Source organism: Camellia sinensis, chromosome 2 (assembly GCF_055761805.1).
Source record: "Camellia sinensis isolate YWXY chromosome 2, ASM5576180v1, whole genome shotgun sequence".
In the NCBI taxonomy this organism is placed as follows: domain Eukaryota; kingdom Viridiplantae; phylum Streptophyta; class Magnoliopsida; order Ericales; family Theaceae; genus Camellia; species Camellia sinensis.
Genome location: NC_138962.1, coordinates 133,497,241 through 133,569,329, shown reverse-complemented (window position 1 = coordinate 133,569,329; position 72,089 = coordinate 133,497,241). Strand labels below are relative to the sequence as shown.

General features: G+C 35.1%; 2 protein-coding genes across 5 annotated transcripts; both read left to right on the top strand.

Moving 5' to 3' along the window:
• Nucleotides 1–18,301: 18,301 nt before the first annotated feature.
• Nucleotides 18,302–42,944, top strand: LOC114280025 (uncharacterized). 4 transcript variants are annotated; one of them, XM_082915625.1, is made up of 8 exons: nucleotides 18,302–18,934; nucleotides 19,071–19,244; nucleotides 19,779–20,098; nucleotides 31,945–32,097; nucleotides 34,142–34,234; nucleotides 36,216–36,274; nucleotides 41,784–41,877; nucleotides 42,537–42,944. In XM_082915625.1, exons 1-8 carry the CDS (start codon nucleotides 18,478–18,480, stop codon nucleotides 42,753–42,755), a joined length of 1,569 nt encoding a protein of 522 aa, XP_082771751.1. In that variant the 5' UTR covers nucleotides 18,302–18,477; the 3' UTR covers nucleotides 42,756–42,944. The 4 variants fall into 4 exon arrangements, with proteins under 4 accessions (XP_082771751.1, XP_082771753.1, XP_082771752.1 ...); XM_082915626.1 differs by having other exon boundaries at nucleotides 18,329–18,934; nucleotides 19,086–19,244; XM_082915627.1 differs by lacking the exon at nucleotides 31,945–32,097.
• A 9,186-nt stretch (nucleotides 42,945–52,130) lies between these two features.
• On the top strand, nucleotides 52,131–52,616 carry LOC145819052 (uncharacterized). The gene has a single exon (XM_082913038.1). It carries the CDS (start codon nucleotides 52,131–52,133, stop codon nucleotides 52,614–52,616), a length of 486 nt encoding a protein of 161 aa, XP_082769164.1.
• Nucleotides 52,617–72,089: the final 19,473 nt, after the last annotated feature.

The window sequence follows — 72,089 nt, the reverse complement described above, 5'->3', positions numbered from 1 at the left end:
CCGTGACAATTTGAGTCCGAACTGTAGTGAGGCCGATGGGCGCGTCTACAATTGGGTATAAAAATAAAAATAAAAATAAAAATTACAAATGCCAACAGCGGAGGGACGAACAATCATGCTTCAATGAAGAAGATGAATAGGAGCTAAGAAGGATGATGAATGCTAGATGAACAGCAATGTCAGGGTGGAGCTGCAGGATGCTAAGCTGGCACAATCAACTGCTAGTGAGATGGAGAAACCTACGGAAAATACTATAAATCCTAAATTTTCTACCAAACAAATGGCTAAATATCTTACATGGATATGGGGTTACAAAATTGCGGACCTCTCACATGTAAGACATTTAGTCATTTATTTGGTGAAAATTTTGATATCCTAAGATTATTTGAAACCTAAACCTACTTCCTCATTGGATGTATTAGTGGTGAACATGGGAAACCCAAATGATGATGGTGAAGGCTTAGGAATAAGCACAGGCATATAGATATGCAAACAAACAAAATCATTACAGATTATTAATGCTAATGGAGAAAATTCAAATAAGAGAAAGAGGAATGAAGATTTATAAATTTAAACCGAGTCCCTCAAAATCACAGAAACAGATTAGAAATTTCAAGAAAATGTTGTCGATTCAGTAGAAGAAGTTTGTGAAATCGAAAAAACTTGTCAAAACAAAAACTCCTATAAGGTCTCTACATCCGAGAATGTGAAATCAGTTGTTGTTTCCATGAAAGAATCTGAGAAAATGAAAACAGAGAAGGCTGTTGTGAAGAAGAAGCGAGAAAAGACGAAGAGGCTGAGCCAAGTCAAGACTCCAAAGGCTCTAAAGAAAAAGAAAAAGAAAGTTTCGACCCATGCGAAGAGGAACACATCCAAGTTAGTCTAGGCCTTTGATGATGAAGATGATGTTTACCGCCATAGCTGACTCGCTCGACTTAGTCTTCCCTGTTTTCGATTGTTACCACAGAGGAGGAGCCATGGCGGTGGCAACAGATCCGCGATGAGCCATGCTAGCGACGGGAAGTGGACAGAGAGAGAGAGAGAGAGAGAGAGAGAGAGGTTTAGGAAATGGGGGATTGAAGAGGGAGAAGGGGTGTAAATCTGGCTGGCTCATAAAAATTTAGGCCAGATTGGGCTAGCCCATGGGCCAAAAAATTAAATCCAGGCCCAAGTTCTGGGGTATTCGGGCCTAGGGCAAACCGGTAGGCTGGGCCTCTAGCTTGCCCAGGCCTGACCATTTTTTTTTTTTGTTTTTTAAAATTTTTTTTTACCAAAAGTTTATTATTTTTCACCAAAAAAGACACTGGGCTTCGGGCGAGCCAGGTCTTCAGTGGGCCAATGGGTTAGGCCACCGGCTAAGCAGGCCGGACTTCAAAATAATGGCCCAGGTCCAGGCCCTGAGGCTCGGGATAGGCTCGAGCCCAAACGGGACCTAAACAAGACGGGCCCACCCCAGGCCTCGGGCGGGTTTCGGGCCGCTCACGGGTCGCGGACCATTTTTACACTCCTAGAAAGAAGCGAAGAGTGGAAGGGTTTAAAGGGAGACAGGATAGGTGCTGTCACAACACCATGCTGTAATAGCAGAACGTCATCGTTTAGCTTATTTTTTATTAAAAAAAAAATTGAATCACATACAAGCTGTCGTCTTGCTTTGTTGTAGAACAACATTAGATTTAGGTTGAATTTAGGAAAAGTTATAAAAATAAATAAATAAATAAAATAAAAAAGAAACATAAGCCTGTGACCGTTAGTTCTTAAAAAATTTTGGTGAAATTATACTGATATTTTTATATTTTGTTTTTGCGTCGTTTTAATTAATTTGATTTTGACTATATATTTTTGATTTTGTCCCAATTTAAGGACAAATTTATAAACTTTATCAATTCATTGAGTTAACATCAACCAACTTAGTAATTATTTTTCGTCAAAAATCCTAACGTCATTATTAATTGAACCAAATTGACACAAAAATCTAAAAAATTAAGGATCACAATTGAGCTAATTGAAAGTGTAAGGATCAATACGACACAAGTGACAAAATTTAGGAACTACCGATATTATTTACTTTAAATTTTAAAAGAAAACCAATGTTGAAATATAAGTACTTGAAATAAATAGTATTTCAATTATACAACCTGTAACAACCATATAATACAAAAAGTATACGTAGCTACCATATATATATGTATATATATAATTGTAACAACTAAATTAAATCAAAAACAAAAAAATATATATAAAGTTGAATTCAAACTGTGAACCAACCAACAAATTCAATATTCAATATCATTCTAAATCCAATTCCTTCACATACCAAATCATCCATAATTCAAATTTCAAAATTATTAAAATGAATAAACAATAATATGATTGAGCCCAATATTTCTGGAAAGTAAAAAATTATAGTAATGATAAGGCAATAGTTACATGCTAACCAAATGTCATCTCTTTCAATTTTGTGGGAGTGGTTGTGAATTGCTAAAGAAATTAACAAATTCATCCTTGTCCAAATATGACGAAACCTCTATGGGAGTTTTCATTGTTGGATCAACTAAAATTTTCTGGGAAAAATATATATATATATATAAGAAAATGCATTTAGAATAAAAATTATCGACTATTTTTTTTCTTTCAAATGTAAGTATATTAAATACTTGAGAAATTGGTGGACTATATGATACTTGGGAAGACAAAAGCACTAACTAAGGGTGTGATGGTGGACGGTTAACGTCATGCGTGAAAAGATTATACCCATAATTCATTATTTGTGACCAATAAGGTGTCTGAACATCCTAAATAATTACAAGTAAATACAATGTGTGATTATCATTACATTTGCACCCTATATTGTAAATAAAAGAAAAGAAAAACTCACATGTGGTTGGTTTGAAGATGAATTTTAGACATCTATATTGTTGTTGCATTGGTCAATATTCTATGGATGTTTTGAAGTATTTATAAGTACATTGCACAAAGTAAGATAAATAAATAAAAATAAAAAATATAGAAATTACATAGCTAAATAAGATTAATACCTAAGTGATGCAAGGTTGTGAAACAACTTTTGTCCTCTTTCCAATCTTCTCATGCCAAGGCTTTAATCTACCACCACTCTTTTATACATTGTCTTTCTTTTTCAAACCCTTAACTCTTTCAAAATTTGGATCAATATCATTTAATCCCTGTCAATGGGGCCTTTATTACTTGAGTTGTTTAGTGAAATGATCATATTGTCCACTTTTACACACAAATCAAAAATACTATTGTCCACAAACTCATAAACGGTATCATATTCAGATGATTGAGCTGCTAATTTTACCATTCTAGGACAAAGATGTCTATAATGCGTTGACATTATCAACTTAGGATCAACCTCATTCACTATAACTTTTTTGTCTTTAGACGAACAATTCTTTATATCTAACCTCCATCGCACTAGTATATATCTCTCGGGAATTTCCATAACATTCATCTGATGGAGCACTTTAATCGCATGACCACACAAAATTTCAAAATTCTCAAATTTTCGACAAATACAACGAACATTTTGTAGAGTTTTGCCTCCTAAATTATCAAATTCCATTGCACCCGCCACAATATACTCTCTATCTTCTCCATAAAAACCAATCACACATTTAATTTCTCCTTCTAACGCACAGCATTTTCTTACTTGACAAGAAAGGGACTTGTCAAACTCGCCATGGAATAAGTCAAAGATAGGAGGGGTATATAGTTTCGCGGTTTGAACTAACATGGGACAACTCTTGATCTTTATTCTTGGTAACTTTTGTCTAGATTGATAAATAGCATAACTTTCGTTATACCGCTTGTCTAAAACAACTTGATCAAAATGGGTAAAGAATTGAACAATATTATGGTCAGATTTTAAGTGCTTTTTTAATTTTGCATTTAAGCTCTTATTGAGTTGGGTGCTTTGCATACCTGCATTAAATGACCATTTCATGTACACATGCACTTGCTTCTCTCTAAGTTCCCAAGTTTTCTTCAACCATGTATTCTCCTCCAAGTTGTATTTAATAATCAAAGATTTCCAAGCTTCAACTAACTCATTTTCATCTTCATATCCAAAAATGCAAGCTTTAAAGTCCCTTTCAAATGTTGAGTTGTCCTTGTACAAATAGCCCAAATGTTTCAAGGCATTTTGCATTAGGTGAAAAATACACAATCCATGGGTAACATCAGACATGATATAAGAAATTCCCTTTGCCACTGCCTAATCTTGGTCTGTAAAAATAGTACTAGGCTTTTTCCTTGACATTGCATGCAAGAAAGTTTCAAATAACCAATCAAATGATGTTGTGGTTTCATCATATAGTAATGCGGCACAAAAATCGCTGTCATTCTAAAATGGTTAAAGCCAGTAAAAAGAGCAAATGGTCGATACTCTTTGTTTGTTCGAAATGTTATGTCGAATGAAACTGTATCCCCAAAATTTTCATAATGTGTAATCATTTGATGGTCAGTCCAAAAAATATTGGTTATCATTTCGTCAACATCCAATTGAACTGCATAGTAAAATTATGGATTATTAGCAGCTTGCTTCTGAAAATATCTTAACAAAGTACCTGATTCACTATATTGCAAGTCTTTTTGTCTTTTTACACGCAAGTAGCTCTTTTGGTCTTCTCGTGTGAATCCTACAAATTCCCTTCCACCTGCTTGGGCACTAATGAGATCATGCGATGCCTTGAGTGATAAACCAGTAGCATCAGCTAATTCCATATTTACACCTTAAGCTTCAGAAACCTTTCTTTGAGATGTCATCATATGAGCATATTGAGGAAGATGCATAATATGGATATGGGTATCATCAAACTTTGTAACAACCCATTTCAATAATTCCCGATCTAAAGAGACATACATGAATGCTTTACAATTAGTTCTTGTGTCTTGTCAAGGTTGTTTTACCATTTCACTTCGTTTATCTTTTTCTCTCTCTTTACAGCAAACAAACTTTCTATTAACCATTATACCATCTTTCTTGCTTTTCGTATGGTAATCTATTCTAATACTAAATCCCATAATTCTTCCATATTCATTGTAGAATTGATATGCAATTTCCTCTGACTCAAACTCAGTTCCAAGACTTGGTGTGTGCTCTTTTAACAATCTGTCATTATCTTCTATACTCCTCTCAAGTCCATCAACCTCCATTAATAACAATAATCTAATAATAAAATAAAATGACAAGGGTTAAAAAGTGGCACAAATAAATTCATAAAAAAATTAATTCGATTTTTTGCTTCACAAGCAAGATAAGTGTTAAAAAGTTTTACAAATGAAGCTAACAATGTGATGAATGAATTGCTATTAGTTTTCATAATTAATTAAAATAAGCTCTACAATTAATTGTCACTTTAACTATTCACTAATTTTTGGCCGTTCCTTATAATAATATAAATATATGCATAAGTTGATTCATTACTTTCTATGCAAGTAATTAACATTTTTTTTTTTTGTTTTGGAAACAAGTAATTAACAAATTGCATGAAGTTCAATCTTAGCAAAAATAAGCTCAATTTTCACACAAAATTAAATAAAAAATAAAATCAAGATTTGCCTTCAAACCAACAATTTCACATCTATTCTTTGTTTTTATTTTTTTTCTTTTGATTAGAAGCATCACTATTCCAATTTAAACATGTAAGATATATAGGAAAAAATTTTAATGCACATCGCTTTTGGTTATAACTTATTGTTGTCTTAATTACGAATTGGTTATGACTAGTGACAGAACTAAGAGAAGACCATGGAAGGTCATGCCCCTTGTTTCTATGAAAAATATTGTTTGTCATAGCACTTTAAAAATATATATATCGTTTTATACATAAAATGGCTCCCAGTATAAAAAATCTACATCTCATTCTTCTCCCAACTTATATTATCTTTCTATTTTGCACCAAAAAAACTTATTCATCTATTAGAGATTGCTTCTACGATATTTAATTTTTTTTTCTATGTATATATATAATTTATATATCATATTCTATATATATGTGTATTTGTGTATTTGTGTATATGGTAAAAAAAAAAAAATTATCTTTTGGCCTCTCCAATAATGAAATCTTAATTCCGTTCCTGATTATGACTTATTATGATATTAATTGTGACTTATTTTGATTATTATTTTAATTATGATTGAAAAGGTCTTTGATTATTCTCTATGTGATCTTTAGTTATGACTAATGATTAACATTTTTAGCTATGACATTCATATTTGCGTATGATATACACCCTTTTAAGGGTGTGGATTCTAGAATAACACACATATATATTATACATACACGTACATATATATATATATATATACACACACACATAAACAATTTACAATACTTGAAATAAGAGAGTGATTGAGCAAGAGATGGTGTTGTGAGTGAGGATTGGCGATGGAGGCTGATGATGAATCACGGTGACAATGGTGGAAAAACCTTCTTCGTAGGTGTTAAGTTTCTCCTTTTTCCCTAAAGTGAACCCTAAGTCTAAAACAATAATTTTAGGCTAAACAGAAAAACGTGATCACAGGCTTGTGTTATTTAGTTATTTGTTTATTTATTTTATTTTTGATAGCTTTTTCTAAATTCAACCTAAATCTAAATGTTGTTCTATAGCAAAGTAAGGCGACAGCTTGCATGTGATTTAATTTTTTTTTTAAACAAGCTAAATGATGTCGCTGTGATAGCACCTATCCCGTACCCTAAACAAAGAGAGTGATAGAGAGATGGTGTTGATGAGTCTAGATCCTCTGCCATGATTTCTCGCCATGGTGTCAAAACAACGTCATTTTGGCACCGAATTTTTTTTTTCCCTTTCCCCTATTTTCTTTTTGATCTCATATCTCAAACTAGAGATGGCGAATAGGGACAATGACGGCAAGTTGAACAAGACCCAAATAAATTCTAGTAACTTCCCCTTCATTTCCTTCATTTTTTGACTTAGTTCAGTTCACAAAAATGGATATGGGTATGCAAGATAAGCAGTGGAGACTAGAGAGCTTTAAGCTTGACTATGGAGGTTTCGGAGGTAGGAAAGGAGGAGGAATTTGGGACTCGATTGTTTTCTACTTTTTTTGTTTTTGTTTTTGATTTTATTTCTTTTTTTTTTTTTTTGACAAATATTCTTTAATTAGTTTTTTTTTTTTTGAGCAGACATTTAGCAAGCAACTAAAATTTGTGGACTTTTAAAAAAATAAACTGCTCATTGACCGTACGCTTATGGTTGGGTCGGCTTTGACTGTGCGCTAGTCCAACTTTGGAAAGGGATAATTGGCCCACCATGAAAAATTTTGTATATCTATTATATGTTTGACCAAATGGTCATTGTAATGATCTGATACAGTTGTAATCAATTGGACCCAACGTCATTCTGTCAAGTTATGATCTGTTCTGTTCTGTATATCTGTTATATGTTGGACCATAGGTTGTTCTGTCAAGTATTTGATTAGAGGTCGTTCTACTATGTAATGAATTTTTTATGAGAATGATTATGTTAAATAATGGACCTCATTCATTAACCCCTTTACTTTGATGTTATTCATTAGGTTTTAGCTCACTCTGTTATATATGTGTATGTGTGTGTATGTGTGTATGTGTGTGTGTGTGTGTAGTGGGATGTCCAACCTTAGTGATCGTGTGGAAGATTACCCGAGTTTTTGTGAAGTCAACCCAAGAGTGCCTCTTGATGAGGGTTTTGTTATCTTTTGTTTTTGTTGGTCATGTGTGATCATGTTTTGTTTACAAAAATTTTAAGTTTTGCAAGTTGATGAATTGCACTCTTATAAGTAAGTCTTTGAATATGTAATCAATAATGAATGTATGTTTGTACAAATGTATGTTGAATGTGGGTTATTAACTTATAAGTTTTCCGATATATCATATATGTACAACTCGTTGGACAAATTATATCATTATTTGCTTCTGCTTCTGGCCTCGTATACTTTATTATAATTTGAAATTTTGTCTGAGGTCGTTGGTAATCTCATGATTACTGGTCAGTTCGGGTTGTGACAGAGTGGTATTAGAGCACGAATTAATAACTTACACACTTGTCCAAATGAGCATTAAGGTGTCTAAAAGAGACTTAAGGATGCATTCATTTAATAAGTATATGCTTGTGTGCATTAAGATTATGCAAATATGTGAATTTGTGAAATATGGATTGTTGTGCCCATGTGTATATATGTATATGTTCTATATCTATTATATAATATGTGTTCATATAGATCATGGTGAGTACAAGGGTTGATAAGATAGAAGAATCTTTTACCACTCGTTTGGATAGAATGGATAGAATGACTCAGGATATGGCCGAAACGCTAAGGCAACAACAACAACAACAATCGCCACCACCATCGCCAATGCCTATGCTACCTCTGGTACAAGACCATCAAGTAGATGACCGAACCATTGCTTTGACTAAAAAGTTTAAAAAGATGAAACAACCATTGTTCTCGAGAGGAGTTGATCCTCTAAAAGCCGAGGCTTGGGTACTTGGCATCAAGAAATTATTTGAAGTATTTCCATGCACTGAAGCACAAAAGGTTCTGTTAGCGTCATTTAGTTTAGAAGGCGAAGCTTGTAGAAGGTGGATGTTGATCAAGGATGAGAATAGAGGAATCAATTGGGCGCAGTTTCTTGAAGTCTTCTATGAAAAGTACTTCTCGTAATGCATATAGGGTCGAAAAGTGTCTGAGTTTGAAAGATTGAAACAAGGAAATCAAACAGTAGTTGAATATGAGGCGTAATTCACTGAGATGACCATATTTGCTCTGTACATGGTTGACACCAACTATAAAAAGGCAAAGAAATTTAAAGGTGGACTTCGAGGTTCAATTCAAGAAAAGGTGAATGTTTTGAAATTGTCAAAGTTTGTAGATATGTTAGATAGGGTTTTCATGTCTGAATCAAACATGGCTTCATATAACCGACCATTCGAATGGAAAGGAAAGAGGGAAGTCTCTTATTCAAATAAGGGATCAGTATCTTTTAAGAAGCAAAATTTGGGAATCTCAAGTACTTCCAATTCTACGAGGGATTCAGCACCAACGTATACTGAATGTGGTAAGAAACATCAAGGAGTTTATTATCGTACTTCTAGGGCATGCTTTAGATGTGGTAAGACATGACACATGGTGAGAGATTGTCCTCAAAATGAACAAAGAGGTGGAAGACCAATCACTAGTTCAACAGATTAGTTCCTATGCCAGAAAATACTACAAGACCTACTGTTGTAAGAGATACACTCCGGCAAGGGAGAGTTTTTGCACTCGTCCTAAGGGATACTTAGAATACCGAGGCTGTTGTCTCAAGTACTCTTTTTGTTTACAATCAAGATGCATACAAGTTAATTGACTTGAGTTTCACATTCCTTTGTTTTTACATTATTTGCTCGTAAACTGAATAGACTTGTGGAAACATTGGATTATGTGTTATGTATATTTGCACCATTGGAGGAATCTGTTTTGTGTACATTTGCACATCCTGCTTGTGAAATTCCTATTGAGAATGCTACATTGTATATAGATTTATTGGCTCTTGATATAAGACATTTTGATGTGATTTTGGGAATGGATTGGTTGTCTAAATACTGTGCTACCATTAATTGTATAACAAAACAAGTTTTGTTTAGACCTCCAAAACAAGAAGAGTTTTTGTTTCAGGGTAATGGTGTAGTACATCCACCCTATTTAATTTTCAGCAATTAAACCATGTAAACTACTGAAGAAGGGATGCCGGGGTTATTTATGTAGTATTTTGAATGTTGAATGTACAGATGTTACTTTAGATGCATCGTGTCTCTTACTGAACAAAAAGAACTGTTAAAAGACTTGGAAAGATCTAAGATATAAGTGGTGTTTCATGAACAAGACGGAATGTTAGTTTCGGCACAACCGGAAATTATTGAGGATATCAAGCAAAAGCAATTAGAGGATGAGTTCCTCAAGAAGGTATGTGATGAGAGAGAATCAAATCCAAGACCAAGGTTCAGTGTTGAGAATCAAGTATTGAGATTTGAAGGAAGATTGTGTATTCCTAATGTGGCTAATCTTAAATGAAGAATCGTAGAGGAAGCTCACAAGCCCAAGTTCACTATGCATCCGAGTAATACTAAGATGTATCAAGATTTGAAGCAAACTTATTGGTGGCCTAACATGAAGAGAGAAATTGCTAAATTTGTGTCCAAGTGTCTCAAACGTCAACAAGTTAAAGCTGAACATCAGAGACTGGCAGGATTGTTTCAACCTCTCTCTATTCTGGAATAGAAATAAGAGCACATAACCATATACTTCATTATTAGACTACCTCGAACACCTAGAGGTATGAATTTTATCTTGGTTATTGTGGATATGTTAACTCAGTCTGTTCATTTTCTTCATGTGAGATCTTTCTATAATGCTTATAGACTTGCAACCATTTATATCAATGAGATTATTCGTTTGCATGGAGTTTCGGTATTTATTGTTTCAGATAGGGATCCTAAGTTTGTGTCCAGATTTTGGCAAAGTCTTCAAAAGGCGATGGAAACAGAGTTGAGATTTAGTACCATCTTTCATTCGCAAATCGATGGACAATCTGAAAGAACCATTCAAACATTAGAAGATATGCTTCAGATATGTGCTTTAGATTTTCAAGGTAGTTGGGAAACCTATTTGCTGTTGGTGGAATTTGCATACAACAAAAATTTGCACACTAGCATTAGTATGGCACTGTATAAAGCTTTGTATGGTAGAAAATGTAGATCTCTAGTTTGTTGGACATAAGTTGGGGATATAGTCTTACTTGGACTTGAAATTGTGCAAACATTACTGAAAAGATTAAGATCATTTAGCAAAGGCTCAAAACAGCACAAAGCCGATAGAAGAGTTATAAGGATCAAAGAAGAAAGGCTTTAGAGTATAATGTTGGTGATCATGTGTTCATTAAGGTAACTCCAATGAAAGGCCAAACAAGATTTGGGAAGAAAGGCAAGTTATCATCTCGGTATATTGGGTTGTTTCAAATTTTGGAAAGACTTGGTCCAATCGCGTAGCGAATAGCTTTTCCATCAGGAATGGAACAAATACACAATGTGTTTCATGTGTTGGTGTTAAGGGGTTATCTTCGGGATCCATTTCACGTTATTGATTATCACTGGATAGCTCTTGATGATAATATGAAATATGAAGAAAGACAGATGGAAATTATCAACCGACAAGTGAAGTAATTGAGGAATAGAGCAATTCCAATGGTTAAGGCAGAGTGGAAGGAACATTATGCAAGGAAGCCATATTGAAGAAAGAAGATGAAATGACGCAAAGGTATCCCAAACTATTTCCGATACAAGGTAATGCAAGTTTGGAGGACCAAACTTCTTAAAAAGGGAAGACTGTAATATCCCCACCACGTAACATACTTATATCTATTTAATTTTGTATTGCACTTATGTGCTTTGTGATTAATTTGTGTGTTGTGAATTATCTGTTATGATTTTTGCTTTGAATTTGAAATTGAAAGCCTTGATGACTTCAGAAATCGAAATTTATGAGTTTAATTAGGTTATCATAATTTTTAGAACCTTTTGGGAAGTTTGGTTAAAAATTGATTCAGTTTAGTAAAATTAAGTTTTGATAAATTAGCTTAAGTTCTAATTAATTAGATTAATCCTTAATTAGCATCCTAAGCCAATCACATGTATATATATGAGAATTAGAGGAGAGTTAATCATATTGAGCTCAAAAATCTGTTGGAAGAAGTTATAGAGAGAGAGAGAGAGAGAGAGAGTTCAATTTTAGAGGGAGAAGCTAGAGAATTGAAGAATTTAAAGAAAAAGACCAAGATTTTGCAAGTAATCAACAAATTCAAGACTCTAGGTATGAAATTCAACCTTAATTCATGTAGATACCTCACCTAGCTAATGAATTCATGAAGGATTTATGATTAATACAAGTAATTTGGAAGAATTGAGTTTAAGGATGAGCTACATTGAAGCTAGGCATACATGCATGCATGAATGTGAAGAGATGCATCATTTTGAGCATGATTCATATTATCTATGTTGAAATTTGAAGTTGTATCATACATGCATCCATAATTCATAGAGTTTTGAAGGTCAATTTCAAGTTTTGAAGAGCTATGGAAAAGAATTTGAAACAAATTCATACATGCATGAAGATTTGAGTTTCATTTTGAAGAATTCATGAAGTTATGAGCAAGGGGTTTGAAATTGGTCTTATGTTCATATTGTTGGAAGTGTATTCATGGTTTAGAACATGTCATGCAATATTTTACACTTTGGAATTATGTTTTGAAGCTCAAAATTCTGTTTTGAAAATCCAGAATTCGGCCTCATTGCTCGAGCGATGAAGTCACCGCTCGAGCGCACAATGAGGGCTTCCAATATTTTTGTAGAACATTGCACATCTCTCCAACGGCCAAGTGTCTGCCCGAGTGACCTCAGTTTTGATTACACATTGCTCGAGCGGCCATTGAGCCTACATTTTGACCATCCAGTACTTTTACAGGCCATGTAGTCCGCTCGAGCGAATTGCCCGTTTTCAGCATATTTTTTTGAAAGTTACATTCTAACCATATTTGCATTCTCATTTCTTTTCGAGCATTTTGAGGCATGAATTAAGCCTCATGAATAGATTAATAAGCTATAAATGGACTTAAAAGAATTGATTAAGAAAGGAATGATCCACATAAGCTTTGAGTTACAATAAGTATATATGTTTATGTGTTGTGTAGGTTGATCCACGGGGACGTGACAACAACTTAATTGCTATCAGTAATATCTTAGTAAAGATATTTTTGTATAAACTATTTTCTAATGTTTCATTGTGGTAAGCTTTTTCCAAATTTATGATTTTGTGAATATGAATGAACTTCTATCTGTCTATTCAACATGATATTTGTTAATGGAATTGATTAAATACAAATATGTGAGATGGACCCAAGGTTGTTGATGGACGCAAGGTCGTTCTGAATATCTAAAAAGTTTGTATATCTATTATATGCTTGACCAAATGGTCATTATAATGATCTGATATAGCTGTAATCAATTGGACCTAAGGTCATTCTGTCAAGTTATGATCGGTTCTGTTCTGTACATCCATTATATGTTGGATCAGAGGTAGTTTTGTCAAGTGTTGGATCAGAGGTCATTCTGCTATGTAATGAATTTTATATGAGAATGATTATGTTAAGCAATGGACCTCATTCATTAACCCCTTTCCTTTGATGTTATTCGCTAGGTTTTAGCTCACTCTATTATATATATATATATGTAAGTGAGTAACGAGATGTCCAGCCTTAGTGATCATGTGGAAGATTACCTGAGTTTTTTTTGAAGTCAACCCAAGAGTGCCTCTTCTTTTTTTTTTTTTTGATCGGCAAAACAAAATCTTTATTGATGGAAGCATACGAAATATGAACGAGTACATAAATAAAGAGGAGCTTGGAGATAGCATAGCTCTAAGCTCCAGTTGGTGAGAGACCAACAACAAACAAAGGAAGAAAAACCAGAAAAGCAAAGGGCTTCCACATAAGCCATCAGCAGCAGAGCAAAATGTCTGCCACATGATCTTCCAGTAGAACAAAAATAGCATAACAATAACCTCCAGCAGCAGAACACCCAGCAGACTACCAACAGATAGCAGAGAAAAAACCAAAAAATCCCATAAGTGCCTCTTGATAAGGCTTTTGTTATCTTTTGTGTTTTGTTGGTCATATTTGACCATGTTTTGTTTACAAGAATTTTAAGTTTTGCAAGTTGATGAATTGCACTCTTATGAGTTAAGTCTTTGAATATGTAATCAAGAGTGTATGTATAATGAATGTATGTTTGTACAAATGTATGTTGAATGTGGGTTATTAACTTATAAGTTTTCCGATATGTCATATATGCACAGCTTATTGGACATATTATATCATTATCTACTTATGCTTCTAGCCCCGTATACTTTATTACAATTTGAAATTCTGTCTAAGGTCGTAGGTAATTTCATGATTACTGTCCAGTTATGATCCAAACCTCTAAGGGTGCGTTCAGATCGTGACAATTTGTATCCATGGGAACACTGCTACTCTATTGGCGGTTTGCATTTATGGGTGCACAAGGTGCAAACATACCTGTTGAATGCATGATTCCATACTCATCAGTCTACTTCTTCATCGCCATAACTCCAAATTAAAAGGGTTCTGCCAGGCGTGCCAATTTATGTTAGCCAAAATTTAGTTTAGACAAGATTGATAGAGAATAGTTGACAGTGAAAACCAAAAATTACAAAACACAATAGACCAAGCGATGAGGTAGTGTTCTAATGCCTTGAACAAACCAAGCACTTCTTTGGAAGAAATCGATAGGAAGAAACAAGCTAAAATTGATATGGTATTAATGAAGTTGTCACTTGTTACAAATAACTTGAACAAGAACAAAAATACAAAAGAACAGGAACATATATTTATTAATTACAAGAACTAGAAAATATTGGTTAACTAATTATAAGAACCAAAAAATATTGGTTAACTGATTACAAAAACTAAAAAACGATTACAGAATCACTGAATTAATACTAGCGAATAAAATAATCCTCTAATAGAAGCTATCTCTACTCCTACTTGAACTCATGTAGAGTTGTTGGGTTTGGTTGATGATCATTTGCTGGCATGTTCCTTGCCTTATAGGCGTGAAACCGAAGGTCCCTTCTTTGAAACTAATTGCTAGAGGCAGTTTTCATCGACTTGACCTCTACAAGAAAAATCATCCCCCATCCCTAGTAAATTGCACACGTTGCCACCATCATAGAGAAGTTGGTTTCTTATTTTTAGCCAAACGTTGCCACCATCATAGAGAAGTTCGATGATTTTCTGTAGCCTCAGGTTGCCATCCCTTAACTTGTAAACAATATGCCACTGCGTGTACAAGCAAAATGATAACAACAGCAGCAACAATAATAATAATAAATAATGTGGTCATAGATTATTCTCTAAAAATGATTTTATGGTTTTAATCGATAAATCATAATTGACGGGTCATAATCAATTACAATTGATTTGATCATAATTAACATGCCATAATCGATCAAAAAAAAAAAAGGAAAAAAAAAGGAAAGAGATGAGAACATCTATTTTTCATTCATATAACTAACAAATTATTGATAAAAAATGAGTTAAGTGTTATATGAATCAAAATTTTAAGAGAACTCGATATAATTATGTCAATACTGTAGAATTTATTATATTTTGTTCAAATCTCTCCAAAGGGATAAGTGTGATTTACCCTAATTGTTACCAACAATTTTAATCTATTTTTTAAGAGGTTCTCAAATGTTTGTTGACGACACTTTTGAACGTCAAATTAATTTATAAAAATTAAGGCATTACACATTTAGATTCTCTTATGCTCATTATTTGATTCACTAAAATGAAATGAAATGATCATTTCTTAAAAAAAAATTATAGAATGATCAGTTTTTTACAATGATAAATTTGTCGTGTGTTTGTTTATTATTTTTCTAATCAATTCAAACCCATTCTAGAAACCAAACATTACCTTAATGTCTTAATTCATATAATATTTTATCAATTTTGATCAATAATTCATTAGTCATATGGATGAAAAAAATGATATTATTATATTTTTTACACTAAAAAATATATATTATTTATTGTTGTATTTTTATATTATTTGTATTAGTTATGGTCTTTTTGATCTTAATAAATAAAAAACAAACATAATTATACTAAAACTATAAGACTTACTACATTTTTTTCAAACATCAACATAATTTATTACCAAAAATAAAAATAAAAAATAGCATTTTCATGGCGATGAAAGTCTCTTGTGTGCATGGTACAAATTCATTCATGTACTTAGTGCAACTTTTTCTGTATATCAAAGTTGCACCCAAAAAAAAAAAAAAAAAAATCTATTTGTATTGCAATTTGTTTTTCTCACTACTCCATGTATTTGCAATTTCCCTAATTTGTAATCCAAACACCTTCTCTTTTGCTTTTTTTCGAAAGAGAAAATTGTTGAAAAATCCAATCTAATGAGGGTATAAGACATTAGATCCAGTGAATATTTTTTGTTGGAGAGAGATCCACCTTTTGTAAAATAGTTTTGTGAGATATCTTTGTGTTAGTTTTGGAGGATATTTTGTTTTCAATTTTACCCTTTAAAATATATATGTTGACTTTTTTTTTATCTGTTTAATTTTTTTTACTATCTATTTAAATTTATATCTATCTGTTCAAATTATTTTCTATCTGTTCAATTTTTCCCTTTGTTTGTTCAAAATTTTTCTATTTGTTGAAATTTACCACCTGATTTGTTGAATTTTTACACTTTTCCTTTTATTCTCTCTCTTTCTCTCTCTATGTGTTGAGTTTAATTTGTTAAAATTTTGCTATATATTGAAATTTACCACTTGATCTGTTGAAATTTTGCTATATGTTGAATTTTATCTGTTAAAAGAAAATGATCTATTGAAATACAACAACTATTTTATTTTTATTTTTTTGAACTAAGAGATGTGCAAGCCATGATTTGTTGCAATCATCATCATCATCATAAACAACAACAATAACATCTATCTTTTACGTATCATCATTTCTCTCTCTCTTTCTTACTCATTATATCTGTAGGAATAAACAAAACAAAACAAAACAAAAAAGAGACGAGAGAGAAAAAGAACAATAGACTACCACCACAAACACCACACATCACCACCACAAACACCACCAGCCACTAGTGAACTCGCCATCATTCTATGCTGCACTAGCAAACTTGGGTTGAGTCAATGTTAGTAGTTGAAAAGGCCACATGTCAAGCTCCGATCAACATTTGGATTTGGATCATCATCGGTAATAATCTGCGTTGCGGTGTGTGATATTCTAATCAGTGGCGTTGTCATTGACGAAAGAGAAAATGAAACCCTAGGAGAAAAACTAAGGGTATGTTTGGTTTGTGTTTGAGAGATGTGTTTTAGAGATAAAAAGTATGAAAAATTGTTTGGTTTGGTTTTTTTCAAAAGATGTTTTGGAAAATTATTTTGAGAGAGAGTTTTGAAAAAAGTGATTGATTTGATGTGTGTGAGAGAGAGATTTGTTTGGAAAACTTGTTTGGTTTACAAGTTTTGAGAAATTTTTTTGGGAAAATTTGTTTGGTTTGATTACTTTTAAAAACTTATTTGTAGAGAAAATTTCCCAAAAATTTTTCAGAAATACAAACCAAACGAACCCTAAGGTTTTGGTAGAGAAGTTAGTGTTGATGGTAGAGCGTGGTGGTGCTCTAGATCAAGGGTTAGGGTAGCCTGATCTACAAATCTGTATATATTGGAGTCGGATCGGCGGCAGTGGGACTGCGGCGGTGACGAAGCCCTTGGGGTTGCCAGCGACGAATCTCTTCTTTCCTCCTTTAAACATCGACGACGACATGGAGGTGAACCGCCGGTGGAACATGGAGAACTCAGAGAAGAGGCTTTAAATAGATAGAGAGAAAGATTGAAGGAGAGAGAAAGAGAGCAATGCGATTTAGAGATAAAGAGAGAGATGGGTTTGATGGTAAAAGAACATGCGTGGTTTTAAATATATAGAGCTAGTTTAGTTAATGTAGAAGTATGTCCTTATGGACATAATAATTTCAAGCCTGAACCTTTAGACAAAGAAAATCCAAATATGGATTTATCATCCGAGCACCCTTTTCGAAATCAATTAATTTTTAGTGGATATGATTTTGTTGCAAACGTAGCCTAAAGCTTTCTTTGAGATAATTCTATTTCTACATATTATATACTTTTTTTTTGCACACACTTAATGAATCTTTTTTTTTTTTAATTATAATTTTGTCCAAAAATAAAATTATCAAAATAACCTTATCTCCCTTATCCAAAACCTAATTCCTAAGCTGTAATCCCAATCACTCCCTTGGCGACGGTGACTTTAACTACTCTTTTTGCGGTGCCATTTTTTTCAACTTTGTTTCCAAAGTCATCCTCCATAGCCTCTTCACTGAATGTCCTTATATTCATGGTAGATGATGTGGTATAAGGTCATGGTGCCTAGGGATTAGAAAAAAAATAGTGAATAGTGAAACTAGACGCTATAGACTAAATGGATTAGTAATAGCAGCCAACGACGGTAGAAGGATGAGTGGCGTTGGCGATACAAGTATTCAGCAGAAGAGATGGTGGTTGGTTGGCGATGAATGAAGAAAATAAAGATTAGGGAGCTAGGGTTAGGGGTTGAATGATGAAAAAGATGTATTTTTAGTAAGGTAAGATGTGTACCAAACAGATTATAAGATTTGAAATTCATTAATATGCACTAAGATGAGGGGATTTGTTATATAGAATTACCACTTTCTTTGTCCTGCGACCTCCAGAATTATGAGGTCCATCGAGTAAAGATACGGGTATGGTACGGCCAAAACTAGCCGTCTAAGGGAAGAGCAGTTTGGAATTTCAGCCTAAAAACCATGGCCTCTGTTCCACAGTCTTCGTGGTTTTATTATTATACTAATACCCTATCAGTAAGACCCACCAACACCAACACCAAAGCAAACCCCTCCAGAAACTGCACATTCAAGGCCCTCAAAGCCTCGTCATCCTCTTCCAATGCTGAATCTTCACTACCAAAACCCAAACCCAATTCTTCATATTCACCAGAAAAGTCATCCCAAGCGGAACCTGGCAAAACCCACGACCCAGTGAAGCTCGCATTTGCCAAAGCTACGGCCTACAAGAAATCGAACCCAACTCCCAACGTTATTATTGTTCAAAATCAAAACCCACTTTCACTTTCGGAATCTGATGAAACTGGAATTACAAATGAGCTTGCCTGTAACGAGATGGAGAAAGAAAATGAGAAAAACAATGAAATCATTGCAGGTAGCAGCAGTGGAATTGCTGACAAGAGTGAAGCATTATTTTCAGGTACTTTTCATTAAAGGAAACTTGAGGATTTCACTTCATTGTTATTTGGAATTTTTGTCTGGTTCTTGATTGTTTGAATCCTTATGCTCAATTCTGTGCAATGATTATGGTGACAAACTGAAACCCCATTTCTTAGAATGTGCTAAATTAGATACTAAAAATGATGGGTCACCGTCGGAAGTTACTATTGGTGGCAATCAGGAGGTCCCGGCTTCTGTTAAACTGGGAATGGAGAAAGCAAAAGAGTATCTGAAGAACAAAGGAGTAATGGGAAGTAGTAAAAGTGTGGAGGAAAGTCAAACGAATTCAGGTAGTGTCTGAAAAATGTGAGTTCGTCTTCATCTTTATTTGGGATTGTAGCTGATTTGTTGTTTCCCTTTTTCTTCTTCTTCTTCTTCATGGATTTTTGTAATTTTGTTTAATAAATTAGCATATGATTATTGCATAATCATCAAGTAGCTTCAAGAGAACATTATTGGTTGGATGAGAATGAAAATTTGAACATCCTATTTTGCCAATGCTATCAATTCCTACTTCTTGAGATTGGTGTAGCCAATCTATTTTGGCCATTCAGTGCGCATTTAAATGGGACGTCGTCCATGTCACCATGTGGACAGAAATGATCCCTGGGGAAATGCTGAAACTGTATACCTTTTGATTTGTATTCTTGTCTGAATTTCGTTCTTTGAGAAATACCACTTTTTTAGTTCCTTATATATTTAACATAATTATGAATTAGACATGATATATGTGCAATCTGATCCTTTGAGAAGGTGATTGGCAAAACAAAATGAGACATTTTGAATAGAACATGGACTAAAATTTTTATGTTCATTGGTCCTAGGATTGAAGGGAGGAAATGCATTATTTGATAAGATGGTCGCTACGAAGGAAGAACGAAAGATTTCAAGCATTGATTTTATGGGGCTTGACTTTGGGGAAAAGAAGAAGAGCAGGGGACTTCCAGCTGGGTTGGTTCCAGTGGCAGATTCATTCCCAGAAAGAGATTTGCGTGATGTAGAAATACTTGTTGGGGACACTAGCAACTTTGGAAATGCTACGGTGTCAAAGCCAAGTTCAACCGAGGAAGACCAGTCAGATATATACAAGCCAAAGATTTCGACATGGGGGGTTTTCCCTAGACCTAGCAACATTTCAAAAACTGTAAGATTCACGTCACAATCTATAGTTTCATTAAAAGCTTAGTTATGTTTGTGTATCTTGCGGTTGTGGTTGAGATTGCTAATTTGATTGTTTAATTACTATATGGTAATTTGATGATTTGATTGAGCGATTAATTGTGGCTAATTTACTTGATTAATTTTGGTTAAAATAAACTTGGTGCCAAGTTTGTGACAACCAAGAGAAACTATTATCTGAATCCAATACTGTTGTCAAAGCTAATTTGGGCATTGTTGGATGTAAATTTAAATATCCAGAAAAAGAAGTCCTCTCTCCTTCCTCCCCTTTCCTTCTTCCCCCTTATGCTGAGCACCAGAGCTTTTAATTTTTTAGGAACACCAGGTGGCCATTAAAGACCAGCATGACAGGGGCAAGACTTTGGCCTCCTCTTCCTTTCAACCTCCATAAGAGCTTTGGAAGCTTATTTAGAATATGAAGGTTCCTCCTAAAATTTGAAACTTTTGGTGGAGTGTGTATGCATGATTATGCTGGCTTATGCTGGCTTCTAAGGAAAATCTCCATTACTGTAAAGTTCTGCTTCACAACTTGCCCTACCTGCGTTGATGCAGTAGAGTTTGTGGAACACTTGCTTTTTCATTGCAGATGGGCCAAAGCTGTATGGTTTGGTAGTGATTTACGCTACAAGACCGGCGAGGTGTCTATAATGTCTGCTCTCAAGTGGACTCTGGTTATCATGGAGCACTGTTCAAATGCTGCTTATCATCTTTCCCGTGTTGGGAAAGTAGTGGTGGTCAGCTGGTGTATTTGAAAGTCCATGAATGATTGGGTGTTTGATCCTAGTCAGACTATATGATGCAATCAAATTGCAATGATGTAGGACAAGTACGGATTATTTTCCTATAAGTAGTGAGCTTGGGTTAAGTATACTAGCAGCAGCAACAATAGACTTAGATGGTAGGATTTGTTGGGATCTTGTGGCTGCAAAAGTAATTAAAAATTAGGAAGGGTTTGTAAAAGGGTAGGGTTTTGGGAATAAAAATACAAGTGTTTAGGGGCTGTTGGGTGGCTGTATTAACCACTGTGAACAGTGACATGCTGGATGGAGAGAGAGAGAGAGAGGGGTTCTTGACCCTCACAAAGGGATAGGCTAATCACACAAGCACAATCTCAAATTTTCATAATATTAACTCTTCTCTTGAATCATTGAGATTACACATATATTTATAGGTTAACGACTCTTCTAATTCTATAAGACTTAAAACTCAAATTTAGAAACTAAAAATATTTAGCAACTACTAATATTCTAGACCAACTATGACTTTCAATTCTACCTTAATCATAATAGGAAAGTTTAATAACTTCTAATTCTACTTCAATATCATGTTAGAATAGGGAATTATATTCACATATTTTATTCTAATTTCAAGTAATGGGCTGTAATGAGTTGGCCCATAATTCATGCCTTATGGCACTCCTATAATTATGCTTTATTCTTTATATAAAAGGGGATGAGGTTTCACTCATTCCCTAACTCTTTCTCTTCACTAAACTTTCATGGTATCAGAGCCTCAATAGGAGAAACTTTGCACCAACCAAAGATCACCTTGCGTCCACTGAAGGACTGCCCAGGCCACCCAAACTCGTCTGGGACAGTCGGCCCTCACCCAAGGCAGTAGAAGGTCAGTCGACTCCCACCCAGGCCAACTGAAGGTCACTCTTGGACATTTGGCTCTCACCCAGGGCAGCAAAAGGTCAGTCGGCCCCCTACCAGGGCAGCCAAAGCCTTCTCTGTTCTTCTCTAGGTCTGTTGTCAGCCCTAGGCTATCATTATAGGTCTGTTGGCAGCCCTGGATGTCCCTTAGATCACTTCCAGTCAACCCTTGTCCAGTTCGACCTTTCTTCTTTGTTGACTAGGATGCAACAAATGGTCTGGGCTCTTGTTTTTTGGTATATAATCCTGTAAACCTATTCTCCCTGTTACAAAAAAAAAAAAAAAAAAAAATGATATATATGAGTTCTTCATTCTTTATGCTTTTATAGTGGTAGTTGTGTCTTTTCTTCCACTGTTATCTTCCAAGTTTGTGATTGACATTGTGTTTGAGAGTTACATAGTAGAGTATCCATAGCAGATTCCATTAGTGAGTCCACTACTTCTCAGCCACCTAAGAGCAAGAGTTCCATTACACCTCCTATTATGACTGATAACCTCAACCTTGACCTTAAAATCACCACCTCTCTATTTAATGGTCAAAATTATCTAGCATGGTTGTAGAGTCTTGACTATTTTTTTAAAGAGTAGAGAGAAGATGGGGTATGTTGATAGAAGGATACAGGCACCCAGTACCACGGATTCTAGTTATGACCAGTGGGAGATCACCAACTCTCTAATCATGGGTTGGTTGATACATTCTATGTTACCGGAGATTGGAGATGGCTACTTGTCTATGGACACTGCCTAGGATATTTGAGAGGCTGTAGCTACTACTTACTCCAGGAAGGGGAATTTCTCACAGACTTTCGAGTTACGTCACTCCATTGAAAGGTCGGTACAAGGTGAGATGAATATTCTCCAGTATTTACCTTCCTTAGCAATGGATGAAAGCGGCTTGATCACCTTCAGGATTATAAGCCTATTTGTCCCATTGATTCTGCTGGTTACTGGAAGTTTGTGGCACAAAAGTGGGTCTTCAAGTTCTTAGAAGGCTTGAATATGGAGTATGATCTAGTTCAGAGTAGAGTACTTGGCATGGACATGTTTCCTTCTCTTCAGGAAGCCTTTGCTTTTGTGTAGAATGAGAAGAGTCGTCGCTCTGTGATGCTTCCTTTTGCCACTATTGATCACTCTACCTTGATTTCTGCACCCCCTCGAGATGGAGAGCATGTGACTCGTGGTTCTCGTTCTTCTTTTGAGAAGGATAATCTTTTATGTGACTATTGTTGTCGACCTTGACACACACGAGAGACTTGTTACAAGCTGCATGGGACTCCTTCTGGTGGCCAAGGAGACCGTCTTAGTACTCGAGGGGGTAGGTCTGGTTAGTTTAGAGGTCGGGGGGCCAATGCTCGGGCACATCTTTTAGACATGGTTAAGCCACCATCTTCATCTCCAGTTGTATCATCGGCTGCTGATGTTTCGGGATTATTTGCCTCAGATTTTGAGATTGCTCTTCGCCACTTGCTAGACCGTCGAGCCTCCACTTCTACTACAGGTGCACCCTCTTCTTCCTTTGCAAATTCAGGTAATTTGGCTTTCTCCACATGTGCATTGCTATCTCATCCGATTGTACCATGGATTATTGATTTTGGTGCTTCCGACCATGTATCTGGCTCTTCTAATTTATTCTCAGCATATAACCCCTCCTCAGGTCAGGAAAAAGTGTGTATTGCTGATGGTACTATTTCCTCTATGTCAGGAAAAAGGTTTAATTCATGCCACATTTTCCCTTCTTTTATCCTTTGTACTCCATGTTCCCAATTTTAGTGTTGATTTTTTTATTTTTGAGTCGTATTACTTGTGATTTAAATTGTGGCGTGGCATTTTTTTCCTGATCATTGTCTTTTTTTAAGACCTGATCACGAGGACGAGGATTGACAGTGGTAGAGAGGAACATAGTCTCTACATTCTGGATCAGACAGACAACCTGTCTCATTATTCTATTAAGTTACCATCCATTAAGGAAGATCGTTGGTTGTGGCACCGTCGCTTAGGACATCTCTCCTTTTTATTACTTAAGCATTTATTTCCTTCTGTTTTTGAGAAAAATAATGTGTCTGATTTTCAATGCGAGTCTTGTCAACTTGGAAAACAACACAAAGCTTCTTGTACTCCTTCTATTAATAAAAGTTCAGTTCTATTTTCTTTAATTCATTTTGATGTATGGGGTCCATCCCGTTTTGTGTCTTTAAAGGGTCAAAAATAGTTTGTTACTTTCATAGATGACTATTATAGGGCCACTTAGGTATATCTGATGAAGGATAACAGTGAGGTGTTTTCTGTGTTTCAAAACTTTCATAAAATGGTTTGTACTCAGTTTGGGGGGAGGGGGAGGGAATATATTGACTCTGATTTTGTCAGTTATTTTGCCACTCATGGCATTATTCACCAAACTTCATGCACTAATACCCCTCAACAAAATGGTGTTGCAGAACGGAAAAAGCGCCATCTCCTTGATGTGGCCCGGTGTCTATCCTTTAAGATGCGGGTTTCTCGATCCTATTGGGGGTAAATGGTTCTCACTGCTGCTTATTTGATTAATCGTCTTCCTACCCAAGTCCTTCAAAAACAAACATTTGTTCAAGTTTTGTTCGGGTCTACCTCTTCCGGGTTTTTTTTATTTCCCCTAAGACCTTTGGCTATGTTTGTTTTGTCTATAATCATTCACCCACTTGTGATAAATTGGATCCTAGGTCTCTTAAGTGTGTATTTTTGGGTTATTCTGCAACCAAAAAGGGTTATAAGTGTTACCATTGTCCCACTCACAAATGGTTTGTCTCTATGGATGTCACCTTCTTTGAGTCTCAATCTTACTTTCTCACCTCCCTTGTGTCACAGTCATCCCTTCAGGGGGAGCCTTGGTGTGAAGAGATTGTTCCACTACCGCCAATGGTTGAACAGATTGAGGATGATGAACTAGCAGTTGTTGAGAAGGAAGCATACAAAGTTTATATTAGGGACAAGGATAGACAGAAAGTCACCTGGTTGCAAGAGACTACTTTCCTTCCTCTACTACCAATTTTTTCTCCAGATGAGTGTCCAGAGTCATACTCCTCTCTCGAAAGCCCTAGTAATTCTGATCCTATTTTTGTAGTCCGTATCGACCATATGCTGCGCAAAGTGTGCCAATTCAGTGAATTGAGTCTCATATTCTGCCACTATCTTGTTCCCCTGCTTTAACCCCTCAAATTCGGATACCTTCCTATACCAGATACACTATGGAAAATATTTTTCATAGAAAAGCTCTAGAAATCGAGCCCATCCAATTTCCTTGTTATCATCGCGAATTAATATCTACATCTTCTCGCCTCATCCTCTAGATTGAATGCGGCCAGTAAGACTTTTTGTACTTCAGTGCACGGAAATACTTCAAACAGTTTTTCTATTCCAAGGACCCAAGCTTCAGCCTTTAGTGCGTTAACTCCCCCATAAAAGAGTGGTGGCTTCATCTTTTTAAATTCTTTGGTAAGAGCGATTGTTCGGTCATCGGCTTGGTGGCCTTGCGCCAGTGGTGGTGTGGGCATTGGAGGTGGGGGTGGCGGTTGTTGTGGTTGCCATTGTTGTCGCCGCCTTATAGATTCAACCATATCATGCATCATCCTTTCCATTCTGTCAAGTCTTGAGGAGGTTGACTCCAGTTCATCCTCTCTTGTTCTCACCATTATCTATATGAAGCTTGTATAATAATAAACACAGTGTATGCATACATATACACATACACAATTACAAGAGTCACTTTATTTCTATACTAAAATGCATATTAATGCAATCCTCAAGTCCTTTCTAAACACCTAATTGCTTAAATGGACAAGTGAGTAAGAAATAACTCGTGCTCTGATATCACTCTGTCAAGACCCGAACTTGCCTTTAGAGGTTGAGGTCATGACTGACTAGTAATCCCGAATTACCTTCGACCTCAAAGACAAAATCAATAATAATATATAAACGGGGCTAAGTGGAAGCAACAACAAATATAAGCAATAGTCCATTGAGTAGTGCATAAATGAAAGATCTCTTTATAGAAAATAAATTTCCATTCTCCTTACATAGATACAACACAACAAATTTAAACATCTTTTACATAACATCCATCCCGAAGCAAGTTTCAAAATAACAAAAGCAAAACCAAACAAAAAGGAGGGTTTGACAAAACTTGGCTTCACTCGAGTCCAAGCACGTCCCATCACAGAGGCACTTCAAAAATAGTTTCACAAGGGTAGACTCGGGAGCTTCCCTAGACTTGACGTTCTGCTTGCTCACCTACATATATATATATATAAGGGAGGGGTGAGCTAGAGTTCAGTGAGTAACATCAATATAAAGGGTTTTAATGAATGAAATCTAACAACTCATAAACATATCCTTTTTCAATATCCAAAACAATTCATATTTCCAATCATCGAAACAATTCAATTAACAATCATATTAATACATTGTATTAATGATAACCATTCAAATCATTATACATGGTACATCCAATAGAGTAACAATGCAACAACGTGCCGAAGCCAATAGGGCCACTAGGGTCAATCCAATGGGACCACAACAAGTCAATCAATAATCCATAATAGGTAATTCAATGTGGACCACTCGGGTCTAACATTGGAGATCTCTGTGTTTCAATTAATCCATGGGCCATGGTATTATTTCCCTAGGCAAGGGCCTCACTAAAGGATGCCATGAATACATTTTGAAAAGGACATTCATTCATAGATAACAAAATAAGATTTTAAAATAACATTCTTGAACAATTCAAAAATATTTTTCGAACATAGCTTTATAAAGACATTACTTATAGTGGGTTATACTCTAAGTAGCACGGACACGGACACGGGACATCCAAATCATTATACGTGGTACATCCAATAGAGTAACAATGCAACAACGTGCCGAAGCCAATAGGGCCACTAGGGTCAATCCAATGGGACCACAACAAGTCAATCAATAATCCATAATAGGTAATTCAATGTGGACCACTCGGGTCTAACATTGGAGATCTCTGTGTTTCAATTAATCCATGGGCCATGGTATTATTTCCCTAGGTAAGGGCCTCACTAAAGGATGCCATGAATACATTTTGAAAAGGACATTCATTCATAGATAGCAAAATAAGATTTTAAAATAACATTCTTGAACAATTCAAAAATATTTTTCGAACATAGCTTTATAAAGACATTACTTATAGTGGGTTATACTCTAAGTAGCACGGACACGGACACGGACACGGGACACGATACGGACACGACACGGACACGTGGACACGTAATTTTTCAAAAAATGGGGGACACGACACGTTGGGGACACGTTTAATATATATAATTTTATTTATATATTATATGTAAAATTAAAAAATATATACTATTTGTATTTATTTTTATTTATTTATTTTATTTATTATATGCAAAATTAAAAAATATATACTAATTTTATTTATTATATGTAAAATTAAAAAATAAATATATTATTTGTATTTATTTATATTATTTAAGACCAAAAGAAAGGTTAGGGGTTATATTATTTATTTATTTATATTATTTATTATTAGTATATAAATATATATATATATATATGTATATATATTGTTAGTATATAACGTATATAGCTGTTGCGTCGAAAATTTTAGCGAGAGAGAGAGAGAGCAGAGAGGGTCAAACGATGTGCAGAGTGGGAGACGAGGTCGATGGTCGATCGATGGTCAAACGAGGGTCAAACGAGGGCGATCGATGGTCGATCGAGACGCAGAGAGGGAGACGAGGAAGACGAGGAAGACGAACAGGTTAGGTTTCTTCTCTCTGTCCTCAATCTGTCTCTCTCTTCCCTCGACCTATCTCCCTCTCTCTCTCTTCCCTCGATCTGTCTCTGTCTTTGGCTCTCTCTCTTTCTCCTCTCCAACAGTTCTAGGGCTTCTTCGATCCACCCACCTGCGTGTCTGAATCGTGTCCTCGCGTGTCCAACCTCGTGTCCGACTCTGAAAAATTCTGAAAAAAGGGGGACACGCAGGGGAGAGTGTCAGACACGTGTCAACAGCGTGTCGTACGTGTGTCCGTGTCCGACACGTGTCCGACACTAATACGCAAGCCTCAGAGACGTGTCCGTGCTTCATAGGTTATACTGATATTAAGCCTTGAGTGACCACCTACACAAAACACATAATAAAGGCACACATTAAAACACATGTCTTAATCAAATGTCCCATCTTAATTCAATTATCTATAATGTGTTTCTAATATATTTCCTTAGTAATGATGTCTTAACAATGCCCAAGTATGTTTATAAGAACATGGTAATGAAGTTATGCACATGAGAGTTTTTTTTCAAAAATTGTTTAAAACAGGGTGTTCGCTCGAGCGCAACTCTGATTGCTAGAGCGATGTGGTTTGCCTGCAAAAATACTACATGGTGTCAAAGTAGGTTCGAGCCATCACTAGGTCGCTCGAGCCAAGTGCAATGCAAAGTAGAGTTAGCTCAAGCGCACACTTGGTTGAATACATGATAATTATCAAACCATAATCTCAAAACCTCTTTTCATTTCCCAAAACAAAGCCCAAAACTCTTCAATCTTGCTATGCATGTGATGAATTCAACTCTTTTCTTTTCAAAACATGATCATATGAGATGATGAGTATGAAATCATGGAGAACCCTCGAGATAGCAAGTATAACTTCATTCATGTAAAGATTTTGTTGAAAATCAAGCTTAAGAATGATGAATTATGCATGCATGTATACGATTAACTCATTTTTTCCATAACTAGGTTGATTCTTTCATCTTCTTATCAATTACATGGAAATTACTCTTATTAGTACATGAATCCAACTCCTACATGAACTATTTGCAAGAATTATAGTTAAATTCCATACCTAGATCTTGAATTGAAGGTGTGATAGCTTAATCCTCTCAAATTCCCCCTCCATTCCTCAATTCCTCCTCTTCTCTCTAAGGAAGTTGAAGCTTTCAGCTCAAAGGGTGCAAAATGATGAATTCATAAGCTTATATTACATATATATAGTCTTGGCTAATTAAATAGGATTAGGGCTAATTAATATAGCTTAAGTGGAATTAATTTTAATCAATTCTAATTGATTTAATCTAATTATTTTGATCCGAATCAAATTTTAATTGAACTTGCCATATGATTCTAAATATTCTAATTAACCTATTGAAGTATCCAATTTCGGTTTCTGAATCCGTTTGGGCTTCCAATTTTTGATTCCAACTCGGTATTCTAACAGGTATTCCATAAACAAACAGATAAACACAAAATTAAACACATAATTAGGCAAACATACTCAATAAAATAATATGCAAAAATGATATGTGCGTTAGGGTTGTCCCATAGTATTTATCAAAAGGTGGGAGATTAACTTTGTTGTTGAGTGCGTTGGGTAGTATTTCAATGCATTTCATGTTGGTGCATGTTATTCCAACTTCTGTGGCTAGTTGGTTGGAGAAGTTGCATTGGGATTTTTTGTAAAGGAGTAGGTTGTGTCGTCCAAAGAAGGTGGGGGGTTTGGGGGTGCAGGGGTTGTGGATTGTCAGTTCTACTTTGTTAGAGAAGTGGTTGTGGCGGTTTGCATGGGAGAGGGATCGGTTGTGGCGTCGGGTGATAGCTGTGAAGTACGGAATGGGTTGGTGGGAGTGGAGTTCGGGGAGAGTGGGTGAGTCTTATGATTGGAGGTTGTGGAAAGGTATTTGGCTTAGCAAGGGGGAGTTTTGGGAGCAAATCCAGTTCTGGGTGGGATCGGGAGATAGGGTGAGGTTTTAGAGGGATTGATGGTGTGGTAAGGTGTTATTGGAATTTCAATTTCTGTTGATCTTTCTTCTCGTTGTGGATTCGGATGCTATGGTGACTTCTTATTTGGGAAGGGGTGTGGTTGTGAATGGGGTGGTTTGGGATCTTGGGTTGCGTTGGTAGGTTCAAGATTGGGAATTTGATCAATTGTTGGATTTTTTTTTTTGGGGGGGGTGGGTGGGTTCTAAAGGCATTTTTTCGGTATCCTCTTTTTATCACGCTTCGTGTGGAGATGTGGCGGAGGTGTTTCCTTGGAGGCAGGGGTGCATTACCGGCGTTCCGTCAAAAGTGGCTTTTTTTGTGTGGACGACAGCTTTTGGCAGGATCCTTACGATTCATAATTTGATTTGGTGTGGGCATATTTTAGTTAATTGGTGTTGCATGTGTTTTGGGGATGCGAAATTGGTTAATCATTTGCTGATTCAATGTCCGGTTGCTCATCGTTTGTGGGGGCTTGTTTATTCTACTTTCAGAGTGGGGTCGGTGCAACAAAGAGTGGTGATGGAGGTGCTTCAAAGTTGGACTGGGGGTTGGGTTGGGAAGCGGTGTCACAAGGCTTGGGCTTTGGCTCCATTATGCTTGATGTGGTTACTTTGGTTGGAGCGGAATCAACATGTTTTCTATGGTGTTGCTCGTTCAGTTTCTTGGGTAGAAGATAGATTTTTGCGAGTTTTGTGTGATTGGGTTTCAGGATGTGTGGATCTTGATTTGTTTGATCATCGTTTGTGGGGGGCTTGTTTTTTCTACTTTCGAAGTGGGGTGGGTGCAACAGAGAGGGGTGATGGAGGTGCTTCGAAGTTGGAGTCGGGGTCGGGTTGGGAAGTGGCGTCAGAAGGCTTGGGCTTTGGCTCCATTATGCTTGATGTGCTTACTTTGGTTGGAGTGGAATCAGCGTGTTTTCCATGGTGTTGCTTGTTCAATTTCTTGGTTAGAAGATAGATTTTTGCGAGTTTTGTGTGGTTGGGTTTTAGGACGTGTGGATCCTGATTTGTTTACATTTTTAGATTTCCTTGATATTGTGTTTGGCTAGTTGTTTTGTTTTTGGTTCCTTCTTGCATTCTTTTGCATCTCCTTGACTCTTTATTCAATAAATTTTATTTATCAAAAAAAAAATAAAAATTGATGGAATAATTTCTTCATAGGAAAGCCAATGCACAAACAACATTGTCTTTGTGCTGAATTGTGTTTTCCTTGTTTGGCATGCACTTACCAAGTAATCATAACGTGCTTTCGTTTTCTGTTTTTTGTGATCTCTCTATTTTTCAATAAGTATATCTGGAGAATGGATCATCAATTTTGGAGGTGCAAAATGATTGGTTTGATGATATTATATCTTTGATTACTGTTATATGTTTTTATTTTTATTTATTTTTATTTTTTATTTTTTCCCGAAGAGAATAATATAAAAATTGAATAAAATACATCATACATGTAGCATCCCCCCAGGCCAATACAACTAGGATGAGCCATCCAAAGCCAAAGGCAAAACAAAACTAATCAAAGAGAAAATAAATACAATAAAGCAGTAAACTTAATGCAATAGAATTGGAGGAGCGAACACCAACCATGCACAAGAAGCAAAGAACGGAAAATCTCCGTGCAACCACTCAAAGGTCCTGGTTCAAACATAGTAAACACATCAACAAAAGACAACAGAGGCAGTAACCAGGCATCCATTTGCCTAACCTGCACTCGCAGCAAAGGGGATCAAACAAATATCGAAGATGGTAAGCCCCACTCCTGCTGAAGCCAAGTATTAAATTGGCTAATGATCGCACCTTTAAGAGTGCACAATCTGCCTCTAATACACATTTTAATCTCATGAATGATAGTTCTAGCATCCCAGAAATTGTTTTTGAAACAATCTAGCATTATGTTCCTTCCATAGAATGTATATGGTTGTAGCAAGCTAGCACCACTATAGCATGAAGCCTATCAATTTAATTCCCCGCAAGTGAGTTCCTGCCCCACTTGACCAGATGCACCCATTTCAGGCTTGCCCATTGAATGTTACATTTGCTAGCTAGCTGGTTCCGTATGCACCCAGTAAAGGAACATTTGAAAAACAGATGATCATGATCTTCAATGTTCAATTGGCAAAAAACACAGCTCATAGATTGGATATTTGGATTCCCATAATCCAGCAGCTTGTTCTGGCTGCAAACCATTGCTGTCACGAGTCCATAAAACTGAATCCTCTCTATTATGTCGGGGGTTCTAATTAGGAGGCATATCACAATTTAATTCCATCAACGTTATAGGATTTATTATTATTTTTACTCTTTCATTTCATCTCTTTTTTTGGTTCTCCCCTTCTCCTGCTATCCTAACCTTCACACTCTTTTTACTCCTTGTGCTTAGTTTGGTGGCGGAAGAGTTATTCGCCCTGGGGAGGTGCTGGAAACATCAGAAAATAAATCTGCTAAAGAGGAGCATACAAGAGAACTTCTTGCTGCATACAAGAGCAAAGTTGGATTAAGCATTGATCCGAAGTTAAAATCTGAATGCAAGAAGGTATGATTCATATCACATAAACCTTCTCTGTTTAAGTCATGAAAGAAAAGTCAAAATCTGCTTTCTAATTATCCTAGTTTCTATTATCTCTTGAAACATAATAGGTTGAGTATAAAAGAGGCACTAAAAGTAATATTGGAGAATCATTGTAGAAGTTTTTGGATAGATGAATATTAATAGATTATTTTTTCTGGTTATTTAAAGGAACCAAATGATTCCTTTCAAGGAAAAGCGAAGACTCCATGTCTTGTGTTTGTGGTAGGGTGGCTATTGGCCTAATAGCTTGCTTGGTCCATTAGCCTAGCCCAATTATAGGACTTGAAATATTTTGTGAGATCGATAGGGCCAGTAGTGCTTAAAGCCTGACCCTATATATAGATATATAATATATAATATATATAATTTTGTTTTTAAAAATACTTAAATCTTTTGAACATGAATTGAGGTCATTACAAGAATCGAACTCTTGACATCTCATCATAACTAAAGCTTAAGCCACTAAGCTAGTATGGTAGCTTTAGTATATTGTTGTCTATGTTAAGCATACATTTGAATTTTACTGTAGGCTGGTTAAGTCAGGCTTGGAATCAAGAATTTAGGTCAGATGGGCTCAACATACCATCCCTTGGTATAGAATGGAGGCCTGGTTTGGGCCGACCCATATCCATCTTTATTTTGTGGCTTTTCTTGACTTCATTTTATCATATCATGGTAAAACTAAGGGGTAGCCAGGAAGCCAATTCCCTCTCCAATAAAAAAATAAAAGGCCAAAATGACTTAATTCAAAAAAATTAGACAAAAATAGGGAAAGTTGATTACTGTTCAGTAAAAATGTTTTTACGTATGTTATTAATATAATTTTTTTGGTTATATTTTCCAATTTTTTATGTGATTTATTTAAATAAAATGAAATTAATAGAGTGAATAAAATAAATGAAAATCAATTTTTGGTAGAAATAATTTAATGGAGGGGGCTAACTGATGTCAATTTTAACGAGGATGGAGAATTCATATATCTAAGTTATAGTTGAAGATTTAATGAGATAGTGAAGATGAATTTCTTAAGAATTTTGTGAATGCAGTGGATATTGACATTTGTTTTACTTTTACCCAATGTATTGCTCAGAGAGTTATTACAAGAGGGTTAATTACACCAAGATGCCCTCTGCTGTTGGCGAATATCACCTTATCCACCTCATCTATGAATTCATACATTTTGACCCCTTCAAATATAAAAATGCGTCACATCCATACATTTTCATAGGGGTGGAAGTGATGCATTTTTATAGTTGAAGGGGTCAAAATGTATGGATTCATAAATGAGGGGGTAAGTTGATATTCACTAATAGTTGAGGGGGTCTTTATGTAAACCCTATGAAATTGCATATATTTAATAGTTGAAGAAGCTAAAAAGATACTCAAGATTCATAATTCTCGCTTAATCTTAAAGGATCTAAAGAGTACTCCCTCTGTCTTAATTTGTGTGTCACTCTTAGAAGCCCGAACTTTATAAGGGTAAATGCGTTAAAATCATTGTTATTAAAATAAATGTTATTATTCTGGAAAATTACCCCTTTCTTCTCTACTTCTAAAAGCATTTTAATTCTTTTATAAAGGGTAATTTTAGAAAATTGTATAATTTATACTTTTGACTTATCAAAATGGGACAACATTTTGGGGCTTTCGAAAATGGAAGGATGGACTAACAACAATTTGGGATGGAGGGAATAATTACTTTCATTAGTTATTTATTACCAACTTTCTTTGAACATGTTGCAACCGCCACAACAATGGCCTACTTTTATATATGGATATATAGATTTGTTCTAGATAATTTTAATGTTTAAACTTTAAACTATTTTCTGCTTCTAAAATTCTGCCAGCCACATGGCAACTCTGAGAAGTCCTGGTTAGAAAAATAAATTCTCTCATTTTTTAAGATGATGTTCTCACACAACTTTTATATGAACCTTTAATTATTTACTTCTTGATGGAGGACTATAGTGCATTACCTTACTCTTAATTATACCATTGTTATTTGTAGGCTTTGAAGGATGGTGACTTCTTGATGGATCTTGGAAAGCTTAAAGAAGCATTACCATTTTATGAAGAAGTCATGGATAAGTTGACATTTCAGGTGCTCTTCTTACGATATTTGAATGATCTGAGCTGCCTGCATATTTAAGAAACTTATCCTTTACATATTTTAAATAAAAATCTAATTACAGGGTTAACATTTGCTGGTGTAATTAGTTATTTTGTGAAGTTTTCTTCTTTTTCTTTTCTAATTAAAGCTAGAAATATGGATAAAATTTTGGAACTAAAAAAACGCAAATGAAATTGATGTTTATATGATTCTATTATAATTTACAATTTTGTTAAAGTTGTAGCCAATTAAGATATACCTTTATGAGAAATATGAGTTGTAGAATTTGGGAACATTTGGAAGGGGAATTCAAAGTTTTCTTGCTTGGGTCCTCTATAAAGATCAACATAAGACATTTTCCCTTGAGCTCCATAATCTAGTTTGTAGGGCTTGGTTTTGAAGGTATTCAACAACTTTATTCGGAAGCTAAGCAACCCAAGCCCAACCTGCCAACAGATTTCTCTCACTTTCTGTGTCTCTCCCTTTCTCTCTTTTTTTTCAATCTATTATTTCAGTCTTCTTATCTCTATTTCTCTATGAGAAATAGCTAAAGGGTGATTGTAGATTTGAAGTGTACAAGGGACTAACAATAAAGAATGATTTATAACAACTTGAACTCTTTCCACCAAAAAGTCCATAACAGATTCATGGGAAGGAATGTATGTTCTATATCATTCTAGCAAGATATTCAAGGAGAATACACTTTGTTATCAGCTTGTGAGACACTGAAGTTGTATCATCATGCTAATATTGGGTCACCATGGTCTTATAATGTGTAAGAGCAAGCTCATTCTCTTTGAAACTATAATGGAAGTGAAGGGTGTTTTTTTTTTTTTTTTGTTGGTAGTCTGATTAGATCATTTTGATACAAGCTTAGTTGTGACTTGGGAGTACGTAACTTCTGCCTTTTCTTTTATTCTTATTATTTTTTTTCTTTTCCTTAAAACTTTCACTCTACCAAATAGAAGCTATGTTACATGGACTTGGGTATGAGTGTTGGATACGGGCGTGTGAGCAAGTGTCAGACCTTCACAAACTTAAATCTTAGGATATTAGGATGTCTTAAAGTAGGATATGGTATTGGGGACTCGTTATGGACACTTATATATTGCATATATTATATAATATTCTTAAATAAGATGATGTAAATTATGTAAAAATATACTTAAAATTAAATAGGATTTATGAAAATATGGAATTTTTATCTCTCATTGCATCTATGTTACATGTTATAAATGTTTCGTTTATAGCACATGTGAGTTTCTTATTCTTCAAACATTATAAAAAGTTAAAGGATTCAATTGTCTAAATTGGGTACAGGTGTCGGACACATATTCAAACCCGAAACCCTTTTCATATCTGGTGGACACATGTACTTTGAGGGAAATAGAAGTGTTCATGTAACATAGAATAGAAGTAATGAAGGATAAATAAAATTGTATATAGGCTGATAAAAAGTCAATAGGAAAGCTAAATGTTAAATATGATGGCTAAATAACAAAGTCCCTCAAAGATTTTTATAATGTACTTATGGAGGATAAAGTGTTATCTAAAGTATTGCTGTGTCACATCCCCTCTCTTTGCTCTCCATATTAGCTGAGAGATATATCCAACTAAAATCTCAGTATTGCCCTCAAGTATTTAGTTGAGGATTGATGTCATATGAGTAATTTCTGAAAACAGATGGTTGCCTTTCACACCATTGTATTTTTATGTAAGATAGAGGTCCAATATCTTTGTAACAACTGCTGGATATTTGCATGCTCTACATTAAAGATGCTTCTTAGAGTTTCACCTCTGCTGGCATTGTTTACTACTATCTACCAGAAGGGGGGAAAAAAAAAAGAAGAGGTAATGGGGGTGCTTGGCATTTAATTAGTTTTCTATTTTCCAGTGCAGAGGGTAGCTAGAATTATATTTCTATTCTTATTAATTTTTATATTGAATTTCATTTGTATTTTTGTTTATGCAGAGTGAACTTCATGGGTTGGCTGCTTTGCAGTGGTCTATTTGTCAAGACTCACTCAGTAGGTATAAATTTTTTACTCAAAAATCCTTGTGTAAGTTTTCAATAAAATTATGGAATTGTTTAGTTCACTTATTCAAGAACAATTCTCTATTCCATGAAGTGAGAAATGAAGAAAAATGGCTAAGAATCAGCATGGACTGACTTTTTTGGAATGTTTTCAGAAAATTGAGCTAATATGTTTTTCTAGAAACATCAAAGATGCTTCCTGTTTTCTGTCAAAAGACATGCAATTTTTTTTTTTTTAATTTTTTAATTTTCTGCTTATGTAGAAGGAAACTCTCTCCCAGAAATCGTACAGAGCATACACTAAATTTGCCATCTGTTTTAGAATATTGTAGATATTAGCATGTTGTGTTTTACCTGCTAAAATGAGGCATTTCTTCCTAACACTTTTTAAATCTTGCCAATTTGCTTGATCTGACTTGACTAAATCTTCATTGATCATGTAAACAGCTGCAAATTTGTTACATGTGTTCATGTTCACTGAAAGCAATAGTCTGGGTATTGTTCAATGAAATTTTTATGAAAACCATTTACAACAGTGACAAGTCATAGGAGCATAATACTTTCATTAACCCTTACGATTATGCTTTTCAATGTTTATGTTTCTATGCATTTGAGAGTATTCCAACCTGCAAAATACATCTCACAGAAAAAAGGTTAAATAGTTTTTTATTTTTTGTATTAAAAAATGAACGTACAAGTATGTAGTAAAAGATGATAATTAGGTTAGGAATTTCTTGAATATGGAAGTGAGCACGAAGCTTACCAGGGAAGAAAATGGCTGTTAAAATTACAACATTGATAAATTATGTTGGGTAGCTAAACTACTGGAATTTCTAAGACTAACCTGAGTCACTGAAACTACTATGAAAAACTGAGTTAGATTTGAAAGATTGGATAGGCAATGAAAATGGATGGATGGTACTGAAGTGCAAGGGATTTCCTAGTAGACATGCAGTAGGGTTGGGTATACTATTGATTGCCTTACGTAACGTGTAAAAAGGTTGAGTTTGCTGGATGTTATGTGAAAGATTTTGCTGGATGTTGTAATGTGAAAGATTGGGCCTGAACTTGGTATGGGTTTTTTTTTGTTTTTTGTTTTTTTTGTTTCTTGAATCAAAAGGCTTCTCTCATATATATGGGTATATCAATATCATTCAATACATGAGGTTCTCCAATTGCATACATCCTATATTCAACATCTAAGTGGAGTGAATATAGTATGCAATTCAAAAGCAATAACAGAAAAATGTAATTAAAATGCCCTTAGGCTTACATCAAATAAAAGGGTACAATGCTTACAAAAGATGGCACTTGGTTTATACAAAAAGGGTCCAAGGCCTACAATTCAAAGAGCTCTCCATAGCTCATGCACATATCCTATGCCTTACCTCAAGGTTGTGCCATTACCACCTGAAACAAATGTCAGCCACATAAGATGAACATATAGTCCAGTGGGGTAATGTTTTACAAGATAATATGTTTCTATATATGTACATGATCATGATGCTACGCATGTATAATATGCTCAAACGGTTCCTCATTTCATAAAAAGGATTTATATCAACTCCAATGACCAAGACAAACGTTCTCGTTAAGTTATCGTTTCTTAATTTCATTCAGCTTGTTTGATTTCATAACTCAAGATTCATTTTTCAGAAAATTGAAATTTTTTATTTTCCGTGATTTTTTGTTTTTACTGTTTTTTTTTTAAAAAAATATTTTAAGCAATTTTTCTAATTTTTAGACACGCCTAACATAAATACACTTAGAAAGTATAATGTTTGTGAAAAAAATCTTTAAAAAATTTACTAAATACCAAAAATACAAAAAAAAAAAAAAAAAAAAGAAGGAAAAATTCAGTACATTTTTTATATTCTTGTGTATTTATTAATTTTTTTAAATATATTTTTACAAATATTTTACTTTTTAGATACATCTAAGTAAGGTGCATATAAAAAAGTAAAAAAATTGCTTAAAATTTTAAAAATATTCACTAAAAACAAAAAAACACGAAAAATAAAAAACTCAATTTTCAGAAAATTGAAACCAAATTCAGTGAATCCTCTCAAGTACATGTATCTGCTAGTGGTTATCGCTAAGCACCACCTAATCTAGTAAGCTGTCTGAAGCTACACTCTGCTGGTGACCATCGCTAAGCGTCACTTAAAACACCACCAAATTTATTGAAGGACCTTGGCACCTACACCGCATGGGTTTTTGGTCTTTCACCATGAACTATTGAGCCACATTATCCCCAACCTCACCTATCCATGACCCGGATTCACCACCATTATTCAATAAAAATCATAATACTTTAATGTAATCAATGCAACACATGCAAGTATTCAATTATCATAATATGTGCTTCATGCACCTCAGTTCAACAACGGGCTTTTCATTTTCATGATTTTTTTTGGGATAAATAACGAAGCTTTATTGATATAGTATCAAGATGATACAAAGAATACAAAATGGAAACGGCCTCAAAGGCACAACAAGACTAACAAATCAAATCTTCCACAAAATGTACAAAAGTCAACACATCCGGATCTACTAAACTCGTCACCTAGCTATATAACACTGTAAAAAGTTGCCTTTCTAACCAAGGAATGGAGTGAGACACCCTTTGAAACACCTGTTTGTTGTGTTCCAACCAAGCCAACCACATTAAACAATGAGAGGCAAGCATCCAAGCCTTTTGACGCCTCCTTCCAACCCTCCCCCCTCCCCAACTTTGCAAAACTGCGTGCACAGAACCCGACTGCACCCAAACTAAACCAAAGGTTGCAATGGACATGGGTTTCTGTCAACTTTTTTTTTTTTTTTTTTTTTTTTTTTCTTTTTCTTTTCTTTTTTCATTAGTGAAAGTCAGCTATTAGTTGTTAGATTAGCATCAATGGGAGTTAGCCTCCCCACTCTTGCAAAACACCAAGTGCTTGCCTCCTAATTCAACGCCCCCTTAGGGAGAGTTGAATCCATGACCTCTCCCTTGGGACTAAGCCCTTAAGAGAGTTATGGAGGCCAACTTGGCTAGGCCTACAACAATGCCATTCTCCACCAATGGCTAATACAATTATCTCTAACAATGATATAATTTCAATAATCATAAACAATTATCTCCAATTTCAACACAAGAATGTAACTTTCCGAAATTATGCAATTTTACAAATTAGGGTTTTCATAAAATTGGAGCTTCCTAGATTAAAACACTCTCATGCAATTTTATACAAAGAAAATAGATTTGATAGTAAAAATATAGAGAAAAACCAAACCAATTTATAAACCCTAACCGCTTATCATGCCTTTCAAAGTTTCTACCAATAATTCAAAAATTCTCTATCAAAAATACCACACAAACACCCATAAACCCATATTAATCTAATGAAAGGAAACCCTACCTCAAATGGAGAAGAGAAGTCTGAAAATCAAAATGGGGCCGGATGGACTTTTGGCTCGGATGGAAATGTTGCCCTTGACGAGCTCTCCAACATTATACCTTGGGTCGGAGATCGATTCTCTCTCTAAGGGGGTTAAATCCAAGCTTTAATGGAGGGTTTAATGGTAGAGAAAGAATGTAGAGAGAAAGAGATGGAGAGGAAATAGATAGAGAAAAAGTGATATGAAAATATGTAGAGTTATAGTACAACCATAAAAGTAGCTTCTTTTTTTATTTTATTTTATTCTTTTATTTTAAAGTAGCTTTGGCCCCACAACTCTGACTGTGAACTCATTTTTTCATGTACCAAAGTCAAACAGACCGCATGAGCGGTCAAATGTGCGCTCGAGCGGTGATTCAGTGCTTGTAGGATCTATATTTTTGAAAAGCAGAGCTGTCTAGGTCTACGGACCACTCGAGCGGTCAAAAGTGCGCTCGCGCGAACTATGCTGACAATTTTGGTGCCCAAACTTTGAATAAACATAACTCTCTCGTCCAACTCCGTTTTGGGTCGTTCTTATATCTAAATCGAAGCCCCAGAAGTAAGCTTTTCAATAGTTCTAGCCTCACATTAAGATTCAAAGTGTGAAGAGAGAAAAGGCGAAAGGATGAAGACTACTCAAAAACAAATATCCGAATTTAGAGTTTTTGATCCAATCTTGCCTAGCCATCTTCTTCTGTATTTTATTTTATTTTATTTTATTTATTTATTTATTTTTTTTAAATTTTAAATCAGCAAAAAGAAACTTTATTTGTGACAATCAAATGTACAATGAGATCATTACATCAATAAAGTATAAAAAAGGACAGGTGCAACCAACATCATGGTTATGCTAACCAATCCTAATTAGTTTGGCACCGATAAGATAGCTAAATCACTTGCTGACACCTCAATCAAGGTTCTAAACATCTAGAATGATATCTCAATTATAATAATTGAAGGTCAAATCCTATCATTACACCATGAGTCCGGAAACGATACAAGTACTAGATAACGAGTGCCAATTAACATATACAAGTTGGGTTTAAGACGTGAGACGCTACAGTTGATATGTCAATGTACAAATAGGAGTCTAAAAATGGAAGAATGGAACTGTAATAATAAAATTCCCACTTTGTATGACACTTGGATTATAAGCATTAAATAGTATTTACGATTCTATCAAATCCTGTGTAACCATACATTAGGGGACCCAATAAGTTTATATTTGTACGTAAATTTTAATTTTCGAGACAATTGTCTATGCTATTTTTGATTGTGTAAAAAACATAGGATGCAAAACGGGAACGTCAAAATCTTACGACAGATTGGAACTGGTAGTGTTTTTGTCGATTTGACAACACACTGCATCACGGAAGAAACTCATCTGTGGAAAATTGATGGCTAAAAGTTATTAGTCCTAACTTCACTATCAGGAAACAACTTTTTGTTTCTGTTTTATGTCTCTTATCCCTGCTCAATTTGTAATTTCCATAGCGCATTATTGTCTTCCACTTTCCTCTTATAGAATTGATTTTTCACTGAATAATGTAGTTTTGTAGTTAAGTGATTGTATTACTTGACATAACGTAGTGTTTTTGAACTCCCTGTGTTTCTCTTTCAGAAAAGTATCCATGTTCTTTACCTGCAACTTTCAAAACTTCCTGTACAAATACAATTAGTCATGTGGTAAAGTAAAATGAACAAATGGTTTTCGCAAGATAGAGACTTGTATTTGGTTAGCAAATTTGCAATTTTTTTGTGGTCACAAACCCAGTTTTATATGTTTATCCTTCGCGCTTATAGTTCTAAGAATTAATCTGCTCTCATATTTAGGCTGTGTGCTGGTTCTCTTTCATATATCCACATTGAACTGTCGACTATTGTTAATGAATCAAATGTATGAGATGAGATAAGTTAGATTACTTATAGGAAAATAAGAATCACAAAGAAAAATGACATATCAAATAAGTTAGAATATATGTTTAATGAAAATTTTTGGCAAGGCTTGCAAATTTTATTTCAAAGTTACTAGATTTATGTTCTTCATTTACTGGACTAAGTATTTAACTATGGAAATTTTTGATAGGCCCAATGAGGCTCGAGTCATGTATGAGAAGCTTCAGTCCCACCCAAATGTTGAAGTGAGCAAGAAAGCAAAGCAATTCTTATTTGCTTTCCAGGTAACTTCTTGGGATTGGAGGTTGTTTATGTATGCATAGATCTATAACTATTTGATAAGAAGGGAATCTTATTATTACCAGGAGTATGTGTGAGGTGTGTTGTGATGCCATTTGGTGGAACTTTTTTTAAGTTAAAAGTTAATAATCAAAAAGTAGAAGTGAAAAGCACATCTATCATAGCTTTCAAGTGATCAGCTTTTTTCAACTTATTTAAGCTATTTTTGCTTAATAAGCTATAAGCAGAAGTTACATCAAACAGTATGATACAGACTCCCAAATCAAACAGTCCCAATGTGATGAACTCAAAACAAAACGGAGCAAGACATGCATGTCAATACTTGAACATTGAAACATGTCTGATATACTTCTTGCATTTGGATTTGAGATATCATGAGAATTAATAAAAATAAAAAATCATGAGGATTGATGAACTGTTTTACTTGCTACTTGCTGCTGAATACTGGCCAATCTTATATGGTAAGTTTCAAATTAAAAATTAAGACAACACTTGCATTAAAAAATGCCATAATGCAGTAATCGTTTTAGGGTCCTTGCTCAATTTGTTATGCATTTTAGCATGGATCGCTTTCTTCTTCTTCTTCCATGCATAGCCATCTTGGTGACACTTTGAACTGAGAGTCAGTCGGATTGATTTGCAGGCCATGGAAATGATGAAAATGAAGAGCACAACTCTTTCTCCAATAAACACCGGTTACCAAAATTATTTTGAAGCATTTATTGAAGATAAAGCCAACTATGGTTTGAAAGATGCTGAAGTTGAAGAAGGTGCTTTGAATCAAGCCCTCCCATATATTATTTTTCTTGCTTCTCCCATCTTAGTTGTACTACTTATTGCTGCTGTTCAGAAGGGGATATAATTCTGAAATTTAACACTCAAAGAGGACCCATGCATTTTACAGTTTTGTTTTTTCCCCTTCAAATGTATATTGGCTCCAATTATCCCTATTCCTCTTGTAACACAACATTCTTTATCAACTAGCAGATTGAATGAATACATAGTAGCTCCTCTATGCATAATGTGGAGCAGCTATAAGACATACATGATATATGATAGAGGAAATCATATTAGAGATTTCAAAAGAAGAAGAAGAAGAAGAAGAAGAAGAAGAAGAAGAAGAAGAAGAAGAAGAAGATCAACCCTAAATAGGCTAAAAACACATTTAATATTTTGTCAATCATTTGATGAAAGTGTCAAATTCTTTTGTCATGCAATGGTCTATTTTTAATCCTGTGAATTAGAGAGAAAAAAATGGCATATATAGGCCCTAATTGAGTGATAGTTGTTGGGAAATTTAGTTTTATTGGATAGTCAGAAGAAATTTTGTGCTTTGCGGAAAAAGATGCTCGGCATGATATGACCTTAAAAAAACACATTCATTCATTTGATGACAGTATAGGGGACAAGGGCAGAGATGAGGATTGTGGGATTGATAGGATGATGATAAATGATATACATCATCACTTTGAAAAATGCATTTTGAATAAATTATATTGACATTTCTTAAAATTTAAAAAATATACAATAAATGTTACAATTTGAATATAATTATATTACGCTTCCTTAAATTTAATATTCATGTAACATGTACATTAACATCGTTAGGTTAATATGAACTATATATATCTATATATATAAGAATTGTTTAACTGTTCGAGATTTGTTTTTTTTTTTTTTTTTTTGATTTTGTCCTTTCATTTTGAATAATTTACTAATGATGGCTTATATATTGATGCATTTTTTTCTGTAATTACACAAACATTCTTGATCAATTATGCTATAAGTTTTTTTTGTAATTACGCAAACATTCTTGGTCAATTATGAAATATAAATCTTTTATTTTTTAACAAATTACAAATACACTAATAAAGTTTGTTTAAAATATGAATTGGTCCTATAGTACTTGAAATTACAACTATCGTTTGTTATAAATTTTAATTTAACACAATACTCAAGGAAAAAAAAATTATTCTCCTATGCAATAATAAATTATCAAAATTGTTTATTGAAAAATATTTTTCATATCATTAAAAATTGTTAATTAACTTAATGATTTATTTATTAACAAAATGGTTAACTGGAAAATAATTTTTCATATTATTAAAAATTGTTATTTACTTAATGATTTACTTATTAATAAAACTGATAATTTGTTATACGAGTATGATTTATGTATTAATAAAATTAGTCATTTGTATATATATATATATATATGTATTTTTTACTGCTTCTTTATTAGTTCAATAACTTATCTTAATCGTTTTTTTTAGATGAGAGAATTAACTTAGTATTTGTTTTATATTTATCTGTTGAGAAAAGTTATACACCATAATTTTTTTTTTTAATTCGGAATAAATGTTGAAGACTCATAAATTCACTCAAAATGATATGGTAATAGAATTAGAGTCGATATCATTGAGTGTATAACAAATCAAAAAATAATACGGATCATATCACATAATTTTATCATATATTTAATGATTTATTCTATTCAATTTTATAGAACAATATTTTAATTTTAAAAAAATTATCAAAATATAAAATTTAAACATACTGTAATAATAGTCCGTGTCTTGCATGGGACTCTGTAAACTATTTTATATATATATATATATATATTTCTTTAAGTATAACAATTGACTCAAATGCAAGAGACTTTTCCCAAACTAAGCCTTTATACTAATTTATTTCTCAAACTAAGTCTACTTTTGCGAAATTTCCCAATCTAAGCTGAAGGGTTTTTACAAAACACGCTTTTCAGTATTTTTGTGGTCCAGGCTGACAAAATAAACAAAATCATAAAAATGTGTTTAGAAATCGCACTTTTAATTAAGATCGCGCGATTACAAAATAAATAAAATCATAAAAATATGTTTAGAAAACGCGCTTTTAATTAAAATTGCGCGATTACAAAAAGTGTGTGGATGCTGATTTAGAAATCGTGTTTTGAAAACACGCTTTCAAGTTTAATTAAATTCGAGATGTAGTGCCTGTTTGGTGCAGCTTAAAAGCTGTTTATTTCACCTTTCAGCTTAATTTAAGCTATTTTGATGTGTTTGGTTTAGCTTAACAATGCAGCTTATTACTTTTTGTAAGTCAGAAATCAGCTTATTCTTTGAGTGGGGCAGGAGTTGCTTAATTTATAAGTCAAAAATGAGATTAGGTTCATAATTATAAAATATAAATTGTTAAGGTATAAGTTATAAGTACTTTCTCACAGCTCTACCACAGGGCCGTAGTTGGCCCCGTTGGTGTTATCTCACTTTTCTGTAGAAAAATTTAAAAGTAAAAATATTGAATCAAATTATTTATTTATATATTTTTTTTATAAAAAATAAAAAAAATAATTAAAATAATTACTCCTCAAACACCCTCTTAATAAATAAATAAATAAATAAAAAATCATTACAAAAATAAAAAAACTAAAAAATAATTTTTAAAAAATCAAAAAATTCTTCATTTTTTCTACTTTTTACACGTTTTTTCATAATAAAAAAACCTAAAAATTATTCTCAAAACTTTTATTTTTTTACCTCATAGTTTAATTAAAATTTTAAAAAAATTACCCAAAAATTTAAACAAATTCTCAACTGTTTGATCCAGTTGAAATTTCAACCGGAAACAAGTCATTATTTATTTATTTATTTTTTAAATTTATTGATTTTTTAGAATTATTCTCACCCAAATTTTTAAAAAAAAAATTTAATTAAAATATGAGAATAAAATAGTCACCAGTTGAACTAAAAAAAAAATTTAATTAAATTTTTTTGGTAACTAAATTTTTAGTTCAACTGGTGGCTTATAATTTTTTTTTATAAATTTTTTTTAATTAAAATATGAAAATAAAAAAATTTTAAGCACTTATAATTTTTTTTAATTAAAATAATTTTTTTAAAAAATTATAAAAAATTTGTTTAATTAAAATATGAGAATGAATTTTTTTTTTAAATTTTTTTTAAGCGCTTATAAATTTTTTTAATTAAATTTTAATTAAAATTTTTTTGGGTGAGAATAATTCTAAAAAATCAATAAATTTAAAAAAAAAAATGGCTTGTCTCCGGTTGAAATATCAACTGGACCAAATAGTTGAGAATTTGTTTAAATTTTTTGGTAAATTTTTTTTTGTAAAATTTTAATTAAAAGGAGGTAAAAAAATAAAAGTTTGAGAATAATTTTTAGATTTTTTTATTATGAAAAATACATGCAAAAAGTAGAGAAAATGATAAGAAGTTTTTTTTTTTTAAATTATTTTTTAGTTTTTTTATTTTTGTAATGATTTTTTACTTTTTTAAATTTATTAAGAGGGTGTTTGAGAAGTAGTTATTTTAATTAATTTTTTATTTTTTATGAAAATATATATAAAAAATAATATGATTAAATATTTTTACTTTTTAATTTTTCTAACAAAAAAGCCACCACCCAAGCAGTGCCTAATTTGATTTGAACAACCCCTAATATATGTCAAAGTAGGAGTTGGTGGAGGAGCATTGAATAATTTCTTGTGTTGGGGGGGGGGGGGGGGGGGGGGTTGACCTCCAATAGAAAAGTGAGATGCCACCAGCGGGGCCAACTCCGTCTCGAATTTAATTAAACTTGAAAGCGTGTTTCCAAAACATGTGTTCTAAGACTTTGTTTGGGGATTTTTTATTTTAGTTAAAAAGTTAAAAAGTTATTAAATTAGTTAAAAGGTCAATAATTTATATTAAAAAGGCAAAGATTCTTTTTTCTTTCTATTTTTTACATATCTTTTTGTAAAAAATCAAAAAGTCATCTCAAACATACTAGTTTTTTTAGCTCATATTTTAGTCAAATAGTCAAAAAGTTACTAAATTAGCCTGTTCCCAAACGGGGCCTAAGTCAGTTTATAAGGGCTTTTTATAATTGCGCTATTTTAATTAAAAGTGCGTTTTTTAAACACGTTTTTATGATTTTGTTTATTTTGTCCATCTGGACCACAAAAATACTAAAACTGTGTTTTGTAAAAACGCTTCAGTTTAGATTGAGAAATTTTGCAAAAGTAGGCTTAGGCCTCGTTTGGGAACAGATTAATTTAGTAACTTTTTAGCTATTTTGCTAAAATATGAGTTAAAAAAAACTAGTATGTTTGTGATAATTTTTTGACTTTTTACGAAAAAATATGCAAAAATTAGAGAGAAAAGAGAATCTTTGACTTTTTAGTATGAATTGTTGATTTTTTGACTAATTTAATAATTTTTTGACTTTTTAATTAAAAGGGAGAGTTCCTGTTAGCACCATAAATCTGTAATTTTTATTATTATTTATTATTTATATAATTGCAGGACACGTGGCATCCTCTTATTTATTTGGAAGTTAAAAGAAGTTATAGAGATAATGGAGAATATGAAGGACAAAGTGGATGAGTGGGAGGACAAAGTGGATGAGTGGAAGGACACATGGCAAGACAAGAATGAAGATGGAAGAAATTGGTAGTTACTAAGTAGTTATTGCTGTGTTTTTTCTTCTATAAAATAGCCATTAATGGCTACATTGTAAAGGATCCAGAACTTAAATCAAAGACACTTGATTTCAATATTTCTTGTCATTTTCCTTATCTTAGGAGTAGTTTAATATAGATTTATATTTCGAAGCATTTATTTTCAGTATTTCCATTTCGAAGCATTTTATGCACTTTCTTTTCAAAGCATAGGGGTAGAGGTAAGTATTTATTACTTTGATTGTTCACTCAATCATCTTTCTCCGTCTCTTTTTCTTCTTTTACTTTTTCTTTTCGCTACACTTGGCAAATTTGAAGTCCTCTTCGTTGAGGCAAAAGAACCGTCAACACAATCGCTTGATAATTGGCTTGAATTTAATCTGTAAGGATTTTTCAATCCTTACTGGCACGCTCGCATTTATGATATTTTCCTTCGTAGGAAAAATAAGCCAACATTTTTTGGCACGCCCAGTGGAACTGCCAAGTGTAAGAAATGACAAACGATTTGGATTTCGCCATTCAAACTTGTCAATTTGAAATATATTGGCGTGAAAGAAAATTTTTGGATCTTCAAGAAGAGATCCATTTTCTTGATGAAATAAACTTTCATCCATTACAATATTATTTGGTGGAAGAAAAAAGACACCATTTAATTAGAGAAATTCATCAACTTGATATGGAAATTTGCCAATGGAATGATGAGTTATCAACTCTCACTACCAAGTCTTTAACTGAGGCTTTAATGGCCGGAATTGGTGAATTTTTTCAGAATTTTTCCATGGTTGAAAATAGCAAAAGTAAAGAGTTGATTTCATCAATGGCTCGGAGGGTTCAAGAGTCCGTTTTTAAAGAGCCAAATTATGAAATTAACATAACGAAAGAGCATGTTTTTGAGCCAAATTTGGCTAAGAATGATGTTTTATACATGGCTCGGGAGGTCCAAAAACCAAATTTTAGAGAGTCAAGTCATGAAAATAACATATTTATGGGTGATTTTCATAAGCCATTAATGGCTAACATGGAAAAACAACCCACTTTGCCAAATAATTATGAAAATCTACTCGGCAAAAGTCATATTTTTAAAACAAACATGGTCAAGAATAATGAACAAGCTGCTGTTCATGAATTCAAAATTTTTGACATTTTTCAAAATGTCAAAAAGTATGAATTTTCATGGTCACACTATACTATGACTTTTGGTGTTCAAAATCCTTTTTGGATTTGTGGTTCACATCAAAATATAATTTTGATGATGTGGCTAATAAAATTAACAAATTGTTCTTATGAATTCGAAGCACTAAGAACAAGGGATGACCATTTAAAATGCATGAATTTGGCTAGAAAAAGCCTGTGCATTTAAATAAATGGTTGAGAATGGCTTATCTTTTCAAATTGATGGCCAGTTGTTTGTATGTACACAATCAAAGCATCAAAGATACATTCGAAGCATCAAGAGTTGTTTTGAAAGTTGATTACTTCACCTTCGAAGCTGTATAAAGCTTTGAAGATACATTCGAAACATCAAGAGTTGTTTCGAATGTTGATTACTTCACATTCGAAACTGTATAGAGCTTTGAAAACTTTCGAAATGTGTACATCTCTTCAAATATATGTAAAAATGACAATTAATTAGTTGTCGAATAATGCCTGTTTTTGGCATGATAAGTTGGTTCGAAGAACAACAATTTTGATGTCTTCGAAGAATTAATAACTGGTTCGAAGCACAAAATTAATATTTTTATTAATTATGTATGAACCAGAACATACAAAATGTGAATAACTATAATGTTGGCCAAAAGCTGCTTCGAAGGCTCTTTTGCCATAATTTTGTAAGCTTCGAAGCACTCTATCTTGCATTAACAGCTTCGAAGAAACAATGATGGTGGTTGTGAACCTTCGAAACTTTGCTGAGTATTTCTAAGGATGTAATTTATCCTTTGCTGGCACTTTCAACATTCGAAATATGATTTTGGTCCTTTGTACTACCTTCGAAGCTTGTTACTAGTCCGTAATAGCTAGCATTCGAGACATTTAGTCATAATTCCATACTCATTCGAAACACTTTATTGGGGCTATTATATCATTCGAAGCACTTTGTTGATATTATTCGAAGCATTTTATTGCTTAGATTAGTCATTTGCTTGGTTCGGCCCTTTAAAAATTTAAATAAATATCATTTTTAAGGGCCGCGGGGGGTAATGTTAGCACCATAAATTTGTAATTTTTATTATTATTTATTATTTATATAATTGCAGGACACGTGGCATCCTCTTATTTATTTGGAAGTTAAAAGAAGTTATAGAGATAATGGAGAATATGAAGGACAAAGTGGATGAGTGGGAGGACAAAGTGGATGAGTGGAAGGACACATGGCAAGACAAGAATGAAGATGGAAGAAATGGGTAGTTACTAAGTAGTTATTGCTGTATTTTTTCTTCTATAAATAGCCATTAATGGCTACATTGTAAAGGATCCAGAACTTAAATCAAAGACACTTGATTTCAATATTTCTTGTCATTTTCCTTATCTTAGGAGTAGTTTAACATAGATTTATATTTCGAAGCATTTATTTTCAGTATTTCCATTTCGAAGCATTTTATGCACTTTCTTTTCAAAGCATAGGGGTAGAGGTAAGTATTTATTACTTTGATTGTTCACTCAATCATCTTTCTCCGTCCCTTTTTCTTCTTTTACTTTTTCTTTTCGCTACACTTGGCAAATTTGAAGTCCTCTTCGTTGAGGCAAAAGAACCGTCAACACAATCGCTTGATAATTGGCTTGAATTTAATCTGTAAGGATTTTTCAATCCTTACTGGCACGCTCGCATTTATGATATTTTCCTTCGTAAGAAAAATAAGCCAACAGTTCCCAAACGAGAGTTTAGAAAATAAATTAGTATAAGAGCGTAGTTTGAGAAAAGCCTCCAAATGCAACCCTTAACTTCCCTCTCTCCTTCTCATCACCCTCTAGCCGCTGCCCCTTAGCCTCTTTGATGCCTCCCTCTCTTCTACCACAAGAAATCTAAAACCAGAAATGAAGATATCATACACCCAAAATTGTGTACTTGTATAGATTCTATATGCATGCCAGAGCATGGATCGCAATCACTCCCACGAAATAGGTGGGGATGAGGGGGTATGATAGAGGGTGGAGATGGGTGTTGTAACAGTTGTGGTAGAGGTGAGAATGGTTTATGTGAATTTTAATTATTATCATTATTGTTTATTTATTTATCTATTAAAATTTGTTCTTTTGTTATTATTTATTTATTATTAATTTTTTTTTAAAAAAGATTAATTACATTATCTTGTGGACCCCATCATTATATTAACCCAAAAAAAAAAAAAAAAAAAAAAGGAGAGAGAGAAGAAAGAAGCAAAGTAGGAGCAGACTAGCCCAATTTTCTCCGGCGACCACCATCTTCCCTTTTGCTCTCACTCTGGCGATACACCACTTCGGCGATCTCCCCAACCTCACCCTCCCTTCCCCAATGCAAATTTGTTCTCAATCATCTCACCTCTCCTGAAAATCTATTGCATTGAGTCCCACCACCCCTGACAATAACAACAACCATACCTCATTGCTTCTCGGTGTCCTTTACGATGGCGGCCCCGTTGAGCTCTCCCTCGCCAATTCGGATTTCATCCTCACCCCCATTATCAGCACTTGCTATTCCAGCAATCTCAAGATTGTTGATCCAACCCTAGATTGCATTTAGAAACTCATCACCCGAGGCTATCTCTATGGCGATGCGGACACTTCAGGAGGTCCTGAAGCGAAATTGTTGTCGAAATTGATTGAATCGATCTGTAAATGTCACGACTTGGTGGACGAATCGGTTGAATTGTTGGTGCTGAAGACTTTGCTGTTTGTGGTTACATTGGTTTCCTGTGAACTCATGGGGATTGTTTGCTTCAGATTGTGAGGACTTGTTATGATGTCTATTTGGATAGTAGGAATGTGATAAATCAGACTAGCACGAAAGCATTGTTGATTTAGATGCATGTGATTATGTTTAGGAGAATGGAGGCGGATTCGTCAATGCTGCCGGCGTAGCCGATTGTGGTGGCGGTGGATGCTGATGGATCGACGTCTATTAAGTGTTAGTGTCTAAGGCTAGCTATGCCATTTTATTTTGTAGTCTTATATTATAAATACATGTGTAAGAGGGGAGAACCCTAATTGATTCTACTGTTAATATATCATTAGTCGTTCTCTCATTCTTCTTTTCTCTTTTATTCTTCTTCTTCTTCTTCTCTCATATGTAAATCTAACATCTAATATGGTATTAGAGCTACATCTTCCTCCTTAAAGATTGTGTTTTTCCTCCTATTATTCTTTTCTCATTTTTTCTGTATATAAAAAATATATATATTATTTCCTCTCATGTTCGAAATTTAATGGGCTTCATCCCTATGATTTTATTTTAATTTTTTTGTTATCATTTCGTAGTTTTTTCCAATTTTTGTTGCTTTTTTTTTTTTTTTTTTTTTTTGTGGAAAAACTAGCTATTTTTCGGAAGATACTACTGGAGCCCTTTTAGGGTTGTTTATTCTCTTTCTTTTCTGTCCCTATGAGCCAATTGGAACATCTAAGAGGGCTAGAGTCATTGTTTTGAAGGATTGGTGAGGTTTCTTTCACTTTTTGCTCCTTTTTTGGCTCCCCTTGCTACGTTGTGGCTCTATCTCTGTTTATAAAGGTAGCTTGTTGTGTTTAAGTTAGTTTTTTGGCTTTTTTTTGGATTCCTAGACTGTTATTTGTTGTGCGGATTGATTTTCAATGGCTGGAGTTGTGGATAAAGATCCTAAGGTTAGTGAAGAGGGTGGAGTGCATCGTTTTATGACCTTGAATGATAGTCCCTCTCTTCAAATCAACCCTGTGAAACTTGATGGCTCCAATTACCTGATTTGGTCTCGTTCTTGTAGCCTTGCTATTGTTGCCCGTCGTTTGACTGGCTACAGTACCGGTGATCTTCTCCAACCTGCTAATGATGCCTCTTCGCGTACTCTATGTGTTTCTAAGAATATTTTGGTTATGACTTGGCTCATAAACTCTATGCAGCCCGCCATTAGTCGGTCTTTTCTTCTCCTAGATATTGCTCACGAGATATGGACCGTTGCCTCACAGATGTATTCTCAACAGTTTAATGATGCACAGGCATATGAGTTTAAAAAGAAGCTTCGGGGTTTGGATCAGAAGGACAAATCACTTGTGTTGTACTATGCTGAGTTAAGTAGTTTGTGGCAAGAATTGGATTATTATTAGAGTTTACAGGTTTTGTGTTCCAAGGATGCAATTTTATTTTAGTAGACTGTGGAGAAAAAACTTGTGTATGACTTCCTTGCTAGCCTTAATTTGGAGTATGATCAAATTTGTGTTCAAGTGTTGGGTCATTCCCCTTTTCCTACTGTAATAACCCTCACCACTGATTACCGTTAAACATTGATTACTGATAATTAAACTGATTATAAGTACTGAACTGACTGACTGAAATTGAAAACCGAATTGACTGAGTACATGTTAGTTAATTGCATTTTATCTGTTGACAGTATGATTATCTGTTCATGTTCGTATGTTTAAACTGCTAATTGAAGGCCTTGTCGGCGGCCGAATCCGAAACCGATTAGTGTTCTATGATCCTTAGAATTAATGTGATTTTATTGTATAATTATCTGAAAATTGATTAGGTATGATGAGATTAGATTAAATATCGATTAATCGCATAGTTTGATTTAATTACCGTTCCGCCACTTAGTGGGCCACTATCTCTTGAACCTTGTATACACTCCACGTATTGATCAAACAAACATTTTCTTCTCCTCTTCTTGCCTCAACCGACCCAAGTTAGAGAGTGAGAGAAAGTTGAGTTGTTCTTAAGAGATTTACTTGATCTTGCTTGGAATTGGAGTGTTGATTGCTACTTTGAGCTCCTAGACCTTGAACACAAGACTAAGGTAGGACATTCATCTTCTTGTTGTTGTCTTAGAATCCATTCTTGCACAATTCATGCTTTAATTGTAGAGTTAAGCCATGTTTTGGTGCATACATGCTGAATTGAAGCTCATTCCATGCTTGCATGTGTTCTTGGTTGAGTTTTGAGTTGTTTTCATGGCAAAAATGTTACATGCATGTTCATGTTTTGAGAATAGTCCATGATTTCACCATGTTTTGAAAAGAATTGGCTCCTTAGAGTATCTAATTGGAGCTTTGAATTGATTTGAATTCATGGATGTTTGCATGGTCTTCATGTTCTCGAAAATGATTTGAAATTAAGTTTGGATTAAACACCCTTGGGCTTTGATTTCTCAAATTGAGTTTTGAATCGTGTTATTCCATGTGTTTATAAGAATTTTCCAGAAAATAAGCCCAAGAGGATCAGTTTTGAGTTGTTAACAACTTGGTTTTGAGCTTGGAGGTGCAATCTGGAATTTCCAGATTTCGCACTTCCGCTCGAGCGGGGAACTTGGCGCTCGAGCGGAGAATCCGAGCATCCAGCATCTCTCTGCACTGTTTTACAGTCCGCTCGAGCGGAGGATTGGGCGCTCGAGCGGAGTCATGTCTCAAGCTCGAGCGGGCGTCGAGCGGAGATTTCACCCATCCAGTACTTTTACAGTACGCTCGAGCGGAAAAGTTTACGCTCGAGCGTGTACCATTGTTGCATGACCGCTCGAGCGGGGAAACCTGCGCTCGAGCGGGACTCTGTTTTTCTGACAATGCTTTTAAATGTACATCTTTGCATCCTCATCCCATTCTAGGCATTCTTAGGCCTAGTTTAAGGCGTCTTGTTGAGGATATAGACATAGAGCACACCTAGGCATTAGGGGTTAAGTTATTATCTTTCCCAATTGTGTGGCTTAGTGTGTTCAATCTGTTAACTGTGTAGGGTTGGCGACTGGAGAGACACGCTCTAGCATACTGTAGCCCAAACTCTGTGAGTAACGATTGTGTAAAGATATGCTCACAAATGATTATCTTCTGAATAACTGAACTGTACTGTTTTCTGAACTGATTACTATTAATTGAATGAATGTATGTCCTATATTCTGAACTGTATTGTGGCATCCTTAGCATCTACTGTTTACTGTTACTGTGACAGAATTCTCTGTCGGTTCCCTCGTGGAACCACTACTGTTTACTGACTGATGGCCATCATTACTGCTCGGTCTTTTAAGACCTACTGTTTACTGTACTGTTATGCTAATGGATGTACCGCATATGACTGTACTGACTGAGCAACTGAACTACTGTTTAAATGAACTGTTTTCATTACTGTAAGGACATTCATTCTCAACCTCTTTACGCATTATGTTATTCACTGGGCTTTAGCTCACTGCTCATATATATATGTAGGTGTTCAGGCACCAGACCGCAGCTAGGAGCGTCAGGGTTACTCCTGTTTTGTCAAGCCAACCATTGTGCCTCATCGCGAGGTTCCGAGCCTATTGCGTTAAGGCTTAGGGGTGTTTTACACTTACCCCTTCTGTACTGGTTTACTGTTCTGTATAGACTGAATGTTTCCGTACTGTTATGTAGGGATAGAGTCCCTAATCTGAATGATTGTAAATATTGCATACTGTTCTGTACTGTTTATGTATGAATGTATGAAAAATCTTTTTGGCATACAGACTGTCACAGCTCAATGGACATTATTTACTTACTGTATTGGCTTCCGCCAGGCCCTGTACTCAGTTTTACTGTATTACTGTTCTGTAGGCCTTCGGTAATCTCGGATTACTGGCCGGTTACGGTGCTAAACCCATAGGGCCGGGTTTGGGTCGTGACAGAGTGGTATCAGAGCGATACTTAACCACGAGTTATACCGCACACACGTGTCCAATTGAGCTATAGGGTGTCCTAGGAAGTAATTAGGGCATCTCATGAACATGAAAAGTGTGTGGCTATGTTCTGACTGAATATCTGCTAATGTGTTAAACTGTGAAACAAATGACTGCTTATGTATAAAACTGTTATAACTGCTTATAGTGAAATGGACAATGCAAATGAACCTGAATCCTCGTCTACCGAGGCAAGAATGGAAAGAATGGAAAGAATGATAGAACTGATAACTACTAGACTGGAACAACAAAACCAACAGCCCCCACCTCCTCCTCCGGTACAGCCGGAACCTAATGTGAATGATGGGGATATTATTGCTCTGACCCAGAAGTTCAGCAAAATGAAACCGCCATCCTTTCAGGGAGGCCTCGAACCATTAAAGGCTGAAGCTTGGGTGCTTGAAACAGAAAAGCTATTTGAAGTGTTTCCGTGCTCGGAAGCGAACAAGGTACTGTTAGCCACCTTTACATTGCAAGAAGAAGCTAGAAGGTGGTGGATGTTGATCCGTGACGAAAATACCGTTTTGACTTGGGCTCAATTCAAGGGAGCCTTCTTTGAAAAGTACTTCCCTCAGTGTGTTAGGGACAGGAAAGTGACTGAGTTTGAACAACTGAGACAGGGCACCACATCTGTTGCCGAATATGAAACGAAATTCACCGAGCTTGCTAGATATGCACCGCATATGGTGGATACGGAATATAAGAAGGCTAGAAAATTTGAAGGCGGCCTTAATGTTGCAATTCTTGACCGAATAAATGTTTTGAAACTACCGACTTTTGTAGGTGTTCTCGATCGAGCCTTGATGGCTGAATCAAACATTGAAGCACTGAAAACAGAAACACCAGCGTCGGAATGGCGTGGTAAAAGACAGGGTTTTAAATTCAAGAAAGGCAAGCACAACCCGTTGAACAAAAAGCAAAACACAGGGTCAATGACTACTTCTAGTCAAGGAAACCGTACAATACCGCCCTGTTCTGAATGTGGGAAAAATCATAAGGGAGTTTGTTACAAACTATCTGGAGCTTGTTACAGGTATGGCAAGGTGGGCCACATGGTTAAAGATTGTCCTTCTGCTCCTCAGGGCAACAGCAAAGCTGCAGCCAGCGGCGCAGCATCAAACGCTCCACCAAAACCGAACCCTAAAGCTACCGGGAAAGAGCCTATGAGGCAGGGCCGAGTGTTCGCCCTAGTACCGGGAGATGTCCAGAATACCGAGACCGTTGTGTCAGGTATTCTCTCTATTTGTACTCAGAATGCTTATGTACTAATTGATTCGGGGTCTACGCATTCTTATGTATCGCATGCTTTTTCGCGTAAATTGAATAGACCCTTGGAACCCATGAACTATCTGTTAGCAGTATCATCACCCGTAGGAGGATCTATGACATGTGCTTATATGTACCCCGCCTGTGAAATCATTGTTGGGGATATGCATCTGTTTATTGATTTACTACCCTTGAACATTGATCATTTTGATGTAATATTGGGGATGGATTGGTTACAAAAATACCATGCCACTATTGATTGTGTGACCAAGCAAGTTATTTTCCGCCCACCTGGTTTGCCTGAATTTGTATTTAATGGGAGTGGAGTAGTACCTCCTCCGTATCTGATTTCATCTGTGAAAGCTGTAAAATTGATTAGAAAGGGCTGTAAGGGGTATTTGTGTTCTGTACTGACTGTATCTACTGACGATAATGCTAATATGAACTGTATTCCTATAGTCAGAGAATTCCCAGATGTTTTTCCAGACAATTTGCCAGGGGATTTGATTGATAGGGAGATTGAATTTACCGTTGATGTGATTCCCGAAACACAGCCGGTGTCAAAAGCTCCTTACCGAATGGCTCCAACTGAACTGAAGGAGTTGAAAGTGCAATTGCAAGAACTGTTAGACAAGAAGTTTATCAGACCCAGTACTTCACCGTGGGGTGCACCGGTGTTGTTTGTAAAGAAGAAAGATGGCTCGCTGAGACTATGCATTGACTACCGTGAACTGAACAAGGTAACTGTGAAAAATAAATACCCATTGCCACGTATTGATGACTTATTTGACCAGTTACAGGGTGCTCAAGTATTTTCTAAGATTGATCTCAGATCGGGGTATCATCAACTGAAGGTTGAACCGGAAGACATTGATAAAACTGCTTTCAGAACGAGGTATGGACATTACGAATTTTTAGTTATGCCTTTTGGAGTCACGAATGCACCAGCTGCATTTATGGACCTCATGAACAGAATTTTTAAACCATACCTTGACAATTTTATTGTTGTATTTATCGATGACATATTGATTTACTCCAAGAATATAAAAGAACATGAACATCATCTGAGACTTGCCCTACAAACTTTAAGAGAACAGAAACTGTATGGTAAACTGTCTAAATGTGAATTTTGGCTTGACCATGTTATGTTTTTGGGGCATGTTGTTAGCAAAGATGGAATTTCTGTTGATCCGCAGAAAATTGAAGCTGTAGTGAACTGGCCTAGACCGACAAATGTGACTGAAGTCCGAAGCTTTTTGGGATTGGCTGGATATTACAGAAGATTTGTCAAAGATTTCTCCAAAATTGCCCTACCACTGACTCAGTTAACACAAAAGGGGACATCATTTGACTGGATTGACCAAAGGGAATCAACATTCCAAGAGTTGAAAACTTGACTTGTGACTGCACCAGTTTTAACTTTACCATCAGGTACGGATGGTTATACTGTCTTTAGTGATGCTTCTCATAAGGGTTTGGGATGTGTTTTAATGCAGAATGGGAGAGTAATTGCCTATGCTTCCCGTCAACTGAGACCGCATGAAAAGAACTACCCGACCCATGATCTGGAACTTGCTGCAGTAGTATTTGCACTGAAAATCTGGCGTCACTATCTGTACGGGGTGACATGTGAAGTATATACCGACCACAAGAGTTTAAAATATTTCTTCACACAGAAAGAACTGAACATGAGACAGCGGAGATGGCTAGAACTGATTAAAGATTATGATCTACAGATATTGTACCAGTCGGGAAAAGCCAATACCGTTGCCGATGCATTGAGCCGAAAATCGATTGGAAACTTAGCATGTCTGCTTACCGGACAGAAAGAGCTGCTTTGTGATCTGGAAAAATCTGAAATTGAAATTGTTTTGCGAGAACAAGGTGGAACCTTAGCTGCTATTTCTGCCCAACCAGTACTGATTGAAGAGATTAAAGAGAAACAGCAACTGGATGACTTCTTGAAAAAGGTCATCGAAGAAAGAGAATCCAAACCGAGACCGGGATTCAAATTTGAGAATAATGTACTGAAGTTTCAAGAAAGACTATGTGTACCGAACGACACTGAACTGAAAAGAAGAGTTCTGCAAGAGGGCCACAACTCAAGATTTTCTATCCATCCAGGGAACACGAAAATGTATCAAGATCTGAAATTGAATTTCTGGTGGCCGGGAATGAAGAAAGAAATTGCCGACTTTGTGTCTAAATGTCTTCTTTGCCAACAAGTTAAAGCCGAACATCAACGACCCGCAGGCTTATTGCAGCCCTTACCAATACCGGAGTGGAAATGAGAGCATATCACCATGGATTTTATAGTGGGATTGCCTCGCTCTAGTAAAGGTATGGACTCAATTTGGGTTATTGTTGATAGACTGACTAAATCTGCTCACTTCTTACCTGTCAAGACAATCTATAATGCGGACAAATTGGCCGTTATTTATATTGATGAAATTGTGAGATTGCATGGAGTGCCTGTATCTATTGTTTCTGACAGGGATTCAAAGTTTACATCGAGGTTTTGGCAAAGTCTACAGACTGCATTGGGTACTGAATTGAGGCTGAGTAGTGCCTATCATCCTCAGACAGATGGACAGTCAGAAAGGACCATCCAAACTCTGGAGGATTTACTGAGAATGTGTGTCCTTGATTTTCAGGGAAACTGGGAAAGTCACTTGCCCATAGCTGAATTCGCCTACAACAACAGCTACCATTCGAGTATTGGTATGGCGCCTTTTGAGGCATTGTATGGCAGAAAATGTAGATCTCCGATTTGCTGGACAGAAGTTGGAGACGGGCCTTTGCTTGGGCCCGAGATTGTTTACGAAACCACTGAAAAAGTGAAACTGATACAACAGAGGCTGAAAACTGCACAGAGCAGACAGAAAAGCTATGCAGATGTCAGAAGACGAGACCGAGAGTATGAAGTGGGTGATCACGTGTTTGTGAAAGTGACACCGATGAAGGGCCAAACTCGTTTTGGAGTCAAAGGCAAGTTAGCACCGAGATACGTCGGACCATATGAGATCATTGAGAAAATCAATCCGGTGGCGTATCAAGTTGCGCTTCCTCCTGAAATGGAGCACATGCATAACGTCTTCCACATCTCTATGTTGAGAGACTACCTTCGGGATCCTTTCCATGTAATAGAGCCTACTCGTGTAGTGCTGAGTGATGACTACACTTACGAGGAACGGCCTATACAGATTGTTAACAGACGGATCAAGAAACTGAGGAACAAAGAGATCCCGCTAGTGAAAGTTGACTGGCAGAACCATGGTGGTGTGTATGCCACTTGGGAAAGGGAAGATGATATGGCCAGAAGATATCCTGACCTGTTCCCACTGAACCCTGTTTTCTTCCAGGATGAAGGTAACTCGAGTTTAGAGGACTAAACTCTTTATAAGGAGGGGAGACTGTAATAACCCTCACCACTGATTACCGTTAAACATTGATTACTGATAATTAAACTGATTATAAGTACTGAACTGACTGACTGAAATTGAAAACCGAATTGACTGAGTACATGTTAGTTAATTGCATTTTATCTGTTGACAGTATGATTATCTGTTCATGTTCGTATGTTTAAACTGCTAATTGAAGGCCTTGTCGGCGGCCGAATCCGAAACCGATTAGTGTTCTATGATCCTTAGAATTAATGTGATTTTATTGTATAATTATCTGAAAATTGATTAGGTATGATGAGATTAGATTAAATATCGATTAATCGCATAGTTTGATTTAATTACCGTTCCGCCACTTAGTGGGCCACTATCTCTTGAACCTTGTATACACTCCACGTATTGATCAAACAAACATTTTCTTCTCCTCTTCTTGCCTCAACCGACCCAAGTTAGAGAGTGAGAGAGAGTTGAGTTGTTCTTAAGAGATTTACTTGATCTTGCTTGGAATTGGAGTGTTGATTGCTACTTTGAGCTCCTAGACCTTGAACACAAGACTAAGGTAGGACATTCATCTTCTTGTTGTTGTCTTAGAATCCATTCTTGCACAATTCATGCTTTAATTGTAGAGTTAAGCCATGTTTTGGTGCATACATGCTGAATTGAAGCTCATTCCATGCTTGCATGTGTTCTTGGTTGAGTTTTGAGTTGTTTTCATGGCAAAAATGTTACATGCATGTTCATGTTTTGAGAATAGTCCATGATTTCACCATGTTTTGAAAAGAATTGGCTCCTTAGAGTATCTAATTGGAGCTTTGAATTGATTTGAATTCATGGATGTTTGCATGGTCTTCATGTTCTCGAAAATGGTTTGAAATTAAGTTTGGATTAAACACCCTTGGGCTTTGATTTCTCAAATTGAGTTTTGAATCGTGTTATTCCATGTGTTTATAAGAATTTTCCAGAAAATAAGCCCAAGAGGATCAGTTTTGAGTTGTTAACAACTTGGTTTTGAGCTTGGAGGTGCAATCTGGAATTTTCAGATTTCGCACTTCCGCTCGAGCGGGGAACTTGGCGCTCGAGCGGAGAATCCGAGCATCCAGCATCTCTCTGCACTGTTTTACAGTCCGCTCGAGCGGAGGATTGGGCGCTCGAGCGGAGTCATGTCTCAAGCTCGAGCGGGCGTCGAGCGGAGATTTCACCCATCCAGTACTTTTACAGTACGCTCGAGCGGAAAAGTTTACGCTCGAGCGTGTACCATTGTTGCATGACCGCTCGAGCGGGGAAACCTGCGCTCGAGCGGGACTCTGTTTTTCTGACAATGCTTTTAAATGTACATCTTTGCATCCTCATCCCATTCTAGGCATTCTTAGGCCTAGTTTAAGGCGTCTTGTTGAGGATATAGACATAGAGCACACCTAGGCATTAGGGGTTAAGTTATTATCTTTCCCAATTGTGTGGCTTAGTGTGTTCAATCTGTTAACTGTGTAGGGTTGGCGACTGGAGAGACACGCTCTAGCATACTGTAGCCCAAACTCTGTGAGTAACGATTGTGTAAAGATATGCTCACAAATGATTATCTTCTGAATAACTGAACTGTACTGTTTTCTGAACTGATTACTATTAATTGAATGAATGTATGTCCTATATTCTGAACTGTATTGTGGCATCCTTAGCATCTACTGTTTACTGTTACTGTGACAGAATTCTCTGTCGGTTCCCTCGTGGAACCACTACTGTTTACTGACTGATGGCCATCATTACTGCTCGGTCTTTTAAGACCTACTGTTTACTGTACTGTTATGCTAATGGATGTACCGCATATGACTGTACTGACTGAGCAACTGAACTACTGTTTAAATGAACTGTTTTCATTACTGTAAGGACATTCATTCTCAACCTTTTTACGCATTATGTTATTCACTGGGCTTTAGCTCACTGCTCATATATATATGTAGGTGTTCAGGCACCAGACCGCAGCTAGGAGCGTCAGGGTTACTCCTGTTTTGTCAAGCCAACCATTGTGCCTCATCGCGAGGTTCCGAGCCTATTGCGTTAAGGCTTAGGGGTGTTTTACACTTACCCCTTCTGTACTGGTTTACTGTTCTGTATAGACTGAATGTTTCCGTACTGTTATGTAGGGATAGAGTCCCTAATCTGAATGATTGTAAATATTGCATACTGTTCTGTACTGTTTATGTATGAATGTATGAAAAATCTTTTTGGCATACAGACTGTCACAGCTCAATGGACATTATTTACTTACTGTATTGGCTTCCGCCAGGCCCTGTACTCTGTTTTACTGTATTACTGTTCTGTAGGCCTTCGGTAATCTCGGATTACTGGCCGGTTACGGTGCTAAACCCATAGGGCCGGGTTTGGGTCGTGACACCTACCTTACGTGAGGCCTATGCTCTTGTTCAGTAAGAAGAAAGTCAATGTAGTGCTATGGTTCATTCCTCTATTCAGGATCATTCTGCTTTGGCTATTGCTCTATCTACCCGTGATCCTAAGCCTAGTTCAATTCCGTTTGCTACTAAGGGCCCCTTGGTTGATTAGGATCCTTTAAATGTGATTATTGTGGGAAAGATCGGCCTGATCACGAGCATTGTTGGAAATTAAATGGTCATCCTACTCGGGGTAAAAAAGAGCAGCCATTCCTTATGCCACCAAGTCAATCATCATCTATTGTGCCAGTTCCAGATCCCATTTCCACTGATTCTATAGGTAATGCACCTCATTATATTTCTTCACCAGTAGTTGATAGTCATGTTGTTGATGATTTGAGTCTTGTTATTGCTCTTAGAAAGGGGGTTAGGGATTGTACTCAACACCCTATTTCTAAATTTGTATCCTATGATTCATTATCTCCTATATATTGTATTTTTGTTTTGTCTATGTCTTCTGTGTGTATCCTACAAGGTTGGAAAGAAGCTTTTAATAATTCCAAGTGGAAAGGAGCTATAGTAGAAGAGATGCAAGCCCTAAGCAAGAATAATACATGGGAGTTAGTTCCTCTTCCAAGAGAAAAAAAAAAAAAAAAAGCCAGTGGGGTGTAAGTAGGTGTTTACCATTAAGCAAACAGCAGATGGGATAATTGAACGGTATAAGGAAAAACTAGTGGCCAAGGGATTTACCCAAACATATGGAATTGATTATCAAGAAACCTATGCTCCAGTAGCAAAGATGAATTCTATTTGAGCCATTCTTTCATGTGCAGCTAACTTAGGGTGTCCTTTAAACAGTCTTCTCGGGTTTGGTTTGACAGATTTTTGAAAGTAATGTTGAGGTTTGGGTATAAGCAAAGCAATGCAGATCATACTATGTTTGTCAAACACAATGCAAATAAGGTAACTGTGCTTATTGTATTTGTAGATGATATAGTTGTAACAGAGAATGATGAGAAGGATATAACACATCTTAAGATGCAATTGGCCAAGGAGTTTGAGATCAAAGATCTTCGCCCGTTGAGGTACTTTCTTAGGATTGAAGTTACCAGGTTTGACAAAGGCATCTTATTTCTTAAAGGAAGTACATCCTAGATCTTCTTGCAGAAATAGGCATGTTAGGCTGTAAACTAGTTGATTAACTATCATCTTTAGAATGGTGTTGGTAACTCGGTGCAGAAAGAAAGGTACCAAAGACTTGTGGGACGGCTCATATACCTATCCCACACTCGGCCGAATATTGCCTATGCAGTTAGGATAGTCAGTCAATTTATGCATGATCCTCGTGCAACACATTTGGAGGCTGTGTATCGCATCTTGAGGTATCTTAAATCTGCTCTGGGAAAAGGAATTTTGTTTTCTAATCATGGGCACTTGAGGCTGGAGGCATTCACTGATGCAAATTAGGCAGGTTCTGTAGATGACAGAAGGTATACATCTGGTTACTACGCTTTTTTAGGGGGTAATTTAGTCAATTGGTGTAGTAAGAAACAGACAGTGGTGTTCCGATCTAGTGTAGAGGCAAAATATCGAGTTATGGTGCACGGTACTTGTGAACTTTTGTGGCTTCAATCCTTATTAGCTGATATAGGAATTGTTTGTGGTGATCCTATGACTCTGTACTGTGACAATAAAGATGCCATTAGTATTGCTCATAATCCTATTCAATATGATAGGACCAAGCATATTGAGATTGATTAACACTTTATCAAAGAGAAATTGAATAAGCGTTTGATATGTATGTCTTTTGTAAAGTCTCAAGATCAATTGGCTGATGTGTTCACCAAAGGTCTTAGTAGTAAGGTCTTTCATTCAATTTGTTGTAAGTTGGGAGATATATTTGTACCAACTTGAGGGGGAGTGTTAAGTGTTAGTGTCTAAAGGTAGCTATGTCATTTTATTGTTTAGTCTTATATTATAAATACATGTGTAAGAGGATATTCTTTAGTCTTATATTATAAATACATTAGGACAAAAAAATAATTTCATAATTTCTATTAACTTTGCTCAGCCAACTAGTAATGGAGGGGATGCCATAATTTTGTTAAAACTGTGGTGTTAGTTGTAATTTCGACATAACTCAAGAGAGGTCGGAATTGTACGGGTTTCTCTAGCTACATTCCAAAAATATTGTTAGACACCTTACTTTTCAAATATATATACACACACACACATATATATATATATATATATATATATATATTTGATACCATTATATACCCAAGTTAAGTGTCAAAAAGGGCAAAACTTAAAACCCTAACCCTTATCACTCTTAGCTTCGACTGTTGTTGTCATTATCTCCGACGACTGCCACCTTGTTAGTAAAAATTATGTTGGGCCTAGATTGATAGCAACCCAACAATAATTCAAACTAGACAATTAAACAAGAACAATCAAGCAATTGTGGTACTGGTTCAAATGCCTCAAAATGATAAGGACTTCTTTGGATCAACTGATGGTAACAAAGTAGATAAGAATAAAACAAACTTTTTATATCAACTGATGGTAATAAAGTAGACAAGATAAACAAGAGTAATTTCAAATTGAAATCACCAACGTTCACCCAGTTACAAAGAAAGAAAAAACTACTCCTAAATTACAATGAACTACTCCTAAGTCTAAAAGCTAAGTTGTTATGTTGTTGTTGATGCCTTTTTCTCTGCAAACCTTCTGGCCTTTATAGCTTTTCTTTCCCACGTCCAAATGATCTCCTCAATCTACAACTGCTGTTGTGTAACTGTTGTAACTGCCCCTTCACTTCTAAGTCTTTAAACCACACTAGACCTTTACTTTTATCTGTCGAACTACCTCCCCTTCAAGTTGCCACGTGTCCACAAGTCCTTCCAATCTTCCCTTAACAGAGAAAGACTCCCACTTTGTTCGTGTTTCCCTTTGAAGACTGCCAACTAAGTCCATGATCACTGCTAATAACTGATTCATCATCCAAGTCAACCCATATGCAAAACCCACTTCTAGTTGATGACCTTTGTCTTATGATGCTAAACATCCACTTTGGACTTGGCCATGTATCCTCAATTAACTAGACCACCTGTCGACAGGATCTGGCAAAAATAGGTGTAAACAACGCCCTCCTTGTTTAAGTTAAATGAATATCAAATGTTTTTAACTTAAACAAACTTGCTTACTTGGGCCAAATATGGACCCAGAATAAAAACTTGCCTCTTTGGGCCCAAAAAATAAAAAAATAAAAGCAATTGCTTGCTTCAGATCCAACACAAAAAGACCATGGCCCAAAATAATTGTAATTTTCCATTTTCAAATGTTGGGCCCAGCACAACCTACAAAAGGCGAACCTTTTCAACTTCACGCCACTTCAACTTCATCTCCCTCTGTTTTGAATTCTCAAACTGTACTTCTTCCTCTCAACACTTCCCTTCGAAACTTGAGCACCTTCAAACCCTAGGATATGACACCTAAGAAATCAAAAATCACCCAAGAGGATAATAATAATGAGGACCTCCTCCGTTTTCCAAACTCCATTAGAACCCTCATCACCTCCTTAAAGCTTGACATTACGCTACTACCAAGCACCAACTTCGTTGCCAAAGCAACCTTAGGCCCTACATTCCTATCCCATTTTCCAGACGAATTATCTCCATACTACCCTCTTGCTAATGGTGAGAACCTGCTTATCAATCAACCCAGGCTTAACTGGACCAACAAGAACAACAACAAGAACCCCCTTAGATCCTGGAGGCAACTAGACCCTTCATGGCAGAGCTAGGTCAAAAGAATTGAGGCCTATGACTCCGAAGTATGGAAGCACTAAGGCATTAGTGAGGTAATCAGACTGTCGACCATGAATTATGACATGGACAAGTGGCTAATTGCTGCGACCACATGCTTCTGGTTTCAGTCCTGTAACTCTCAACTCTTAAGATTTGGAATGATTGCCCCACCATTGTAGATGTAGCTCATTTAACTGGCCTTCCCATTTTAGGCAATCAAATTCATGCCTTAGTTGAACCCCCAAAAGTAACATTTTCACTAAACACTGACATAAGCTATACTGAATTCACCAAAAATTATAAAGACAAGCCTGGTTCTCCTGTCGAGGACAAAAAAAGAGTTGCCTTCTACTTAGTTTGGCTTTGCCAATTTTTGTTTTGTGTTCCTAGATACAAAGTCACGAAGGAATACCTTTCCCTTACCTTACGTATCCAAGATGCCTAAGCTATAACCTTTGCACCTTACCTCCTTGCTACCCTTTATAAGGGTTTGTTCTCTTTTGTTGAAAAGAAAATATCTGCCAATTGTGGTGGGCCATTATGGCTCTTTTAAGCTGTGATATCCCTTTTTCGTAATATGTTAATTGGTTTTTAATATGAGTATGTGTAACAATCTAGATTTTTAATTATTCTGTAGAATTTATACTAATATTATTTAATCTCAGTTCGAAAAAAATATAATTTATTATATATTATTATGTGTAATTTTGTAAAATAATATAATTATTAAAAATTTAGGAATCAAAATATAAATAATAATAAGATAGATAATATAAATAATAATAATAATGGGTGTGATACTAAAATAAATAATTAATTTTCTGTTGGTATATGATAAAGTGTAATTTAATTAGAAATTAAATTATTTATATAATTATATTAAAATATTGAGTCAAAAATAATTATCTTAAATAACTATTAACAATAAGAACGAATCTATATAATTATTAATCGAATCTTGATTTGAGCCACGTATGCGCTTACCTCCCTATAAAAGGGAGGCGTGTCACCTGGAGAGGAAGAGAAAAGGAAAAGAAAGGAAAGAGAGGAAAGAAAAGGAAACAAGAAAGAAAGAAAAGGGAGGAAGAAAGATAAAGAAAAAAATAATGGAAGTTGAAAGGATTTTTAGTGGTGAAAAAAAAGAGTGAGGTATTAAAGTTAAGATGAATTATATTATATCTTGAGTTATCAAAATGTATTTTATATATGTTTTAATTTACCAAAATCTATTTTGTACAAGTTATATTTTATTAGTATATTAATAAAAGTTCTGTTTTATAAATATTTTAGGTACGTGGTTTTATTTCTGAACCCTACTTATTTAAAAGGAAACCTATGGATATGTTTATTTATATTTTAAAGAATATTTTACTATGACCTTATAAACAATTATATTTTGTAAGTACCACCACGGGAGTCCCACACCTTAAGGGACTTAAATAACCATTGGCCTCTGTTTGACCATTTTGTGGTCCTCTGTTTGTTATGGATCCATTGACCTCTGTTCTGTGCGGACCAAAGTGCTATACGGAGCTAAGTGTTACACTATTATGGGAGCCACCTCTAGAATCTGTACCTCTATTCTGACTGTCACTTCTGTGACTTCTGTTCTGTTCTGTTCAGTACTGTGGTTATGGTCATTTACTTATATAATTCTGTGTTTCAGTTTCTGTCACTTAAAAGAAAATAATCTCAGTTTTGCTACTTAAAGGATTATTTGTTCCGACTAAGCTATCTCAAATGTTTTAGACTAACTAACTATCTATGGTTATTTCGTGTCCCTTATACTCTTAGTATAATATTTCTCACTCTGTCATGTGCTTATAGTTGTTTACCAATTTTCAGGAACCAATCACTGTGTTTGGTTTGAGTTTTTTGAATTAAATTTTTTGAAAACTGAGTTTTTTAATTTTCGTGTTTTTTTTGTTTTTAGTGAATATTTTTAAAATTTTAAATATTTTTTTTACTTTTTTAGATGCACCTTACTTAGATGTGTCTAAAAAGTAAAAAAATTATGAAAAAATATTTTAAAAAATAAAGAAATACATAAAAATACAAAAAATATACTAAATTCTTGTATTTTTTTTGTATTTTTGGTATTTAGTGAATTTTTAAAAGATTTTTTTTTACAATTTTTTTACTTTTTAGATGTATTAATGTTAGGTGTGTCTAAAAAGTAAAAAATTTGCATAAAATATTTAAAAAATTCAGTAAAAACAAAAAAATACGGAAAATAAGAGTGTAGAATTTTCTGAAAACTGTTTTTAAAAAATGGGAACCAAGCAAAGTGAATGCAATTTAGAAGTAGCCTTTGGAAAGTCTTAGATGCGGGGCTGCAGAGTAGACACACACAACACTTTTATGATATTTTTTTATTTAAATATCGACCTTTTTGGTCAATAATTCTGTAATAAAAATAGAAACTCTGATGATTATTTTGGTACCCTTATTTAAATATTAATTCTGCTCGCGTTATTTGATTTGTTTAAGAATTGGCCGTAGGTAACCTCAGTTACTAGCCATCACGATGCTTAATCCTTGGGTACGGGGAGCGGGTCGTGACAAGTGGTATCAGAGCAATGGTCTTTTTAAGAAAAAAAATCATCATTGGAGCATAGGACACGCGCACATTTAAAAACTGGGATAACGGGTGATTAGTACCGAATTATAAAATTTTGTTCGTCAATTTAATTATATTATAATTTTATATGATTATATATATATGATAAATTTTTTTTTTAGTGTGCCCAATTTGTGAAGGATATTAGATATAATTTATATTTGTTATAGTAAAATAAGGAAAAGAAACAAAGAGTGTCGGGTTCAAGCACCCACCAAAATTATAATATAATTAAATATATATATATATATAATTTTCAGTTCAGTATAGAAAAAAAAAATTATTTTGATATTTTTAAAAGTGGGTTTAAATTATAGAGATACTAATTTTGAAACTATTTCCCATCAATGAAAAGTTCATCTCAAATTTTTTCATTCTTGCATATAATTCTGTCATTGTGTTCTCATTTTTATTTATTTTTATTGTCAACAAAATGAGTGAAAAGTTTTTAAAGTCGCTCCTTATTTCTTATTTTGGCTTAAAATAATTTTTGACAACTAGACAATGCCTTATTTTTGGTAAAGTTTTTTTTTTTTTGAGGTACTATTTTCTATTAGATTAATCATCTAATATATATATATATATATATATCAGAGTGCGCAGCGGATAACTTACATATGACAACTTTCGAGGACGAAATTTTAAAAGGAGGGAAGATTGTAACAATCCATATTTTTAATTATTTTGTAAAATTTATACTAATATTATTTAATCTCAGTTCGAAAAATATATAATTTATTATATATTATTATGTGTAATTTTGTAAAATAATATAATTATTAAAAATTTAGAGGTCAAAATATAAATAATAATAGGATAGATAATATAAATAATAATAATAATGGATGTAGTACTAAAATAAATAATTAATTTTCTGCTGATATACGATAAAGTGTAATTTAATTAGAAATTAAATCATTTATATAATTATATTAAAATATTAAATTAAAAAATAATTATCTTAAATATCTATGGAATCTTGATTTGAGCCACGTATGCGCCTTACCTACCTCCCTATAAAAGGGAGGCGTGCCAGCTGGAGAGGAAGAGAAAAGGAAAAGAAAGGAAAGAAGAGGAAAGAAGAAAGAAAGAAAAGATATGAAGAAAGATAGAGAAAAAAATAATAGAAGTTCTTTGGTGGTGAAAAGAAAGAGTGGGGTATTAAAGTTAAGGTGAGTATATATTTTAACTTATCAAAATTTATTTTATACAAGTTATGTTTTATTAGTATATTAATAAAAGTTCTGTTTTATAAATATTTTAGTTACGTGGTTTTATTTCTGAACTCTATTTACTTAAAAGGAAACCCATGGATATGTTTGTTTATATTTTAAAGAATATTTGGCTATGATCTTATAAACAATTATGTTTTGTAAGTACTACCACGGGAGTCTCACGCCTTGGAGGACTTAAATAACCATTGGCCTTTGTTTGACCACTTTGTGGTCCTCTGTTTGTCATGGATCTATTGACCTCTGTTCTCCGCGGACCAAAGTGCTGTGCGGAGCTAAGTGCTACACTATTATAGGAGCCACCTCTAGAATTCGTACGAGCCACCTCTTGAATCCGTACCTCTGTTCTGACTGTCACTTCTGTGACCTCTGTTCTGTTCTGTTCTGTTCAGTACCGTGGTTATGGTCATTACTTACATAATTCTGTATTTCAGTTTCTGCCATGTAAATCAAAGTATAAAAAATGCAGCAGATAAAATATTTAGATCATACCTTTAGATGATAGAATCTTGTGGGTAAATCACGTGCTTCCAGAGTCTAATAAACCAACCCAGCAGTGAAGTGATATCACAGATTGAATATCACCCACACAAATCACAGTGCAAATGACTTGATCGTTGTTCTTTTGGGAGAGAGTCAGTATATAGGTAAAACTCAGATCATACGTTGTTTCTCTCATTATCACCCATAACCCATATACCAGATATATAATATGTTATTATTATCTATCCATATCAGTAATGGAGATAATATCTATATCCTGAGTGGTTATCCTAAATAGGTTTGAATTCAATTCAAAACCTATTTGGATAAGATTCAAATTTAAATTCAAATGGTCATGCCACATGGGCGCCCATTACTAACATCTCCCACTCGCACATGAGTTGGCATGACGCTGCCACATCTCTATCTCAATCTCCCAAAAAATAAACAATCTCATACTAGCCACTGCACCGTGCGACTGCTGAGAACACCTGCATGTGGGAGCTCTATACTAGAAACTCAAAAAGAGCCAGCATAGAGACATCAACCCAAAAAGAACAGAAATAGTGTCTCATATACCCCAGACCCATCTAATTACACCGGTCCAAAAAACATCTCTATCCCTCAAAAGAGCATGTTTGACCCTCTCAATTCTTGCAATATATTCACACTCAATTCGCCTCTCATACAGAGCGATGTGAGTTGCCGGCAGTGAATATACAACAGTGGTGTAATACTAGATGATCTTCCCTTTGCACTCATGCTATTTAGTTTAGGATTGACCGCTTTCCCAGTGATGTCCCTTAAGGCTGAATCATACATGACCGCAGGCAACATACCAAAGTAGCAGAACATCAATCCCTTACCTTATGACATAGTCAAAAGTCACAAAAGGGTACATAGTGAAGTCATATCAATAATGACACGTAAGACTCACACGGTGAGGAAGCAGGGATCCATTCTCTCACCTCATTATTCGGTCGCTAAGCACATATAGTATGAATACATGCTACGGTGGAGTAACTCTTCCATAAAGAGTGACGTCATACTCGATACACCGTACAGATATTAGTCTAGTCGCTTTCTAGCGCCTAACCCGAATTCTCTATTTGCTCGCCTTCTTGGTGCCAAATGAGATCTCGCATCTGGCTAATCATAACAGGCACAACATGGAAAGTGGGTACTAACATCCATGTTTGGTCCTTAACACGACTTCATCTTGGTTATAACCAAGGCGACATACATAGTGGATGATTTAAGCCTCTCTTGGCTCCAAATAAAAATAAACCACCAGTCTCATCCTTGTTCGCTCCCAAGCTCCAAGGGCGATTGCTCGTGTGAGTGAGCCAATCTTGCCTGCTGACATCATCATCTGCTAATCATTATGACACAAACCATAATAGTGTCAACATCCCATCATCTCAAAATAAGTGATCGATTTTAAAAAAATTGACCACAGCTTGCGCAATTATAGATTCCAAACATAAGCCTTATCAGCACCTCTTGCGATAAGTATATACAACGGAATCCACCATGTGCGCCTCACATGAAGTAATTTAAGATCACTACCTCTTGCGCAATAACCTCTCTAAAGATATTTTGGTGACCAATTTGCGTTCATTTTTAGTGCGCCTAACTAGCACAGATGCGCCCAACTAGCGCATTGAATCTTACAATGAGCAAATTAATATACTACTAGTAAAGTATT

What these genes read in the sequence shown, in the direction of transcription:
- LOC145819052 (XM_082913038.1), top strand. Translation starts at nt 52,131, where the DNA reads ATGGCTGGAGTTGTGGATAAAGATCCTAAGGTTAGTGAAGAGGGTGGA.
- LOC114280025 (XM_082915625.1), top strand. Translation starts at nt 18,478, where the DNA reads ATGGCCTCTGTTCCACAGTCTTCGTGGTTTTATTATTATACTAATACC. An exon ending in TAAAATCTGAATGCAAGAAG is followed by an intron (nt 32,098 to 34,141) that starts GTATGATTCATA and finishes TGTTATTTGTAG; the next exon opens with GCTTTGAAGGATGGTGACTT. An exon ending in TGTCAAGACTCACTCAGTAG is followed by an intron (nt 36,275 to 41,783) that starts GTATAAATTTTT and finishes AATTTTTGATAG; the next exon opens with GCCCAATGAGGCTCGAGTCA.